Source organism: Haematobia irritans, chromosome 3 (assembly GCF_050003625.1).
Source record: "Haematobia irritans isolate KBUSLIRL chromosome 3, ASM5000362v1, whole genome shotgun sequence".
Taxonomy (NCBI): domain Eukaryota; kingdom Metazoa; phylum Arthropoda; class Insecta; order Diptera; family Muscidae; genus Haematobia; species Haematobia irritans.
The window spans coordinates 132,257,160-132,314,294 of record NC_134399.1 but is presented as its reverse complement, the minus strand read 5'-3'; the positions used below and the strand labels follow the sequence as shown (position 1 = coordinate 132,314,294).

General features: G+C 35.6%; 1 protein-coding gene across 1 annotated transcript; it reads right to left on the bottom strand.

The window, feature by feature from the left end:
* Positions 1 to 3,932: 3,932 nt before the first annotated feature.
* On the bottom strand, positions 3,933 to 40,642 carry LOC142230080 (putative cytochrome P450 313a4). The gene is made up of 8 exons (XM_075300708.1): positions 40,454 to 40,642; positions 32,678 to 32,878; positions 32,428 to 32,616; positions 12,086 to 12,155; positions 8,840 to 8,972; positions 8,608 to 8,757; positions 8,109 to 8,544; positions 3,933 to 4,236 (listed from the first exon to the last, which is right to left on the bottom strand). Exons 1-8 carry the CDS (start codon positions 40,605 to 40,607, stop codon positions 4,058 to 4,060), a joined length of 1,512 nt encoding a protein of 503 aa, XP_075156823.1. The 5' UTR covers positions 40,608 to 40,642; the 3' UTR covers positions 3,933 to 4,057.
* Between the last annotated feature and the right edge of the window lie 16,493 nt (positions 40,643 to 57,135).

The window sequence follows — 57,135 nt, the reverse complement described above, 5'->3', positions numbered from 1 at the left end:
CCACAGTAGTGGTGAAGGGTATAAATATGGGAAACATTTAAATCTGGAGCAACTTTAAGAAAACTTCGCAAAAGTTTATTTATGATTTATCGCTCGATATATATGCATTAAAAGTATAGGAAAATTAGAGTCATTTTTACAACTTTTCGATTAAGCAGCGGCGATTTAACAAGGAAAATGTTGGTATTTTGACCATTTTTGTCGAAATCAGAAAAACATATATATGGGAGCTATATCTAAATCTGAACCGATTTCAACCAAATTTGGCACGCATAGCTACAATGCTAATTCTACTTCCTGTATAAAATTTCAACTAAATCGGAGTGAAAAATTGGCCTCTACGGTCATATGAGTGTAAATCGGGCGAAAGCTATATATGGGAGATATATCTAAATCTGAACCGATTTCAACCAAATTTGGCACGTATAGCTACAATGCTAATTACACTCCCTGTGCAAAATTTCAACTAAATCGGAGCAAAAAATTGGCCTCTGTGGTCATTTGAGTGTAAATCGGGCGAAAGCTATGTATGGGAGCTATATCTAAATCTGAACCGATTTGGCTGATATTTTGCAAGTTTTTCGAGACTCATAAAATATTCGGATGGACGGAATTTGAGGAAGATCGGTTGATATACACGCCAATTATGACCAGATCGGTGAAAAATATATACGGCAGCTATATCTAAATCTGAACCGATTTTTTCCAAAATCAATAGGGATCGTCTTTGAGCCAAAACAGGACCCTATACCAAATTTTAGGACAATCGGACTAAAACTGCGAGCTGTACTTTGCACACAAAAATACATCAACAGACAGACAGACTGACGGACAGACAGACAGACAGACAGACAGACAGACAGACAGACGGACATCGCTAAATCGACTCAGAATTTAATTCTAAGCCGATCCGTATGCTAAAAGGTTGGTCTATGATTACTCCTTCTTGGCGTTACATACAAATGCACAAACTTATTATACCCTGTACCACAGTAGAGGTGAAGGGTATAAAAATATGGGAAACGTTTAAATCTGGAGCAATTTTAAGAAAACTTCGCAAAAGTTTATTTATGATTTATCGCTCGATATATATGTATTAGAAGTTTAGGAAAATTAGAGTCATTTTTACAATTTTTCGACTAAGCAGTGGCGATTTTACAAGGAAAATGTTGGTATTTTGACCATTTTTGTCGAAATCAAAAAAACATATATATGGGAGCTATATCTAAATCTGAACCGATTTCAACCAAATTTGGCACGCATAGCTACAATGCTAATTCTACTCCCTGTGTAAAATTTCAACTAAATCGGAGTTAAAAATTGGCCTCTACGGTCATATGAGTGTAAATCGGGCGAAAGCTATATATGGGAGATATATCTAAATCTGAACCGATTTCAACCAAATTTGGCACGCATAGCTACAATGCTAATTATACTCCCTGTGCAAAATTTCAACTAAATCGGAGCAAAAAATTGGCCTCTGTGGTCATTTGAGTGTAAATCGGGCGAAAGCTATATATGGGAGCTATATCTAAATCTGAACCGATTTCAACCAAATTTGACACGCATAGCTACAATGCTAATTCTACTCCCTGTGCAAAATTTCAACTAAATCGGAGCAAAAAATTGGCCTCTGTGGGTAAATGAGTGTAAATCGGGCGAAAGCTATATATGGGAGCTATATCTAAATCTGAACCGATTTGGCTGATATTTTGCAAGTTTTTCGAGACTCTTAAAATATTCGGATGGACGGAATTTGAGGTTGATATACACGCCAATTATGATCAGATCGGTGAATAATATATATGGCAGCTATATCTAAATCTGAACCGATTTTTGCCAAAATCAATAGGAATCGTCTTTGAGCCGAAACAGGACCCTATACCAAATTTTAGGACAATCGGACTAAAACTGCGAGCTGTACTTTGCACACAAATATACATCAACAGACAGACAGACAGACAGACGGACATCGCTAAATCGACTCAGAATTTAATTCTAAGACGATCGGTATACTAAACGATGGGTCTCAGACTTTTCCTTCTTGGCGTTACATACAAATGCACAAACTTATTATACCCTGTACCACAGTAGTGGTGAAGGGTATAAAAATGTGTTTTTATTTGTTAGACCGGGGACTTATCAGCTAATCTGTTATATATGGCAGCTATATCTAAATCTGAACCGATTTGAATGATATTTGGCAGGTGGCACCACGGGAGCCACCGTGGTGCAATGGTTACCATGCCCGCCTTGCATACACAAGGTCGTGGGTTCGATTCCTGCTACGACCGAACACCAAAAAGTTTTTCAGCGGTGGATTATTCCACCTCAGTAATGCTGGTGACATTTTTAAGGGTTTCAAAGCTTCTCTAAGTGGTTTCACTGGAATGTGGAACGCCGTTCGGACTCGGCTATAAAAAGGAGGTCCCTTGTCATTGAGCTTAACATGGAATCAGGCAGCACTCAGTGATAAGAGAGAAGTTCACCACTGTGGTATCACAATGGACTGAATAGTCTAAGTGAGCCTAATACATCGGGCTGCCACATAACCTAACCTAACCTTGGTTGATATCATAGAAGGTTACCTCTTGCTAAATTTGAGTAAGATCGGGTAATAAATAAAGGTTTTGTGGCCATATTTGGGGAAATTGGGTGATACATATCTGTGGTCACAACCCTTAACAGCCTAACTCGAGTTAGGGGACACAATTGACTTATATCGAAACATGAACCGATATATACAAAATTTGGCACAGCTCTTTATAAACCTATTATATCTCTGGTTTAAAATGTCAAGCAAATCGGTTGAAAATTGTGCCTTCTATGCCATCAAGAAATCAAATCGGGAGATCGGTCTATATGGGGGCTGTACCAAAACATGGACCCGTATATACCAAATTTAGCACAACTCTTAACTGACTTAAAGTAACTCTAGATTTCAAATTACAAGGAAATCAGATGAAAATTGTGGTTTCCATGCCATCAAGAAGTCAAATGGGGCCTATACCAAAACATGGACCCGTATATACCAAATTTATCACCACTTGTCACTCTAGATTTCAAATTACAGGGAAATCGGATGAAAATTGTGGCTTCCATGCCCTCAAGAAGCCAAATCGGGAGCTCAGTCTATATGGGGGTTATATCGAAACATGGACCGGTATATAAAAAATTTGGCACAGCTCTTTATAAGCCTATAATAACTCTGGTTTTAAATTTTCAAGCAAATCGGTTGAAAATTGTGCCTTCTATGCCATCAAGAAATCAAATCGGGAGATCGGTCTATATGGGGGCTGTACCAAAACATGGACCCGTATATACCAAATTTAGCACAACCCTTAACTGACTTAAAGTACATCTACATTTCAAATGACAAGGAAATCGGATGATAATTATGGCTTCCATGCCCTCAAGAAGCCAAATCGGGAGCTTAGTCTATTTGGGGATATACCGAAACATAGACCGATATATACAAAATTTGGCACAGCTCTTTATAAGCCTATAATAACTCTGGTTTTAAAATTTCAAGCAAATCGGTTGAAAAGTATACCTTCTATGCCCTCCAGTAGTCAAATTAGGAGCTATGTCTATATGGGGGCTATACCAAACCATGGACCCGTATATACCAAATTTAGCACAACCCTTAACTGACTTAAAGTACATCTAGATTTCAAATTTCAAGTAAATCGGATTAACATTGCGACATATCGGGTGATCGGTTTATATGGGAGCTATGTCGAAACATGGACCGATATAGCCCATCTTCGAATTTGACCTGCTTGGAGACAAAAAAAAAAACGAGCTGATAAAAGTTGCAGTGCTTAAGTACCTAACAAGTCAAATCGGAATATCAATTTGGATAGATTTTGATTTTGTACTCAAAATCTAGACCGATATTGTCCATCCAGAGTGAAAACGATTTTATGACATACTTTGAAACGCTAGGAATTTTTCCCTGATCAAGTAAATATATAAATAGTTCATATAGTCGCAGATCAACATTAGTTCTTTTTTTTACATTTATTTGAAACTAATAAAACTTAAAACTTATTAATCATGCAGCTAATTTACTGCATTTTCTTCGTTTAATTTCCAATTGTGGTTCCTTGGTTAAACATGTAGAGATGTTATTTTCACAAACCAGGTCCTCTAATTTGGCTGTCGTTGAAAATGTGTAGCGTTTAATTAGTTTGGCTAGTAGAACTTTCACACTCATATCGGCATATCGCATACCTAGAAAGAATAGAAAATTTAAAAAAATAATTAAATAATGCAAACTAATAAACCTGTAATATTCGTGGATGTACGTTCGTCCCGGCCGAATCTTATGCACCCTCCATCATGGATTGCGTAGAAACTTCTACGAAAGACTGCCATCTACAATCGAATAACTTGAGTTGTGGTAATACCTACCGATGGCAAGGTATTTTAAAACTTCTTAACATCGTCTTCTAAATTCTAATATTAGATATATATTAGACCAACAAGGTATATATAGGTAAGTCTACAAATTATTCCGAACCGATATGGACTTTTGCGCGGTAATTAGGGAGCCAGAATTGAAATATGAGGGTCGCTTATATGGGGGCTATATACAATTATGAATTTGATATGGACCAATTTTTGCGTGATTGGGGACCGATTTATCTGAGGGCTATATATAACTATAGACCGATATGAACCTAGTTAGGCATGGTTGTTAACGGTCATATACTAGCACAATGTACCAAATTTCAACTGACTCGGATGAAATTTGCTCCTCCAAGACCCTCCAAAACCAAACCTCGGGATCGGTTTATATTGGGGCTATATATGATTATGGACTGATATGGACCATTTTTGGCATGGTTGTTGACCAAATTTCAACCAGATCGGATGAATTTTGCTTCTCCAAAAGGCACCGGAGGTCAAATCTGGGTATCGGTTTATATGGGGGCTATATATAATTATGGACTTATATGAACCAATTCCTGCATGGTTGTTGGATACCATATAATAGGTTAGGTTAGGTTATGTGGCAGCCCGATGTATCAGGCTCACTTAGACTATTCAATCCATTGTAGTACCACATTGGTGAACTTCTCTCTTATCACTGAGTGCTGGCCGATTCCATGTTAAGCTCAATGACAAGGGACATCCTTTTTATAGCCGAGTCCGAACGGCGTTTCACATTGCAGTGAAACCACTTAGAGAAGCTTTGAAACCCTCAGAAATGTCACTAGCATTACTCAGGTGGGATAATCCACCGCTGAAAAACTTTTTGGTGTTCGGTCGAAGCAGGAATCGAACCCACGACCTTGTGTATGCAAGGCGGGCATGCTAACCATTGCACCACGGTGGCTCCCATGGCTATGGTCTTTAGAAACCATGCAAAAATTGGTCCACATCGGTCCATAATTATATAACCCCGATCCCCAGATTTGGTTTGCTGATCCTCTACAAAAAGCAAATTTCATCCGATCCGGTTGAAATTGGGTACATGGTATTAGTATATTGTCTCTAACAATCACGCAAAAATTGTCCATATCGGTCCATAATTATATATAGCCCCCACATAAACCGATCCCCAGATTTGACCCCTGGAGCCTCTTAGAGGAGCAAAATTCATCCGATCCGGTTGAAATTTGGTACATGGTGTTGGTATATGTTCTTTAACAACCATGCAAAAACTGGTCCATATCGGTCCATAATTATATATAGCCCCCATATAAACCGATCCCCAGATTTGACCTCCGAAGCCTTTTGCAGGAGCAAAATTTATTCGATTCAATTGAAATTTGGTACGTGGTGTTAGTATATGGCCGCTAACAACCATGCTAAAATTGATCTATATCGGTCTATAATTATATATAGCCGGTCCCCAATCACACAAAAATTGGTCCATATCGGTTCATAATCATGGTTGCCACTCGAGCCAAAAATAATCTACAAAAATTGTATTTCTATAGAAAATTTTGTAAAATTTTTATTCCTATCGCAAATTTTGTCAAATTTTATTTCTCTGGAAAATTTTTTCTATAGAAAATGTTGTCAAAATTTTAGCTTGTCAAAATTTTTTTTTTATAGAAACTTTTGTCTAAATTTTATTTTTATAGAAAATGTCAAACTTAATTATATACGTATTTAATTGGCCTTTTTATACCCTGCACCACAATGTGGAACAGGTATTATAAGTTAGTGCATATGTTTGCAACACCCAGAAGAAAACGAGATAGACACATGGTGTCTTTGGCAAAAATGCTCAGGGTGGGCTCCTGAGTCGATATAACCGTGTCCGTCCGTCCGTCTGTCTGTGAACACATTTTTGTGATCAAAGTCCAGGTCGCAATTTAAGTTCAATCGCCTTCAAATTTGGCACATGTTCCTAATTTGGGTCAGAATAGAACTCTATTGATTTTGAAATCGGTTCAGATTTAGATATAGTTCCCATATATATCTTTCGCCCGATATGCACTAATATTGGCCCAGCAGCCAGAGTTTTAAACCGATTTACTTGAAATTTTGTACAAACATAACACTTAGTCGTATAGTCAAGTGTGCAAAATTTGATTGAAATCGTTTCAGATTTAGATATAGCTCCCATATCTATCTTTCGCCCGATATGGACTTATATGGCCCCAGAAGCCAGATTTTTGGCCGAATTTGGTTGAAATTTTGCACTAGGAGTACAATTAGTAATATAGTCAAGTGTGCCAAATTTTATTGAAATCGGTCAGATTTAGATATAGCTCCCATATATATCTTTCGCCCGATATGGACTAATATGGTCCTAAAAGCCAGAGTTTTGCCCCGATTAGCTTGAAATTTTGCACAAGGAGTACAATTGGTAGTGGAGTCATGTGTGCCAAATTTGATTGAAATCGGTTCAGATTTAGATATAGCTTCCATTATATTTTTTTGCCAAATTCGCCCAAAGTGGTTGAAATTATGCACAGGGAGTAGATTTAGCATTGTAGCTATGCGTGCCAAATTTGGTTGAAAACGATGCAAATTTAGATATAGCTCCCATATACATTTTTCGCCCGATATGGACTTATATGGCCCCAGAAGCCAGAGTTTTATCCCGATTAGCTTGAAATTTTGCACAAGGAGTACAATTGGTAGTATAGTCATGTGTGCCAAATTTGATTGAAATCGGTTTAGATTTAGATATAGCTTCCATATATATTTTTCGCCCGATACGGACTTATATGGCCCCAGAAGCCAGAGTTTTGGCCCAATTTGGTTGAAATTTTCCTTGTTAAATCGCCACTGCTTAGTCGAAAAGTTGTAAAAATGACTCTAATTTTCCTAAACTTCTAATTCTTATATATCGAGCGATAAACCATAAATAAACTTTTGCGAAGTTTCCATAAAATTGCTTGAGATTTAAATGTTTCCCATATTTATACCCTGCGGTTATAAAACAGGTTGTAAACAGGTTATAAAATTGTGTTCCACCCTAGTGCATTAGCCAACTTAAATTTTGAGTCTATAGATTTTGTAAAAGTCTATCAAATTCTGTCCAAATCGAGTGATATTTAAATGTATGTATTTGGGACAAACCTTTATATATAGAGCCCCCAACACATTTGACGGATGTGATATGGTATCGAAAATTTATATCTACAAAGTGGTGCAGGGTATAATATAGTCGGGCCCGCCCGACTTTAGACTTTCCTTACTTGTTTAGTTTAATATATACCACGTATAGACTACCTTGCAATTTAGAAGACGGTGTTAAGAAGTTTTAAGATACCTTGCCATCGACAACCCAAGTAATTCGATTGTGGATGACAGTCTTCAGTAGAAGTTTCTACGCAGTCCATGGTGGAGGGTACATAAGCTTCTGCCTGGCCGAAATTACGGCCGTATATACTTGTTAATCATTGAGACGTCGGCATACAGTCGTCTCAGTCCTTGGTATTTACTTTAAAAAATAACAATTTGATTTGTATTTGAACCTTTGCTACATTTGTCTACAATTCAATCCCAGAAACTTGCCACTTCGTGAAGGAGAAACATACATCAATCAATGTTTCAACATAATGAAAAATGTTTTTATATCCCACATCCATTCTAGGCAGAGGTAAAAAAATGGTATTGCGCATACATTTGATACATACCTATGCACGAACGTACACCTTTGGTAAATGGAATAAAAGCATAGGGATGTCTTGATTGAATTTTCCCCGGTAGAAAATTATCCGGATTGAATCTATTTGCATCGGGACCCCAAATTTCCTTGCTGCGATGCAAATCGTAGATATCAATCATTATTCTTTGGCCTTCAGGTAACACAGCTCCATTGCTCAGTGTTAAATCACCACCTTTTACTCTGCGTCCTACTTGTGATATGACGGGTAGAAGTCTCAGAGTTTCATTCATAACCATTTCGAGATACCTCAGACGACTAAGGTCTTCATAATGCACATAGAATTCACCATCATCGTCATCGGGAAATATATCGCAGATTTCCTCGTATACTTTCTGTTGTATCTCAGGATGAATCGATAGCAATGTTAGTATGAAGAAAATTGACATAGAGCTGGTCTCGAAAGCCTAAACGTGGTTCGCAATAAATTAGATTACAATTTTCAATTGACGACAAAATCTTAGACTTACTCCTATGAATATGTGGAATAAGCCCATTCCACTATTTTCATTTCTATACTGATTACGTTTAATAGCTCTATACACTGTATCCATTACAGGCTCAACGTCCTCCAAATAACTGGGATCCGAACCACGAAGTTGAGAAAATTTCGAAATTGACTGTTGTAGAGAGAAAATGTTCAAATTACTGAGACGCCTATTTTATTAATGGTGCGAAAAGTAAAAAATCAATTTGGCTTACCTCGCTCATGATATTGATTCCTAGATCCACTACTTCCTTTTCCTTCTTATATTTGTATCGTTCAGCAATCGTACGAAAGGCTTTAAATACATACATGACGTTAACAGCAATTTCGGCAGAGTATTTTTCACATCTATGTTGGAGAGAAGGGGAAAAATAAGATGAGATATTGAGTGGAGAAAAATCGAAGATGGTGATTGGATCTGTATCTTGAAAAACAATTTACATAATAGGGTATATGGGATCGCGAGATGCGCCTTAAAAGAAATGTTTGTGGACTTGTCCAAAAGGTCTGCATCGGAAGTGGAAAAACTTGATGGGGGATTCCGGGATGCGTTTTAAAAGAAATGTTTGTGGAACAACATCCAATTTTTTTGCTGGGTATTGTTAGTTTGGTCTGTCGGTGTTTTTTAGACTTTTTATACCCACCACCATAGAATGGTGACGGGGGTATAATAAGTTTGTCATTCCGTGTGTAACGCATTGAAATACCGATTTCCGACTATATAAAGTATATATATTCTTGATCAGGGAGAAATTCTAAGACGATATAACGATGTCCGTCTGTCTGTCTTTCTGTCTGTTGTAATCACGCTACAGTCTTCAATACTGAAGCAATCGTGCTGGAATTTTGCACAAACTCGTCTTTTGTCTGCAGGCAGGTCAAGTTCGACGATGGGCTATATCGGTCCAGGTTTTGATATAGTCCCCATATAAACCGACCTCCCGATTTGGGGTCTTGGGCTTATAGAAATCGTAGTTTTTATCCAATTTGCCTGAAATTTGAAATCTAGAGGTATTTTATGACCATAAAGAGGTGTGCCAAAAATGGTGAGTATCGGTCCATGTTTTGGTATAGCCCCCATATAGACCGATCTGCCGATTTTACTTCTTGGGCTTATAGAAACCGCAGTTTTTATTCAATTTACCTGAAATTGGAAATCTAGAGGTATTGCAGGACCACAAATACGTGTGCCAAAAAATATCGGTCCATGTTTTGGTATGGTCCCCATATAAAACGACCTCCCGATTTGGGGTCTTGGGCTTATAGAAACCGCAGTTTTTATCCAATTTGTCTGAAATTGGAAATCTAGAGGTATTTTCGGGTCATAAAGAGGTGTGCCGAAAACGGTGAGTATCGGTCCATATTTTAGTATAGCCCCCATAAGAACGATCTCCCGATTTAACTTTTTGGGTTTCTAGAAACCGTAGCATTTATCTGATTTGCCTGAAATTGTAAATATTCTGGTATTTTAGGCTCACAAAAACGTGTATCGGATTAAGTTTTTATCGGTCCATTTGGTAATGCCTCCATATAGACCGACTTCACTTCTTGAGGATGTAGAAGGCGCACTGATCATGAAAATTGCTTGAAACTCAATGTAAAATTTCCAGATTTTACTTCTGCAGATTTAAGATTTCAAATCAAGACGTTATTTTATAATTTTCTTGCACACTCACAAGAGATGTTAATGATTCCTCTAAAATGGTTCTTATAAAACCAGAATCTGATATAGTCCTCATAGGTGAAATCTTTAAATTTATCTTCGGGAAGTGTCCTCAAGTCCTCAAGCCCTCCTGAAATTTCAATGGAATCCCTAATATTTGGTTCATGGTGGTGGGTATTTAAGATTCGGCCCGGCCGAACTTAGTGCTGTATATACTTGTTTTATAATTAAAGGGTGACACCGTCAAAATTTGGTCAAGGGAAAACGCGTGTAAATCGGTGAAATCGTTTATTTAAAAAATCAAATTAAATTTCTTTTTCAAGTTCAATTAGTGAAAAATTCAGGAAAAATATTCAGTTAGGCTTTCGCTTTTCCAAATCCGAATTGCTGGGCCTCACGCTTGACACCTGCCATCAGATTTTGTACAGCCACCTTGTCCACCTTCTTCGCCACAGAAAGCCAGTTTGCCTTGACTTGCTGCTCGTCCTTAGCAGTTTTTTTGGTCTTCTTTAGGTTCCGCTTGACAGTATTTCTCAATTGGGCGGAGCTCTGGCGTGTTGGGAGGGTTCTTGTCCTTGGGAACCACCTGCACGTTGTTGGCGGCGTACCACTCCATGGCCTTTTTACCGTAATGGCAATATGCCAAATCCGGCCAAAACAGTACGGAACAACCGTGTTTCTTCAGGAAAGGCAGCAGACGTTTATTCAAGCACTCTTTCACGTAAATTCCTTGGTTGACAGTCCCGGAAGCTATGAAAATGCTGCTTTTCAAGCCACAGGTACAGATGGCTTGCCAAACCAAATATTTCTTTGCGAACTTTGACAGTTTTATGTGCTTGACAATATCTGCTATCTTTCCCCTTCCTTTTGCCGTATAAAACTCCTGTCCCGGAAGCTGCTTGTAGTCGGCTTTGACGTAGGTTTCGTCGTCCATTACCACGCAGTCAAACTTCGTCAGCATCGTCGTGTACATCCTCCGGGATCGCGCTTTGGCCGTCGTATTTTGTTTATCATCGCGATTTGGAGTCACTACCTTCTTGTAAGCCGATAGTCCGGCTCGTATCTTATCAAAACACGAAATTCCTTTTTTTTCAATTTTTTCACAATAACAAAAGTTGCTTCACAAAAGACCCTCTATCTCACAAACTAATTGACTTACAGACGTCAAATTTTGACACGAATCATTTGAAGGTTGGTGCTATATAAAAATAATATGCATTTAATACTAGCGACGCCATCTATGTGTCAGACCGGGGACTTATAAGCCAACCTGTTATGGAAGTTACATCTAAATCTGCAACGATTTCAACCAAATTCGGTATACATATTTATATTGTTAGTTCTACTCATTTTGCGAAGTTTTAAGTAACTTGGGGTAAAACTTTGGCCTCCGGGGCCATATGAGTGTAAATCAATAGGGATCGTCTTTGAGCCTAAAAAAGAATCTATACCAAATATGAATTTGAAGACGATCGGACTTAAACTGATCGACTCAGAATTTAATTCTAAGCCGATCAGTATACTGAAAGATGGGTCTATGACTACTCCTTCTCGGCTTTACATACAAATGCACAAACTTATCAAGATGAAATTTTGGGAAGCATCGTTTACAATTCTTGTCACTAATAAGAATGGTACTACATACGATTAAGTTGATACCAATCATGAGTTTCCGAGCTCTTTCTTACACTTAAAATTCGAAATGATTAACAACTTCAAGTTTTTAATAAAGGTGATAGAAGATGTAGATAACCTTTTGCTTTGACAATTGTACGTTATATAAATTCACAATACTTACCTCGCAACTGCTGCTGATAGTTCCTTAACGTCAGTGCCAGTGGCAGCCATATCTCGGCCAACTATCGTTGCTATTTAGAAATAAGAAAGAATTACAAGGATTTTTAAATGTTAAATTATACAATATAATATGGAATATGATCACCTCAAACATGTTTCAATAGCGAAATATTATTTTTGGATGGTGACCATGTAACATGTTTGTCACAGAAATGTTGTTTTCTCGCCCAACATAATATGCTTACCAAAACCAGAATCATAATTTCCAAGAAAACAACATGGATGCGGCAAACATGTTACATGGTCACCATCCAAAAATAACATTTTATTCTTGAAACATGTTTGAGGTGATCATATTCCCACTCTGGGTGTAAGATTGACGAATTCCCGCTAAATAAGGTTGAACATCTGGTCGTTATTTCAGCACACCAATGGACTCATAATTTCACAATGAACACAAATTAATATGGCCAAAAGGTGATTCCCAATTTAATATATTCCAATCCTGTGTTATTGAAAGTTATCAAAATGTAAGTTTCTCACAGAAAGTTATGGTAAAATCATAAGCAAAAAGTAACAAGTAAGTAAAGTAGAAAGTCGGGCGGGGCCGACTATATCATACCCTAAACCACCATTACAGAATTAGTAATCATAAGCATTTGTGGGGTAACATATAGGTCTGGGAGATAAACCGCAGTTGCATATTTAAGAAAATTAAGGGGTACATGTCGATGGGTGCTTTGTGTCAGTCTGACTAAAGCTCATAGTCAATGTTGCCAGGGAAAATGTTCGGTTTACCCTACAAGGACAAAAAAAGTTCCCTACTTTCCCATACATTCCCAAAAAATTTTCCCTACTATATTTTTCGTTAAATGTAAAAAATTTTACAAAACAAAAATGGTTCTAAGTACTTTATTACCTTAAAACATGAATATGCAACATATATAACTTAGAATATAAATTTGTATTACCACCACGGTTGCCACAGTTGGTAGAATTCTACCCAAATTAGTAATGTTTTTTATTAAATCTTTATAAAAATAAAATTTTGGAAAAAGTTTCTATAAACAAATTTTTGTGAGAAATTTTTCTATATTAATAAAATTTTGACAATAAATTCTATAGAAATAAAATTTTGAGAAAAAATTTCACAAAAATAACATTTTGAGAAAAGTTTTTATAGAAATAATATTTAAAACAAAAAACTTCTATAGAAATACAATTTTGACAAAATGTTCTATAGAAATAAAATATTGACAAAATTTCTACAGGAATAAAGTTTACCACACATTGTTAAAGATCAAGCCTTGTCGGCTTCTAATTTCCTCGTCCCTACAAGACGCTAAATATTAGAAAAACCCTACATATAGGGAATTTCCCCTACTTCTAGCAACACTGGCTGTGTTGATATTGCACCTTCGGAGTTAGTATGCCACTAATATTGAGCCCATTATTAAAGAAGAGAATATCGTTATATTAGTGTGGGTAATAAATACAAATTTGTACAAATCGAGCAATATTCTTATGTAAGAGCTACAAGTACGTATAAGTACGATCGGCTAGTACATCAAAATTTGAAATTTAAGTAACATTGGTTAATAAATAAGAGTACTATGGCCAAATTTGGGAAAATCGAGCGATGCATATATATGGAAGCTATATCTAAATCTGAACCAATTTGCATAATATTTTGCGGGTTTGATTAATACCATAAAAGGTTACCTTGTGCAAGATTTGAGTAAGATCAGTTAAGAAATGAGGCCTGTATGGTCAAACATAAGGTTATTAGGGGCGAATTTTTCAAAATCGGGTGATACATATATGGGAGCTATATCTACATCTGAACCGATTTCGATGAAATTTTGCACATATAGTTAGTACTATATAGGACTGGATCTAGCCAACTTTTAGTAAGATCGGTTAATAAATAAGGGTTCTATGGCCAAATTTGGGAAAATCGGGCGATACATATATATGGGAGCTGTATCTAAATCTGAACCGATTTCGATGATTTTTTGCACATATAGTTAGTGCTATAGAAGACTACATTTAGCCAAATTTGGGTAAGATCGGTTGATAAATAAGGGTTTTATGGCCAAATTTTGAGAAAATCGGGCGGAACATATATATGGGAGCTATAGCTAAATCTGAACCGATTTCGATGATTTTTTGCACATATAGTTAATGCTATAGAAGATTATATATAGCCAACTTTGAGTAAGATCGGTTGATAAATAAAGGTTTCGTGACCAAATTTGGGAAAATCGGGCGATACATATATATGAGAGCTATATCTAAATCTAAACCGATTTGGATGAAATTTTGCAGACTTGAAGGACGATGGAAAAGATTACCTTTTTCCAAATTTGGTGACGATTCGTTTGAAAAAACGCGCAACGTGACCCCATTTGTCGCAATCGGGCGATACATATATATGGGAGCTATATCTAAATTTGATCCGATTTCTTCCAAATTCAATAGCGTTCGTCCTTGTGCCCAAAAAACTCCCTGCACCAAATTTCATCAAAATCGGTTAATAATTGCGACCGGAATCCTGTGAACAACAAATACATGGACAGACGGACCGACGGACACCAAGCGCTAGATCGACTCAGGAGGTGATTCTGAGTCGATCGGTATATATTTTATGGGGTCTAAATCAATATTTCTGGTAGGCACATTTTTTGGCCGATCAAACTTATTATACCCTGACCACTATGTGGTTTAGGGAGAAGTTTATGATTCCTCCAAAACTCAAACAAAAAATGGTCCAGAATCTGATGTAGTCTTCATAGGTAAAATATTTACATTTATTTTCGGGAAGCGTACTGGTTGAACTGATCTGCTTGGAAGAATATCTGTCATCAAACGCCCTGAGATTTCCAAAGGAAAATTTTATATTGCATTCATGATGGTATGTATTTAAGATTCGGCCCGGCCAAACTTACTGATGTATATATGAACAAATGCGGTATTCTACAAGTGGACTGTATCGTTTTAATAGCGTATCTCCGCAAAAGTTTATCAGTTAGAAAATATGCAAATAAATAAGAAAAGTAATGGAGGTTTCAGTTTGAGGTAGGTTTATTTACAGTGTTTGGCTTCTTACCACTTCAGATGTTCAAGCACAAGTAAAAATCTAATATGGTTCGCGCGCAGGCGTTATGATTAATTGAGTGAAAATTCATTTATCTTTTAGAGCAACAATTTTAAAAATGGAGAAATTCTATCTATTTGAGAAGAGGCAGTTATCGATAAATTCATGTATAAATAGTTGCCATATATATGTATCTTAATTTTGAAGATATTCGAATAATTCAATACGATTATTAATACTACAATTCATTATATTATATTGTTACTTCAGGTAAATGCAATTCAATTCAATAACAAGTTGAAAAAATTAATGATTTTGTTGAAACGAATTTCAACATTCAGCCCCCCTTGCAGCGTTGCAACTTAATAACTGTAAGCACCGGATATAACCCATCCAAAAATTGAGCTTTGAGCTATAGGCATAGAGGAGGATGATTGTATTAGGCCCGCCAGTAGGATCTTAGAAATTTGATCATATCCAATTACCACTTCAATATCAATCGGGTTATAAAAATGGGGGTCGGCTAAGTCCGCAATATGATTATAAACTGATTGCAGTTGCTTATCTTCCGTGGTCTCTGGTGTTGCTACCTCAAATCGGCGTTGAACCGCTCCTGTGATCTGAATCTTCATCGCTGGATCATAGTAGGACTGCATGCTGAGTGTGCAGAATTCTTCGCCCTTTTTTCGAGTTGTTGACAGATGATGACGTTGTACCATAGACCTCAGGATATAAGTTCGGAGGCTAGCTGAATTCAGCATCAATCTTACCTTGGCAGGACCACCAGGGGTAAGGACACGTGCCAGTGCAGTGGGAAGAAAAACGTGAATTTTTCTTTTACGGCTTAGTCGTTCGTGAACCAATGGTGGGGCACGCTTTGAACCACGGTTTTCGGCAGTGGCGTGTCGACGTGACTGGTTGGCATTTGACGACAACCGGGTTGAATTATGGCGATTGACATCCTGGCGTTGGCGCTGAGTGCTGTGAGAAGACTTGGAAGCGTGTCTTCGATGAGTACGGCGAGGCTTGTTGTGGTCGACATGTAACAGTGTGTGGTGATTGTTGTTACACACCATGCATGTTTTGCGTGATGTACACCAATCACGGGTATGGGAAGAGCACAGGCATTTAAAACAAAACCGCTTCTCCTTCACTTCTTGCCTTCGTTTTGTGACATCCATATTGAAAAAAGCTTGACAGTTTTTTAATGTATGCCTTTTGTGGCAGATGCGGCATTTTGGAAGGGCAGATATTGAGCTGTAAACGTAAATTTATTAAATTGTGAACGGTGGGCAAATATAACTCCTAAGCGTTTGGAAGTATACAAAGTTTTACTAATGGGCGAATCAGTGTTCCGTTTTGTGTTCGAATTTCAGCAACACGAACATTACAATCACTACCTCTAAAAACGTTGGTAACCCTGCCAAGGCACCATTCGTTAGGCGGAAGGTTATCTTCCTTTACTATTACAAAATCGTCGACCTTTAAATTCTGTTGAGTAGATTTCCATTTGTGTCGTTTCTGTAATTCACAAATGTACTCTGTTTTCCACCTTTTCGCAAATTGTATTTGTAATGTTTTTAATCGTTTCCAGCGATTTATAAGTGTTAGGTTGTCGGAATATTCTTCCGGAACTGCAATAAGAGCAGCTCCTCTCAATAGATGACCAGGAGTAAGTGGAATCAATTCCGTGGGATCCTCGCTAATGGGTGAAAGGGGCCGTGAATTCAAAATACTTTCTATTCGAATCAGTAAAGTGGAAAATTCCTCAAAAGTGAATTTAATATTGGAAGCAACTTTACGTAAATGAGTTTTCATGCTTTTCACAGCCGCCTCCCACAATCCTCCCATATGTGGGGCGTGGGGCGGAATGAAATGCCATGAAAATCCATGAGTACTATATTTTTCAGCAACAGATTTCTGAACATTCTTCAAAAAAGTTCTATATTCAGCCAATAATGTCCTACTTGCACCAACAAAATTCGTGCCGTTATCAGAATAAATTTTGTTAGGGAATCCTCGCCTTCCAACAAACCTAATAAAAGTCGACAAGAAAGCTTCACTGTTTAATTCCGAACAAACCTCCAAGTGAACAGCACGAGTTGACATGCATACAAAAATTGCAGCGTAACCCTTGTGCAGTTTTGCGTTTCGCAGTCTAGATGTTTTCAAATCAAACGGACCCGCAAAGTCCACTCCAGTATACGTAAATGGCAAGGAAAAAGTACATCTTTCAGTTGGCAAAGACGACATTATCTGAGTTCGAATACGATGTTTATAAATTGCACATGTGCGACAGTTCCTTATACAGTGTCGTATTGAACTTTTTAAGCGAACTACATAGAATTCTTGGCGGATTGCACGCAACATTACTTGGTATTCAGAGTGGAGCAACATTTTATGAGTAAAATCAATAAACAGCTTGCAGAAACGTGATTTCTCAGGCAGTATTATTGGATGTCGCTCGTTGTAGCTAAGATCGGCGTTCGCCAAACGACCATTTATTCGTAGCAGTTTGTATTCATCAAGTTTCGGGTTTAACGTCAGTAGTTTGCTTTTTGAGCTAATGGGCAAGTTGTTCTCAAGCGCTTGATATTCTGGTGCGTAATAATTCTTTTGGGCTATACGTATTAAGTTAAATTTGACAGTCATTATTTCATCCTTAGTGATAAAGTCATTCTGCATATTCACCAAAGTTTGATTCCTACATTTTCTTACGAATCGATATATGTAGCATAGTACTCGTAGAGCTCGACTAAAGGAAGAAAACCGATCCAATATATCCTCAGGTTGACTATCAGTTTGGAAAGTGGATACTCTTCGCTCCAGATCAGGTTCTTTAAATGTTACAGATTTTGGCCAAAATTCAATAGGTTTTGAAAGCCATTTCGGCCCGTGCCACCATAGCCAGTTACTACTAAGTTCCGATGCAGTACACCCACGAGTGCCAATATCGGCGGGATTATCTGACGTTGGAACATGTCTCCAAGTGGCATTGCCGACGTTTTCCAATATTTCAGAAACCTTATTTGCCACAAAAGTTTTCCAGTGGTATGGTGGCTTATCTAGCCAAGCCAACGTAATCGTTGAATCAGACCATAAATATACATCAGCTACTGAGAACGGTAAGTTCTGAGAAACAGATCTCAACAGTTTGGACAAGAGTGCAGCGCTACATAATTCCAGTCTCGGCAAACTTAAAGTTTTCAAAGGTGCTACTTTACTTTTGGATGCAAGCAAGTGTGAAATTCCAGGTTCTTCCGAGGGGTATGTACAGACATAAATACAGGCACAGTATGCTTTCTCTGATGCATCACAGAAGCCGTGAATTTGCATCCGAGTTTGTGGAGAGTAGTGAAGCCAACGAGGAATTTTAATGAGTTCAATATCAGGCAAATTTGTAACAAAGTATTCCCACTTCTCAAGTGAATGTGGCTTGACTTCTTCGTCCCAATCAGTCCCGTCAATCCACAGTTGTTGCAAAAGAATTTTTGCTACAATTATAATTGGAGCCAACCAACCAGCGGGATCAAATATCTTGGCTACTATCGAAAGTATTTTCCTTTTAGTCAAAGGAGGAGATGGCATAGTAATAACTGAAACTTTATAATGGAAACAATCATTCATTGCATTCCATCGAATGCCTAACGTTTTTGTTTCACTCGTATCCTCCAATTTCAAGAAGTCTTCGTTTAGAAGATCCTCGGGGGGCATATTTTTTAAAATCTCAGGATGATTTGCGGTAAGTTTTTTAAGAGGAAAACCCGCAGAGTCTAGTAAATCAACAAGTTGAATTAAATAATATTTGGTTTCAGCAAGAGAATGTCCTCCAGAGAGAACATCATCAACATATATTTGATCTCGAAGAATTGACGATGCAGTGGGATGAGTGTGTTTTGCATCCTCACTCAGTTGTATAAGGGTGCGAATGGCTAAATATGGAGCACAGTTTACTCCAAAAGTCACAGTTTTCAATGCATAATCAAGGATACTTTCAGATTGAGAATTTCGAAACAGAATTCGCTGAAATTGTTGATCATTTTCATGTACATGAATTTGACGATACATTTTCTGTATGTCGCCATTAAACACATACTTAAAGAACCGCCAACGCAAAATAACATTTGTTAAATCATTTTGTAGTATCGGTCCAGTGTGCAGAATATCATTTAAAGAAAATCCAGTAGTAGTTTTCTTTGAAGCGTTAAATACCACTCTGACTTTTGTTGTAGTCCGTTCAGGTTTGACAACCGCATGATGTGGTAAGTAAAAGGAACAGTAACGAGAATTTTCACAGATTTCATATGACTTAGTAGGCTCCATATGATTCAATTCCAAATATTCCTGTAAAGCGTTCGAGTACTCAGTCATAAGCTCAGGTGTTTTCTGTAATTGTTTCTCTAAGTTTAAGTACTGAGCCATAGCAGCTCGTCTCGAAGATCCGAGAAATACTTCGGGAGGTAGATCTTGACGAAATGGCAATCTTACTTGGTATCTCCCATTTGGTAAGCGGCAAGTTGTCTCACGGTAATAGTTTTCACACCAAATATCAGAATCAGAAAGAGTTTTCGACTTAGGTATTTCTTCCAATTCCCAAAATTTCTTTACATCTTCATTAAGGGTATCATTTGATGTAACCCATGATGCAAAAGTTGTAACAGTTCGACGTTTCGGGGGCCCACTTATGAGCCAACCAAATTCAGAATTTTGAGCGAGAAGACTTCCTGCTACATTCTTTTCCAAACCAGCTTTAATGATAGATGGCAGAACATCGCTACCCAACAACATATCAATGGGCCCAGGTTTGAAAAAATTTGGATCTGCTAAGTCAAGTTGTTTTAATTCGGACCAATCAGAGATATGAGTTTGTGCATATGGCATCAAATTCTTCAAGTTCGAAACGACTAAAGCCGAAGTGTGTAGCCTAAAATCTGATTTGCGAGACTTTAAAGTTATATTGCACACTTTAGAGGAATTTTCTAAAATCGTTCCTCCTAGACCAGATATCCTCGTGAAAGATCTCTTAGTCGGAATTGAGAAACGGTTAATCATTCTGCTGGAAATAAATGATTCCTGCGAGCCCTGGTCTATAAAAACTCTAATAGTAAAATTTGTTCCCAAATGTTCCAGATCAACCAAAGCAGTGGGCAAAACAGTTCCTTCCCCAGAGTTGGCAAAATTTAATTGCACATCAGTAATGGGTACGGTGTAGGCAGCGGCTGAAGTAGTCGGTTGACCGTTAACTACCGCATCAGTATGGAAGGTATTAACATTTTGCGACAGACTGCGCTGTGTTCCAGCTCGTCTTCCGGCATGATTATTTTCAGGGTGCAAAATCGAGTGATGTTTTTGCTGACATTTTTGGCACACATTATCACTTTGGCAGTGTTGCGTAGTATGGCCATGGGATAGACAGTTTTCACATATCTTATTATCAACAACGAATTTCTTCTTTTGAGCAAATGTCCACGATTTAAATTTAAAACATACTCGCAGAGCATGATTTTGGTTGCAAGCTTTACAGGGTCTGAAGTTAGAATCTGTCTTAGTGTGGTAGGTTTGAGTTTTGTTTTGTGCAGTTGTTGAATTTGAGGGTTTTCTCATATCGGAGATTGATTCCAGCATATGAAGGCGTTTGGATATAAATATATCCAATTGTTCCCATGACGGTATCTGTCTATGATCAGTTAATGAGTTTTCCCAAGCAGTTAGTGTTTCATCGGGTAGTCTGGATGAAACCCAGAACACTAAAATTGGATCCCAGGAAACGACAGATATGTTATAAGTTTTCAAGACCGAGAGACAATTATTTATCGTGTACTGAAGATTTCGCAAAGATTTTCCCTTCTCCGAAGTAACGCGTTCAGTTTCAAAAATTTTCCTCAGCTGATGATTAATCAAAATACGTTTGTTCTCGTAACGTTGTTTCAGTGCATCCCATGCCAGGCTGAAATTGTCATCTGTTAAAGCAAATTGTTTTACAATTTGGTGTGCTTCCCCACGAGTTTTTGCCCGCAAGTGAAAAAGTTTCTGCGCAGGTGACAACTTTGGATGCTTAATATAAATGGCAGAGAACATATCTCTAAAACTTGGCCATTTGTCGTATCCTCCACTGAAAATCTCAGTATCGCAGGGAGGCACTTTCAGTGTAAATCCATTTTCATCTGAAGTCCTGATTTCAGTTCTCTCAGCCGATCGTGACGAGTTATCCATCTTCCTTTTCTCGATTTCTATCAAATCCAAGATTGACGTTTTGCATGATCTATACGATTTACATGATTCGTTAAATTTGGAATGAATAGATTCTCTCTCAGCTTTAGAATATGTCTCCTCAGTGGTCATTTCAGACTCATATACCTGAGTTAATGTATGCCATCGACGTTCAAGATCATCCAAATCAACCTTCAAACTGGATAACGAATGTTCTGACACATCGATGGCTGAAAAATTAGCGCAGTATGTGACCAACTGATCAGAAAAGAATATGAACTTTTGCGAAGACATTTTCTCTCAACAGAAGTATAAGTATTACAGGATATTGAAAAAATTCCACAAAGAAATCACCAGAGTTTAAGTAATTAAACCACGAGATACTCAGTACCCCCGAGGATAATATCGTAATTACTACTATAATATCGTAAATCTTCAACAGAGTAAATGTTTTTCAACAACTATGTTGAATTTGTATATATGTTACTCAGTGAGCACGAATAAAGTCGTTATACTGCGCAATCAGAGAAGTTGGTATCTCTCATGGAAGAGTCCGACACTAGTATCGCAGAGAAAGAATAATGTATGATATATTTCAATACAGTAACGGTTTGTTATTTCAGTAGTATTTTGAAATCCGAAATAAATGCCCAAAGTAGCAGAATTATGAAACTCAACTTGAGAGCAAGAACGAGAGTAACGTAAGATGGGAGTAGGAACTCGATAATACAAATACACACATACAGCGAAATATATTGTATTGCTGATTTATACTTGGCCAAACAAACAAAAAAATCCAAAATTTTCGTATTAATGAAAAGTACTGTGCGATATCCGAGTTGATAACAGTATCTCCAATTAATCACATACACTGAACTTCGTGATTTTTTTTTCCAAATATGGTATAAAAGCAAATAATAAAAATCGCAGTAAGTCTCAAAAAATGAGATAATGTTGCGAAATATGGGTTTTTCCAATACAAACCCAGTTAATTAATCCTTGATTTTGATAAACTTTATCTCAGAACACTGAGTTCAGAATGCATAGTTTTTTGACATCACACCAATTTCCATTCACGTTGGGTAGTATACAAACAAAGCTATTAACTGGCCGAGAAATATGAGTTTTAATTTTAAAATTGTACAAAGAAGCCAAACATATCGTATTTTCGAAAAACTTTAAGCACCAGATGCAATATCTGCAATCATTATCCTATATTCGGAGACTTTTCGTCTTCCCCAATCTTCAATATTTCAGTTAATTCCAAAAAGAGATTTCGCTATGATGACTTTAACAAATTTAGTTAGCCAAAATCTTTTTATCACAAACAAATATTTGTTTAGAGCTGGGTAAGATGACGTGTTCCAAAAAATTAGTTTGCATAAATCAATAATTTTGTTATTGAAATTCTCAATTTCTTTTTTTTTTTTTCAAATATGGTATAAAGTAGATAATAACAAGTATATACGGCCGTAAGTTCGGCCAGGCCGAAGCTTATGTACCCTCCATCATGGATTGCGTAGAAACTTCATCTAAACACTGCCATCTACAATCGAATTACTTAAGTTGCGGTAACGCTTGCCGATGGCAAGGTATCTTAAAACCTCCTAACACCATCTTCTAAATTGTATGTAAGTCCATACGTGGTATATATATATAATCAAAAAAGATCTATCCAATACGTATATAATTCAGTTTGACAAAGTAGACATACAATTTTGACAAAATTTTCTACAGAAATAAAATTTTAGCAAAATTTTCTATAGAAATGAACCGATATGGACCAATTTTTGTGTGATTGGACCAATTTTGGTATGGTTGTTAGCGACCATATACTAACACCACGTGCCTAATTTGAACCGGATTGGATGAATTGTGCTCTCCAAGAGGCTCCGGAGGTCAAATCTGGAGAATGTTTTATATGGGGGCTATATATAATTATGGACCGATATGGACCAATTCTGGCACGGTTGTTAAAGATCATATACTACCACCATGTTCCAAATTACAACCGGATTGGATGAAATTTGCTTCTTTTGGAGACTTCGCAAGCCAAATCTGGGGATCGGTTTATATGGGGGCTATATATAATTATGAACCGATGTGGACCAATTTTTCCATGGTTGTTAGAGACCTTATACCAATATCATGTACCAAACTTCAGGCGGATCGGATGAAATTTGCTCCTCCAAGAGGCTCCGCAACCCAAATCTGGGGATCGGTTTATATGGGCGCCATATATAATTAAGGACCGATGTGGACCAATTTCTGCAAGGTTGTTAGAGACCATATACCAATACCATGTACCAAATTTCAGCCGGATCGGATGCAATTTGCTCCTCTTTGAGGCTTCGCAATCCAAATCTGGAGATCGGTTTATATGGGGTCTATATATAATTATGGACCGATGTGGACCAATTTTTGCATGGTTGTTATAGACCATATACCAACATCATGTACCAAATTTCAGCCGGATCGGATGAGATTTGCTTCTCTTTGAGGCTCCGCAAGCCAAATCTGGGGATCGGTTTATATGGGGGCTATATATAATTATGGACCGATGTGGACCAATTTTTGCATGATTGTTAGAGACCATATACCAACACCATGTACCAAATTTCAGCCGGATCGGATGAAATATGCTTCTCTTAGAGGCTCCACAAGCCAAATCTGGGGATCGGTTTATATGGGGGCTATATATAATTAAGGACCGATATGGACCAATTTTTGCATGGTTGTTAGAGACCATATACCAACATCATGTACCAAATTTCAGCCGGATCGGATGAAATTTGCTTCTCTTTTAGGCTCCGCAAGCCAAATCTGGAGATCGGTTTATATGGGGGCTATATATAATTATGGACCGATGTGGACCAATTTTTGCATGGTTGTTAGAGACCATATACCAACATCATATACCAAATTTCAGCCGGATCGGATGAAATATGCTTCTGTTAGAGGCTCCACAAGCCAAATCTGAGGGTCCCTTTATATGGGGGCTATACGTAAAAGTGGACCGATATGGCCCATTTTCAATACCATCCGACCTACATCGATAACAACTACTTGTGCCAAGTTTCAAGTCGATAGCTTGTTTCGTTCGGAACTTAGCGTGATTTCAACAGACGGACGGACGGACGGACGGACGGACGGACGGACATGCTTAGATCGACTCAGAATTTCACCACGACCCAGAATATATATACTTTATGGGGTCTTAGAGCAATATTTCGATGTGTTACAAACGGAATGACAAAGTTAATATACCCCCATCCTATGATGGAGGGTATAAAAAATCCCAGTAAGTTCCAAAAAATTTTTCGCGAGAGGACAAATGATAACAATTTGGCGCCTCTGCTCTTATGATAAGGAAAATTCTCATAAATGACAATTTAATATAAACGTATTATTCAAGTTGCATAAATTGCAATATTATTTCCAATATGTTTCAATTCCCCCTGAAGGTACTACTTATTTACATACATCAGCGTATCTTTTCCTTCTGTGTAATCGTATCGAAGAATCAAAAAGTAGTAAAAAATAATTATGAATAATTAAATATTTCAAAACTTAATTTCTTAACTTTTTTCCGGCAGTTAGGCAAGGTTTTTAAAAACCTATTAAATTGAGGCGATTCGAAAAACAAATCTTATATAAACTTTCGGTCCAAAACACTCAAAGACTTAATTTTGTTCCATTTATACGGCGGCTTGCCAAGGTTTAAAGTAAATTCTCGAACGTTGCAAAATAGTAGTACAGAATTCCTCAGTATTATGAGTAAAATTCTTTTGAATACTCGCTCACCTTAAACCGCTTACTATTTCATACATTGAATAATCAAATTTGGGTTTTATTCATTTTCTGTACCAGACTTAACCACTTTTGCCACATAAATACAAAATTACAAATCCCCACATTTGGGATTACAATCACCAATGAAATGTATAAAGATGATTTTAATTTGAGTAAGTATTCCCAGTTTTAATTGAACCCGTATATTCACACTCAAAAAAAAAAAAAAAAAACATACCCGGTTCCAAAGATTGTGTCTTTACTTTAACAATTTTGGTATTGATTCCGAGCCAAAGAAGCGGAGAATACACGTAAGGATACTTTAAAGACAAAATTCTCTTTTAAATTTGGGTTGTGTGTACTTGCAAATTTTAATTTTTTGTTTTTTTTTTCAGCTTTTTTTTTCCATATGTCATTAAGTCTTTTAAAAACGAGTCCACGACAACTTTATTTTCCAAATCAGACTCGATTTCCAGTAAAAATTAAACCGAAAAAAAATCTGTTGCAAAACTGATGCTAAAATGAACTAATATTTAGTGCACAAATTTTACGTTGCTTTAGTTCATTCTTCAAATTTTGTAAGAAATTTTTCCCAGACCAACGATATTTTCCTCATTCCAAGACTCAAAACTAAATGGCAGTAAAATTTCAATGGCATACAAATTAGTTCAATTGAAATAAAACAGAAGAAATTTTTCATACACTTCTCAAATATAGTAAGAAAGAACTACAGCGTGGTTAAATTGGGAATGATCTGGCGCTTAAGATTTCTCCTTTATTTTCAGTTCATTTTTCCTTTTCGAGGAAGATAAATTTCGTAAATGTTAATTAAAAATCCAAAAAGGTCGGAAAATTTTCGTTAGTTTAATGAATTTCAAAATTTGGAATACAATTTAGTTAATTTTTCGCACGAGATAGTGCATTTTTCCCAAAATGTAGTTTATTTTTTTTTCCTGTGTATGATATGTTTCAAGTAAAATAAGTCTTTAAAATAAAGTGTTGAAAAACATGTCCTATTATTGAACGATTTTTTGCTTTGTACTGAAGATGCAAAATGACAACAAATTTAAAGACAAATTCATTAATTTTAAAGATTTTTTCTGAATTATTAAAGTCAAGTTGACCTCACCCAAAAATGTTTTTCTTTCTGCTTTTGATACCACTTTTCAAATCAAGTCACTTAATTATAAGGACAGTACGACATCATTGAAAAGTTCATCGACTTTTGGACAAAGAAAAAACTTTATATTAGAAAAATGCGTCTTTTATGCTAAGCAAAATTTGCATTTGTATTTTAAGGACATGAAATCTTTGGTCCCACAACAATATTTTCTCAGTGCATATAATATAATTCCAATAGACAGATCATGAATATATTTACCACGATGCATATACAAAATGTTAACACTCTTCTCTATTTGGATTTTTTACTATGTGCATACGGCATCTCTACTCTTCTAGCACTCACCCACTCAAGAATTCCACCCGTGGCCGTGCCCCTCTTCACCACAGTCTCACCTTATTGGTACACCGTTAGACAAAAACCATCAACTAACAAAGCAAGTACATCTCAAGCTATGGAAGCCTCACGTAAATTAGTCCATGCACATCCAAAAATCTTCACCACCAATTTTCCTCTCTGCCTTTCCGTCCCAGACATTCCTTTGCAAACCTGTGTTCCGTATACTTCATTGCCTTTTTTCACTTGCTCGCTTAATTCCAAACGTCTTTTTTCTTTCCTTCGTAAGTCTCTCACGCTTTCTGTTCATAAATTATTATTTTTCCACGTTCTTTAATGTTCTCAACACTTCTCCGTCAATTCCTTTATTGTTTGAAAGTTAATTTTCACAACATTTCTTTGACAACTTCTTTTAATTTCCAACAATTTATTTTCTAGTTCCCTCTTATGTCTAGCACATCTTCATTTTAGCAGCTTTCAATTGTAATGAGGACCAGACAAAAATCACGTTCATTCATTCTTCGCTCTCTCAATGTTGACCCTCCCTAATTTCGTGTGGTCGATGAACATGTATGGCAAATCGCATATATATGAGAATAACTTTGTATTCGAAAGGCCCCACAGCCATGAAATAATTATTAGTGGTTATGGGACATAAATTGCTGAAATATATTATTTCGAATTGTATTGTTCGAAGCCAATATGATTTAATGAATAATTCATTATACTTTGAAAGCACTTCTACGAAGTTCCTTTTCTCCTTAAATGTTTGTCTTGTATTAATAAAGTATATGGCAACCACGAGATGCAAGAGTTGAGAAACCACAAAGTCGATAGACAAAGAGAAAGTTAACTCTCACATGTATACAACACCTCTTTGTTCTACTTAAGAGAGTTTGGGCTGCGCTGTCGACTTAAGGGATATTTCATTCCTGAGATTTTTCTCCTACTTCTTTGTCAAATTTTGCTGTGGTCGGTGGCATATCCATGTGTCTAATGTACATAACGATTAATATAATGATGTTGGAGTCTTTATTCGAAGGAGGGAAGTATGGCAATCAAGAAGAGAGCGTTGTGCTCTTAATTCCCAAATATATAAAGGGATATTTTACTTTTTCAACCAACGGCATTAACGTTCAATATAGATAGACGATTTCGTTTTTCTAATCGAAGACAAATATTCGTAGTTTGGCTTTGTCGCCCCAACTTAAATAAGTCTAAACGGTCTTTGTTGGTGTGCCAGTCGGGTGAGTGCTGTCGCGGGCATATATCATGGGATGTTAGTCTAATTATGCAATGTTATAGAAAACATTTGGTTGATTCTGACACTATTCTTTGCATAGCAGGCAAATGTTATCAACACAAGTTACAGTTGATTTCTGCATACGAGGTTGATGGATATGTTCCTATGCAGAATGCAAGTGAGTATGAAAGTCGCGGTACACAACAGAAGAATGGCTATTGCAAATGTCTGAAGGTTAGAAATAAAATGCTGGGTGGTTTTGTTGTAACGAATATAATTATGTTAGATTATTTTGAGCTGTGGTTCGTTTGTAGGTAAATGTTAATGTTATTTTTAGGTTGCCTTTCAGTGTAACAGGCATATGTTTTACAGTATAACTATTGATAAAAATGAGTCACTTTCTCAGTATGGAAACAGCAATTCTGTTTTGATGTAAAAAGCAAATTGTTGACAGCAATATATGTTGTGCTGTTTTTGCACTTTCATTTACAGGTACATTAACATACAATGAGGAGCAAACCTAAAGAGACATTCTCTGCAACATTTTATCTTCCTTTTCACAAGAAAATTCCAAAATGATACTTCAATATAAGTATGGTACGGTGTGTAACACACGCAGATGATTAATCAGTGTTCGTTAAGAACCGATAAAGTGGAGTAACTTTCAGAAGTTACTTTATAATCTAGATGGTGTACAATAATTTTAACAGGGCGATGACTGTGTGCTTTTCAATTTAAACATTCAGATTGTTAACAGCGGTGGCACGAGATGCAATCACCAACATTTTCTCACAACTCAGGATAAATTTTATACCAAACACTGATTTCCCTGACCGTTCACAATTCATCAAATTGTACGTACCTTTTCTCCATAATATTCAGTAGAAAAAATATGTAGCGTATTAGGCGGTGGACGTGATCCAATGTTTAAATGCAAACCAAGTTCTCAACGTTCCTTGACGGATCGATAGGACCATGAACAAATGCGGTATTCTACAAGTGGACTGTATCGTTTTAATAGCGTATCTCCGCAAAAGTTTATCAGTTAGAAAATATGCAAATAAATAAGAAAAGTAATGGAGGTTTCAGTTTGAGGTAGGTTTATTTACAGTGTTTGGCTTCTTACCACTTCAGATGTTCAAGCACAAGTAAAAATCTAATATGGTTCGCGCGCAGGCGTTATGATTAATTGAGTGAAAATTCATTTATCTTTTAGAGCAACAATTTTAAAAATGGAGAAATTCTATCTATTTGAGAAGAGGCAGTTATCGATAAATTCATGTATAAATAGTTGCCATATATATGTATCTTAATTTTGAAGATATTCGAATAATTCAATACGATTATTAATACTACAATTCATTATATTATATTGTTACTTCAGGTAAATGCAATTCAATTCAATAACAAGTTGAAAAAATTAATGATTTTGTTGAAACGAATTTCAACAATATACTTGTTCTATTTAAATGTAGGTTTTCTACATTAGATTTACCGCCGTCAATGTATATTGCAAAGGTCACAGTTTGCGACAGGCCAACCATGCCAAGAAGTCAAATCTAAAAATAGTTTAATATATGAGGACTAATCAAAATTTTTACTTCACATGACCAGAAAACGTCAGTGTTTGCTATTATTATCATCATTTTTTTTATACCCTCCACCATAGGATGGGGGTATATTAACTTTGTCATTCCGTTTGTAACACATCGAAATATTGCTCTAAGACCCCATAAAGTATATATATTCTGGGTCGTGGTGAAATTCTGAGTCGATCTGAGCATGTCCGTCCATCCGTCCGTCCGTCCGTCTGTTGAAATCACGCTAACTTCCGAACGAAACAAGCTATCGACTTAAAACTTGGCTCAAGTAGTTGTTATTGATGTAGGTCAGATGGTATTGCAAATGGGCCATATCGGTCCACTTTAACGTATAGCCGCCATATAAACGGACCCCCAAATTTGGCTTGCGATTGCTCTAAGAGAAGCAAATTTCATCCGATCCGGCTGAAATTTGATACATGGTGTTAGTATATGGTCTCTAACAACCATGCAGAAATTGGTCCATATCGGTCCATAATGACATATAGCCCCCATATAAACCGATCCTCCGATTTGGTTTGCGGAGCCTCTAAGAAAACCAAATTTCATCCGATCCGGCTGAAATTTGATACATGGTGTTAGTATATGGTCTCTAACAACCATGCAGAAATTGGTCCATATCGGTTCATAATTACATATAGCCCCCATATAAACCGATCCTCCGATTTGGTTTGCGGAGCCTTTAAGAAAACCAAATTTCATCCGATCCGGCTGAAATTTGGTACATGGTGTTAGTATATGGTCTCTAACAACCATGCAAAAATTGGTCCACATCGGTCTATAATTATATATAGCCTCCATATAAACCGATCCCCCGATTTGGCTTGCGGAGCCTCAAAGAGAAGCAAATTTCATCCGATCCGGCTGAAATTTGGTAGATGATTTTGCTATATGGTGTCTAATAATCATGCAATAATTGGTCCACATCGGTTCATAATTATATATAGCCCCCATATAAACCGATCTCCAGATTTGGCTTGCGGAGCCTCAAAGAGAAGCAAATTTCAACCGATCCGCCTGAAATTTGGTAGATGATGTTGGTATATGGTCTCTATCAACCATGCAAAAATTGGTCCACATCGGTCCGTAATTATATATAGCTCCCATATAAACCGATTCCCAGATTTGGCTTGCGGAGCCTAAATGAGAAGCAAATTTCATCCAATCCGGCTGAAATTTGGTAGATGATGTTGGTATATGGTGTCTAATAACCATGCAAAAATTGGTCCACATCGATTCATAATTATATATAGTCCCCATATAAGCCGATCTCCAGATTTGGCTTGCGGAGCCTCAAAGAGAAGCATATTTCATCCGATCCGCCTGAAATTTGGTAGATGATGTTGGAATATGGTCTCTATCAACCATGCAAAAATTGGTTCATATCGGTCGGTAATTATATATAGCTCCCATATAAACCGATTCCCAGATTTGATCTAGGGAGCCTCTTGGAGGAGCAAAATTCATCCGATCCGGTTGAAATTTGGTACGTGGTGTTAGTATATGGTATCCAGCAACCATGCAGGAATTGGTCCATATCGCTCCATAACTACATATAGCCCCCATATAAACCGATTCCCAGATTTGGCTTGCGGAGCCTAAATGAGAAGCAAATTTTATCCAATCCGGCTGAAATTTGGTACATGGTGTTAGTATATGGTCTCTAACAACCATGCAAAAATTGGTCCACATCGGTCTATAATTATATATAGCCTCCATATAAACCGATCCCCCGATTTGGATTGCGGAGCCTCTAAGAGAAGCAATTTTCATCCCATCCGGCTGAAATTTGGTACATGGTGTTGGTATATGTTCTCTAATGACCATGCAATAATTGGTCCACATCGGCCCATAATTATATATAGCCCCCATATAAGCCGATCCCCAGATTTGAACGCCGGAGCCTCTTAGAGGAGCAAAATTCATCCGATCCAGTTGAAATTTGGTACGTGGTGTTAGTATATGGTATCCAGCAACCATGCAGGAATTGGTCCACATCGGCCCATAATTATATATAGCCCCCATATAAACCGATCCCCAGATTTGAACTCCGGAGCCTCTTAGAGGAGCAAAATTCATCCGATCCGGTTGAAATTTGGTACGTGGTGTTAGTATATGGTATGCAGCAACCATGCAGGAATTGGTCCATATCGGTCCATAATTATATATAGCCCCCATATAAACCGTTCCCCAGATTTGATCTCGGGAGCCTCTTGGAGGAGCAAAATTCATCCGATCCGGTTGAAATTTGCAATGTGGTGTTAGTATAAGGCCGCTAATAACCATGCCAAAATTGGTCCATATCGGTCTATAGTTATATATAGCCGATCCCCGATCACACAAAAATTGGTCCATATCGGTTCATAATCATGGTTGCCACTCGAGCCAAAAATAATCTACCAAAATTTTATTTTTATAGAAAACACTGTCAAAATGTTATTTCTATAGAAAATTTTGTCAAAATTTTATTTCTATAGAAAATTTTGTCAAAATTTAATTTCTTTAGAAAATGTTGTTAAAATTTTATTTCTATAGAAAATTTTTTCCAAATTTTATTTCTATAGAATTTTTTTTCTCCAAATTTTACTTCTATAGAAAATGTTGTCAAAATTTTATTTCTATAGAAACTTTAAACTTAATTATATTCGGCCTTATTATTTAATCGGCCTTATTTAGTTTAATATATACCACGTATGGACTATGTGGCATATATTACGGTGTTAGGAAGTTTTAAGATACCTTGCCATCGGCAAGTGTTATCGCAACCCAAGTAATTCGATTGTGGATGACAGTCTTCAGTAGAAGTTTCTACGCAATCCATGGTGGAGGGTACATAAGCTTCGGCCTGGCCGAACTTACGGCCGTATATACTTGTTTTTTTTTTTTTTTTTGTTTCTATCCATTAAGGTATGTAAAATCTATAACAAAGCAAAGAACTTACCAAATGAAATTGTCAACGTCAATGTTCGTATATATAATACAAGTGGAATATCTACTCCAGTTTCAATATCCCCATCGATATAATCAAAGATACCCCTTACACGACTATTTACTATTGGCAAAAAGTTGTGTAAGTTTGAAATTTTGAATGCACCATTCATCACTCGGCGCTCGCGTACCCATTCTTCGCCTGCAATAGGAAATGCCATTAGGATGTCATACAGTCATACAGTCACTCAACACTGACTTACCATTTTGTGTTATTAATCCATTACCAAGTGTATAAGTTAAGCCATCATATACCACATCTATTTTATCAATACAAAGTCTTGATGTTAGTATCTCCTTAATGATAACCGGATCAGAAGTAATCAGAAAGATATATGGACCACTGTGGTGCAATAAATTTTTACCATATGTTTCGGTAAGCCTTGTAAATTCGCTGACGACTTCTAAAATTAATAATAAAACAAAAAAGTACACTCACAAAAAACACAAATTGCTTCTGTAACATATACTCCCAAACACATTTTGCTTCAAGCATATATCTGTGGATTTATGACAAAACCCCATAAGTTTAAAAACTCAATTTACAGTAGGGCGAAAATACACTTTTAAGGGGTCACAAAAACGAAAATGCTACATGGCGCTCTTTAAATATGTTTGAGGTTATCATATCCCTTCTCTGGGTGTAGCGCCCCATATTAACCGATCCCCAGATTTGAACTCCGGAGCCTAGTTGAGTAGTAAATTTTATTCGATCCAATTGAAATTTGGTACGTGATGTTAGTACATACCCTATAATAATAATGCAAAAATTGGCCGACATACACACACAGAAGAGGGTGGTTGGAAATCGGTTGAAGTAATGAAAATTCTACATTTATAATTAAATATCAATTGTCCCAATAAATATACTATATTTACAATAATACGTGGGCCTTTACTACAATGTTTCATCTATTTCAATGGATTTACGTTTGTGATAGAAAACATACAGTTGTAGGAATTAACTGTTTCAATTTTGAACATTTTTGTCTGAATTCGGATGACACGACCTGCCGCAATTAATTGTAGTAACTGTAACTTAGTTATCACCACTCACGGCTGGTCTTCACAACCGAATGTTATTTCTATTATTTTACAAATGTCATTTTTATTAAAATATTAATTTCATATCGAAAGAAAACGTATTTTTATTGATTTCAAAATAAAACGGCAGAATTTTTAGATGCGGCAATTTTTATAGGATGGGGGGTATAAAAATTGTGCCAAGCCCTCCACCATAGGATGTGGGCTTGGCACAAGTAGTTGTTATTAATGTAGGTCCGATGGTATTGCAAAGGGGCCATATCGGACCACTTTTACGTATAGCCCCTATATAAACCGACCCCCAGATTTGGCTTGCGGAGCCTTTTAGAGAAGCAAATTTCATACGATCCGGTTGAAACTTGGTACGTGGTGTAAGTATATGGTATCTAACAACCATGCAAAAATTGGTCCATATCGGTCTATAATTACCCAGCAAAAAAAAATGGAAAGTTGTTCCACAAACATTTCTTTTAAAGCCCATCCCAGAATCCCCCTTCCGATGCAGTCCTTTTGGACAAGTCCACAAACATTTCTTCTAAAGCGCATCATGGGATCCCCCAATGCTTTTTTCTACTTCCGCTACAGTCCTTGTGGACAAGTATTAGAAAGTCTATTTTAAGTGTAAATTTTTAACAATAAAAATTTGCAAAAAAAAAATTGAAAATTAATAAAAAAAAAATAGAAAATTAATAAAAAAATAGAAAATTAATAAAAAAAAGTAAAAAAATAATAATAAACAAAAAATAAATTTCATCCCCGCTGGGATTTGAACCTATGCCGTTTGACTTTTTCGCTTCCATGGAAGTTCTTTTGAGAAGGTTTTGCAAATTACGAGAATTTTTAATTTTTTTTTGTTGATTTTTAGTAGAAAAAAATATATTTATACGAAAATATATGCCGAAAATACAAGAATAAAAACCATGCATAACATAAAAAAATATTTTTTTAGAAAAATATTTGATAAAAAAATTGTCGCTGGTGAGATTTGAACCTGCGTTTCTTACTTTATCGTTCATACTAATAAAGAACATCTCGAGAAGCAATTAAAATGTTATTCCTTGTATCGTATTACGATCATATCACAAACATTTGAATTAACCTTTCGACGCTTTATGTTCAATGGCGTTTGTGGCTGAGTGTGCTAAGGCGTTCTGTTATGGTGCCATCAAACCCAGGTTCAACCCCTGGTTCTCGAAAAAGTTTTTCAAATTGTACAAAATAAGATAATAGGAAAATAATAGTGTAATAAAAAATATGGTTGAAAAAAAAAATTTAATAGGTTGAAAAAAATTTTTTTTTCGCTTTTTAAATTTCTTCATTCAAATTAACTTCGAGGGTACAACTTCTAAATCAATGCAAAGGATCCAAAAAGGGAGTACTTCCGTCCTATGACAAGCCCATGTAAAATTCATTGGAAATGATCCAAGTTTGCACTACTTCCGGATCACAGATTGGGGATCCAAACTACTTTTTTGGAAGCTCTTTTTTTGCTGGGTATATATAGCCCCTATATAAACCGATCCCCAGATTTGACCTCTGGAGCCTCTTGGAGGAGCAAAATTTATACGATTTATACGATGGCCGCTAGCAACCATGCACAAATTGGTTCATATCGGTCCATAATTATATATAGCCTCCATATAAACCGAACCCCAAATTCGGCTAGCGGAGCATCTACGAGAAGCAAATTTCATCCGATCTGGCTGAAACTTGGTACGTGGTGTAAGTAAAGGGTGATACGGTGATTTGGTCAATATAAACTTGACGTATTTCTTCCAATTTTGCATTTAAAAACCCTGAACACCCCTCATTTTGAAGGTGTGTGTAGAATGTTGCTCCTATTTTGATTTTGGAATTCACTCTTCAGTTGTCAAAATGCCGTCCAAGCAAAAAGAACAGCGTATCAAAAGTTTGCTCGCGCATCGCGAAAATCCGAGCTACTCGCACGCAAAGCTGGCAAAATCGCTAAAAGTTGCCAAATCAACCGTTACAAATGTAATTAAAGTGTTTGGGGAACGTTTGTCGACAGCCAGGAAGTCTGGATCGGGGGGAAATCGAAAACCGGAAGCCGCTGAGACGACAAAGAGAGTTGCCGGTAGTTTCAAGCGAAACCCTAACCTCTCTCTCCGAGATGCCGCAAATAAGCTGGGTGTATCGTCTACAACCGTGCATCGAGCCAAAAAACGAACCGGACTATCGACTTACAAGAAGGTAGTGACTCCAAATCGCGATGATAAACAAAATACGATGGCCAAAGCGCGATCCCGAAGGCTGTACACGGCGATGCTGACGAAGTTCGACCGCGTGGTAATGGACGACGAAACCTACGTCAAAACCGACTACAAGCAGCTTTCGGGGACAGGAGTTTTATACGGCAAAAGGAAGGGGAAAGGTAGCAGATATTTTCAAGCACATAAAACTGTCAAAGTTCGCAAAGAAATATCTGGTTTGGCAAGCCATCTGTACCTGTAGCTTGAAAAGCAGCATTTTCATAGATTCCGGGACTGTCAACCAAGAAATTTACGTGGAAGAGTGTTTGAATAAACGTCTGCTGTTGTGGCCGGATTTGGCATCTTGCCATTACGGTAAAAAGGCCATGGAGTGGTACGCCGCCAACAACGTGCAGGTGGTTCCCAAGGACAAGAACCCTCCCAACACGCCAGAGCTCCGCCCAATGGAGAAATACTGGGCTATTGTCAAACGGAACCTAAAGAAGACCAAAAAAACTGCTAAGGACGAGCAGCAGTCCAAGGCAAACTGGCTTTCTGCGGCGAAGAAGGTGGACAAGGTGGCTGTACAAAATCTGATGGCAGGTGTCAAGCGTGAGGCCCGGCAATTCGGATTTGGAAAAGCGAAAGCCTAACTGAATATTTTTCCTGAATTTTATACTAATTGAACTTGAAAAAGAAATTTAATTTGATTTTTTAAATAAAAGATTTCACCGATTTAAACGCGTTTTCCCTTGACCAAATTTTTACCGTATCACCCTTTATATGGTATCTACCAACCATGCTAAAATTGGTCCACATCGGTCCATAATTATATATAGCCCTCATATAAACCGATGCCCAGATTTGACTTACGGAGCCTCATGGATGAGCAAAATTCATTCGATGCGGTTGAAATTTGGTACGTGGTGTTAGTATATGGTCTCTGACAACCATGCAAAAATTGGTTCATACCGGTATTAATATAAATAAGTATATACAGCAGTAAGTTCGGCCGGGCCGAATCTTAAATACCCACCACCATGAACCAAATATTAGGATTTCCTTTGAAATTTCAGGAGGACTTGAGGACACTTCCCGAAGATACATTTAAAGATTTCACCTATGAGGACTATATCAGATCCTGGATTTATAAGAACCATTTTTGTTTGAGTTTTAGAGGAATCATTAACATCTCTTGAAAGTGTGCAAGAAAATTATAAAATAACGTCTTGATTTGAAATTTTAAATCTGTAGATTTTCACCCGAAAAATAAAATCTGGAAATTTTACATTGAGTTTCAAGCAATTTTCATGATCAGTGCGCCTTCTATACTCACAAGAAGTGAAATTGGTCTATATGGAGGCATTACCAAATGGACCGATAAAAACTTAATCCGATACACGTTTTTGTGAGCCTTAAATACGAGAATATTTACAATTTCAGGCAAATCGGATAAAAACTACGGTTTCTAGAAACCTAAGGAGTTAAATCGGGAAATCGTTCTTATGGGGGCTATACTAAAATACCGACCGATACTAACCGTTTTCGGCACACCTCTTTATGGCCCAAAAATACCTCTAGATTTCCAATTTCAGGCAAATTGGATAAAAACTACGGTTTCTATAAGCCCAAGAAGTAAAATCGGGAGGTCGGTTTATATGGGGGCTATACCAAAACATGGACCGACACTCACCATTTTTGGCACACCTCTTCAAGGTCCCAAAATATCTCTAGATTTTCAATTTCGCGCAAATTGGATGAAAACTACGGTTTCTATAAGCGAAAGACCCCAAATCGGGAGGTCGGTTTATATGGGGGCTATACCAAACCATGGACCGACACTCACCATTTTTGGCACACCTCTTCAAGGTCCCAAAATACCTCTAGATTTTCAATTTCGCGCAAATTGGATGAAAACTACGGTTTCTATAAGCGAAAGACCCCAAATCGGGAGGTCGGTTTATATGGGGGCTATACCAAAACATGGACCGACACTCACCATTTTTGGCACACCTCTTCAAGGTCCCAAAATATCTCTAGATTTTCAATTTCGCGCAAATTGGATGAAAACTACGGTTTCTATAAGCGAAAGACCCCAAATCGGGAGGTCGGTTTATATGGGGGCTATACCAAAACATGGCCCGATATAGCCCATCTTCGAACTTGACCTGCGCGCAGACAAAAGACGATTCTGTGCCAAATTTCAGGACGATAGCGTGATTACAACAGACAGCCAGACAGACGGACATGCTTATATCGTCTTAGAATTTCTCCCTGATCAAGAATATATATACTTTATATAGTCGGAAATCGATATTTCGATGCGTTACAAACGGAATGACAAACTTATTATACCCTGTCACCATTCTATGGTGGTGGGTATAATAAAACCCATTTAATCCGATCCCCAGATTTGACCCCCGGAGCAATTGGGGGAGCAAAATTCATCCGACCCGGTTGAAATTTGGTACGTGGTGAAATTTGGTACATTGCTCTAGTATATGGTCGCTAACAAACCTACCAAAATTGGTCCATATCGGTTCCTAATCATGGTTGACACTCGAGCCGAAAATAATCTACCAAAATTTTATATCTATAGACATTTTTGGCAAAATTTTATTACTATAGAAAATTTTGTCAAAATTATATTTCTATAGAAAATTTTAGCAAAATTTTATTTCTATAAAAAATTTTGTCAAAATTTTATTTCCATAGAAAGTTTCAGCATAATTTTATTTCTATAGAGAACTTTGTAAAAATTTTATTTCTATAGACAATTTTGTCAAAATTTTATTTCCATAGAAAATGTTGCCAAATTTTTTTTCTATATAATTTATTTCTATAGAAAATTTTGTCAAAATTCTATTTCTATATAATTTATTTCTATGGAAAATTTTGTCAAAATTTTATTACTTTAGAAAATTTTGTCAAAATTTTATTTCTATAGAAAATTTTGTCAAAATTTTATTACTATAGAAAATTTTGTCAAAATTTTATTACTATACAAAATTGAGTCAAGATTTTATTTCTATATAAAATTTTATCAAAATTTTATTTCTACAGAAAATTGTGTCAAATTTTATTGCTATAGAAAATTTTGTCAAAATTTTATTTCTATAGAAAATTTTGTCAAAATATTATTTCTATATAAAATTTTATCAAAATTTTATATAGAAATAATATTTTTGTCAAAATATTATTTTTATATAAAATTTTATCAAAATTTTATTTCTACAGAAAAATTTGTCAAAATTTTATTACTATAGAAAATTTTGTCAAAATTTTATTTTTATAGATAATTTTATCCACATTTTACTTCTATAGAAAATGTCAAAATTTTATTTCTATAGAAACTTTTGTCAAAATTTTATTTCTATAGAAACTTTTGTCAAAATTTTATTTCTATAGAAAATTTTGTCAAACTTTATTTATTTGTATTTAATCGGCCTTTTTATACCCACCACCATAGAATGGTGACGGGGGTATAATGAGTTTGTCATTTCGCTTGTAACACGTCGAAATATCGATTTCCGACTATAGAAAATATATATATTCTTGATCAGGGAGAAATTCTAAGACGATATAAGCATGTCCGTCTGTTGTAATCACGCTACAGCCTTCAATAATGGTGCTATCATCCTAAAATTTGGCACAGATTCGTCTTTTGTTTGCAGGCAGGTCAAGTTCGAAGATGGGCCATATCGGTCCAAGTTTTTAGATAGTCCCCATAGAAGCCGACCTTCCGAGTTGGGGTCTTGGGCTTATAAAAACCGTAGTTTTTATCCAATTTGCTGAAATTGGAAATCTCGAGGTATTTTAGGACCATCAAAAAGTGTACCGAAAATGGTGCCTATCGATCCATGTTTTGGTATAGCTCCCATATGGACCGATCTCCCGATTTTGCTTCTTGGGCGTCTAGAATGTGTATTTTCTATCCGATTTGTCTGGAATTTAAAATCCAGAGGTATTTTAAAACCAAAAATGGTGTGTCGAAAATGGTGAGTATCGGTCCATATTTTGGTATAGCCCCATATAGACCGAACTCCCGATTTTACTTCTTGGGCTTCTAGAATCCGTAGTTTTTAGCCAATTTACCTGAAATTTGAAATCTAGTGGTATTCTAGGACCATAAAGAGGTGTGCCGAATAAATTGTGTATCGGTACAGTTTTTGATATAGCCCCCTTATAAACCCAGCCGAACTTACTACTGTATATACTTGTTTAGTTTAATATATACCACGTATGGACTACCTTGCAATTTAGAAAACGGTGTTAGGAAGTTTTAGAATACCTTGCCATTGGCAAGTGTTGGTGGAGGGTACATAAACTTCGGCCTGGCCGAACTTACGGCCTTATATACTTGTTTCTTTTATCCGTGAGCATTAAACTTTATTGCATTTTAGTCACTGCGATAGCCCTCGCATCACTACTGCTATATATGATATATGAGATAAATGGTTTATCTAAAGTCACTTGGTCTTGGTTATCGAATTTAGAGCATATTTAGTTTTATTCACTTTTGGTATTTGCGCCTGCATAACACTAGGCAAACATTCCTGGGATATCGTTGACAATCATATCATAGTGGGATACCTGATACACGCTATAAAATGTTGTTCACTATTCGCTTTCTTTGAAGTTCTTTTCTTACACATTAAAAAGAAAAGAATCCTTTCAAAATATTTCAAAATATCCATTATCCTTAGCAATGCCTTCTGTATTTACCCTTTGCTTTCATTATAGGACCAAATCCTAAAGATATATGAAATTTGTTCACTGGAAAGTGTCTGCATAATGCAATTGAACGCCGATTTCGCCAACGACCATAGATCCACATAAAAATTAATCCGACTAAAAAAGAACTTAGTAATAGACTCATTTTAATTGTATCGTATATGTTTAGGGACTAGGAACTTAAATAGTACTGGCATTTGATTAAATGTCAATGGCATATTTATCAACTTTGTACTGAAATATTGTCATTTATATTCATGTACGCATAGCTCATTAATGTATGCATAATGAATTCATTATATAGTTTGAGAACATGGAATATTAATAGACATATTACGCTAATGCAAAAAATTTGGAGTGCCCACTTTTTGAATCTATGGGAGGATTATTAGCAGGTTTGGTCTGTCGCAAACTGTGACTTTTGTGACATATATTTACGACGGTATAATACTTATGTCGCAGAAGTCGTAAACTTAGTGCAGAAAACCAAATTTTGACCAAAGAAATTTTAAACATTTTTATACCCTCCACATAGGAAGGGGGTATATTAACTTTGTCATTCCGTTTATAACACATCGAAATATTGCTCTAAGACCAGATAAAGTATATATATCCTGGGTCGTGGTGGAATTCTGAGTCGATCTAAGCATGTCCGTCCGTCCGTCCGTCTGTTGGAATCACGCTAACTTCCGAACGAAACAAGCTATCGACTTGAAACTTGGCACAAGTAGTTGTTATTGATGTAGGTCGGATGGTATTGCAAATGGGTCATATCGGACCACTTGTACGTATAGCCCATATATAAACCGACCACCAGATTTGGCTTGCGGAGCCTCTTAGAGAAGAAAAATTCATCCAATCCGGTTGAAACTTGGTACGTGGTGTTAGTATGTGGTCTCTAACAACCATGCAATAATTGGTTGTTAAGCCCCAATATAAAACGATCCCCAGATTTGACCTCTGGAACCTCTTGGAGGAGCAAAATTTATCCGATCAGGTTGAAATTTGGTTCGTGGTGTTAGTATATGGTCTCTAACAAACATGCAAAAATTGGTCCATATCGGTTTATAATTATACAGAGCCCCCATATAAACCTATCCGCAAATTTGACCTCCGGAACCTCTTGGTGGAGCACAATTTATCCGATCCCTCTGAAATTTGGTACGTGGTGTTAGTAAATCTCTAAAAACTATGCAAAAATTGGTCCCTATCGGTCCATAATTATACATAGCCCATATATAAACCGATCCCCAAAATTGACCTCCGGAACCTCTTGGAGGAGCAAAATTCATCTGATTCGGTTCAAATTTGGTACATTGCGCTAGTATATGGCCGCTAACAACCATGCCAAATTTGGTCCATATCGGGCTATAGTTATATATAGCCGATCGGTAATCACACAAAAATTGGTCCATATCGGTTCGTAATCATGGTAGCCACTCGAGCCGAAAATAATCGACCAAAATTTTATATCCATAGAAATTTTTGGCAACATTTTATTACAATAGAAAATTTTGTCAAAATTTTATTTTTCTAGAAAATTTGGTCAACATTTTATTTCTATAGAAAATTTTAACAAAATTTCATTTCCATAAAAAATTTTGTCAAAATTTTATTACCATAGAAAGTTTCAGCAAAATTTTATTTCTATAGAGAACATTGTCAAAATTTTATTTCTATAGATAATTTTGTCAAAATTTTATTTCCATAGAAAAATTTATTTCTATAGAAAATTTTCTCAAAATTCTATTTCTATATAATTTATTTCTATAGAAAATTTTGTCAAAATTTATTTCTATAGAGACCTTTGTTAAAATTTTATTTCTATAGAAAATTTTGTCAAAATTTATTTCTTTAGAAAATTTTGTTAAATTTTATTTCTATAGACAATTTTGTCAAAATTTTATTTTTATAGAAAGTTTTGTCAAAATTTTATATCTATAGAAAATTTTGTCAAAATTTTATTTTTATAGAAAATTTTGTCAAAATTTTATATCTATAGAAAATTTTGTTAAAATTTTATTTCTATAGAAAGTTTTGTGAAAACTTTATTTCTATAGAAAACTTTGTCAAAATTTTGTTTCTATCGAAAATTTTGTCAAAAATTTATTTTTATAGAAAATTTTTTCACAATTTTATTTCTATAGAAAATTTTGTCACAATTTTATTTCTATAGAAAATTTTGTCAAAACTTTATTTCTATAGAAAATTTTGTCACAATTTTATTTCTATAGAAAATTTTGTCACAATTTTATTTCTATAGAAAATGTTGTCACAACTTTATTTCTATAGAAAATTTTGTCAAAATTTTATTTGTATAGAATTTTTTGTCAAAATTTTATTTCTATGGAAAATTTTGTCAAAATTGTATTTATATAGACAATTTTGTCAAAATTTTATTACTATAGAAAATTTTGTCAAACTTTTATTTCTATAGAAAATTTTGTCAAAATTTTATTTCTATAGAAAATTTTGTAAAAATTTTATTTCTAGAGAAAGTTTGGTCAAAATTTTATTTCTATAGAAAATTTTGCCAAAATTTTATTTCTATAGAAAATTTTGTCAAAATTTTATTTCTATAGAAAAATTTGTCAAAATTTTATTTCTATAGAAAATTTTGTCAAAATTTTACTTCTATAGAAATTTTTTTCAAAATTTATTTCTATAGAAAATTTTGTCAAAATTTTATTTCTATAGAAAATTTTGTGAAAATTATATTACGATAGAAATTTTTGTCAAAATTTATTTCCATAGAATTTTTTTTTCAAAATTTTATTTCTATAGAAAATTTTGTCAAAATTTTATTTGTATAGAAATTTTTGTCAAAATTTATTTCTATAGAATTTTTTTTTCAAAATTTTATTTCTATAGAAAATTTTGTGAAAATTTTATTACTATAGAAATTTTTGTCAAAATTTATTTCTATAGACATTTTTGTCAAAATTTTATTTCTATAGAAAATTTTGTCAAAATTTACTTCTATAGAAAATTTTGTCAAAATTTTATTTACATAGAAAATTTTGTTAAAATTTTATTTCTATAGAAAATTTTGTCAAAATTTTATTTCTATAGAAAATTTTGTCACAATTTTATTTCTATAGAAAATTTTGTCACAATTTTATTTCTATAGAAAATGTTGTCACAACTTTATTTCTATAGAAAATTTTGTCAAAATTTTATTTGTATAGAATTTTTTGTCAAAATTTTATTTCTATGGAAAATTTTGTCAAAATTGTATTTATATAGACAATTTTGTCAAAATTTTATTACTATAGAAAATTTTGTTAAACTTTTATTTCTATAGAAAATTTTGTCAAAATTTAATTACTATAGAAAATTTTGTCAAACTTTTATTTCTAGAGAAAGTTTGGTCAAAATTTTATTTCTATAGAAAATTTTGTAAAAATTTTATTTCTATAGAAAATTTTGTCAAAATTTTATTTCTATAGAAAAATTTGTCAAAATTTTATTTCTATAGAAAATTTTGTCAAAATTTCACTTCTATAGAAATTTTTTTCAAAATTTATTTCTATAGAAAATTTTGCCAAAATTTTATTTCTATAGAAAATTTTGTGAAAATTTTATTACGATAGAAATTTTTGTCAAAATTTATTTCTATAGAATTTTTTTTTCAAAATTTTATTTCTATAGAAAATTTTGTCAAAATTTTATTTCTATAGAAAATTTTGTCAAAATTTACTTCTATAGAAAATTTTGTCAAAATTTTATTTTTATAGAAAATTTTGTTAAAATTTTATTTCTATAGAAAATTTTGTCAAAATTTTATTTCTATAGAAAATTTTGTCAAAATTTTATTTCTATAGAAAATTATGTCACAATTTTATTTCTATAGAAAAGTTTGTCAAAATTTTATTTCTATAGAAAATTTTGTCACAATTTTATTTCTATAGAAACTTTTGTCAAAATTTTATTTCTATAGAAAATTTTGTCAGAATTTTATTTCTATAGAAAATTTTGTCACAATTTTATTTCTGTAGAAAATTTTATTTGTTTTGCCACAATTTTATTACTATAAAAATTTTTGTCAAAATTTATTTCTATAGAAATTATAGTCAAAATTTTATTTATATAGAAAATTTTGTCAAAATTTACTTCTATAGAAAATTTTGTCAAAATTTTATTTATATAGACAATTTTGATAAAATTTTATTTCTATAGAAAATTTTGTAAAAATTTTATTTCTATAGAAAATGTTGTCACAATTTTATTTCTATAGAAATTTTTTTCACAACTTTATTTCTATAGAAAATTTTGTCAAAATTTTATTTGTATAGAAATTTTTGTCAAAATTTTATTTCTATAGAAAATTTTGTCAAAATTGTAGTTATATAGAAAATGTTTTAAAGATTTTATTACTATAGAAAATTTTGTCAAAATTTTATTTCTATAGAAAATTTTGTCAAAATTTTATTTCTATAGAAAACTTTGTCAAAATTTTATTTCTATAGAAAACTTTGTCAAAACTTTATTTCTATAGAAAACTTTGCCAAAACTTTATTTCTATAGAAATTTTTGTCAAAATTTTATTTCATTCGTTTGGTTTGTTATTGTTGGTTTTTTCTTTTAATCATTGTTTTTTTTTTTTTTTTTTGATTTCAGCTTAAAACCATGCATTGACTAAACTACAAGTGTAGCTTAACCAACAGAGGAAAAGAATGTTTGTCAAATTTATTTGGCAAAGCCCTATAGACTGCAAAATGGTTGGATGGACGCACGTTACGGAAGTACCACATTCCTCATCAGCATCCTCTACTTGGAGCAAAACTATCAACCAATTATAAGAATAAATTCAGGCAGTTCACTAAAGCCAAAAGTAAACCACACTTGAACCTTCCGAAAAAAGGTTTTACATGATAGCCGTCTTATGCCGAAATAAATTCGGGGAAATGAGATATGTTTGTACGAATTTATTTCGATCTATTCGAACTTACGGCCGTATATACTTGATAAATTTAATTTAATTTGTCTCCCCGATAAAAGGTATGGAAAAAATTTACTTTTACGTTATATTTATTGAAAACTCAACTAATTTTACATCTCGCATTCGTGAATTTTTGGGTTTTGGGTGGTCTATAATGTTCGTCTAAGTTTTTATTGTACCATCGAATGACTAGCTAGTTTTGAAGATTTTTGATTAGTATGGAGATTAGCTCTAAATAAACAAAAGGTAAATTTAAAACAAGTAAGGAAAGTCTAAAGTCGGGCTGGGCCGACTACATTATACCCTGCACCACTTTGTAGATCTACATTTTCGATACCATATCACATCCGTCAAATGTGTTGGGTGCTATATATAAAGGTTTGTCCCAAATACATACATTTAAATATCACTCGATTTGGACAGAATTTGATAGACTTTTACAAAATCTATATACTCAAAATTTAAGTTGGCTAATGCACTAGGGTGGAACACAATTTTAGTAAAAAAATATGGGAAACATTTAAATCTGAAGCAGTTTTAAGGAAACTTCGCAAAAGTTTATTTATGATTTATCGCTCGATATATATGTATTAGAAGTTTATTTGAGCCATTTTTACAACTTTTCGACTAAGCAGTGGCGATTTAACAAGGAAAATGTTGGTATTTTGACCATTTTTCTCGAAATCAGAAAAACATATATATGGGAGCTATATCTAAATCTGAACCGATTCCAACCAAATTTGGCACGCACAGCTACAATGCTAATTATACTCCCTGTGCAAAATTTCAACTAAATCGGAGTAAAAAATTGGTCTCTGTGGTCATATGAGTGTAAATCGGGCGAAAGCTATATATGGGAGCTATATCTAAATCCGAACGGATTGCAATCAAATTTGGCACACTTGACTACACTGCTAATTGTACTCGTAGTGCAAAATTTCAATCAAATTGGGCTAAAACTCTGGCTTCTAGGACCATATTAGTCCATATCGGGCGAAAGATATATGGGAGCTATATCTAAATTTGAAACGATTTCAATCAAAGTGAGTACAATTAACTACGCTACTAATTATGCTCCTAGTGCAAAATTTCAACCAAATTGGGCCAAAACTCTGGCTTCTAGGAACATATTAGTCCATATCGGGCAAAAGATATATATGGGAGCTATATCTAAATCTGAACCGATTTCAATCAAATTTGGCACACATGACTATACTATGAATTGTACTTCGTGTGCAAAATTTGAACCAAATTGAACCAAAACTCTGGCTTCTAGGACCATAATAGTCCATATCGGGCGAAAGATATATATGGGAGGTATATCTAAATCTGAACCCATTTCAATCAAATTTGGCACACATGACTATACTACTAATATTACTCCTAGTGCAAAATTTCAACCAAATTGGGCCAAAACTCTGGCTTCTGGGGCCATATAAGTCCATATCGGGCGAAAGATATATATGGGAGCTATATCTAAATCTGAAACGATTTCAATCAAATTTGGCACACATGACTAATTGTACTCCTTGTGCAAAATTTCAAGCTAATCGGGATAAAACTCTGGCTTCTGGGTCCATATAAGTGCATATCGGGCGAAATATATATATGGGAGTTATATCTAAATCTGAACCGATTTCAATCAAATTTGGTACACATGAAGATACTACTAAATGTACTCCTAGTGCAAAATTTCAATCAAATTGGGCCAAAACTCTGGCTTCCGGGGCCATATAAGTGCATATCGGGCGAAAGATATATATGGGAGCTATATCTAAATCTGAACCAATTTCTTCCAAAATCAATAGGGTTCTATTCTGACCCAAGAAAGGAACATGTGCCAAATTTGAAGGCGATTAGACTTATATTGCGAGCTAGACTTTGATCACAAAAATGTGTTCACAGACAGACGGACGGACGAACAGACGGACATGGTTATATCGACTCAGGGAACCACCCTGAGCATTATTGCCAAAGACACCATATGTCTACCTCATCTCCTTCTGGGTGTTACAAACATATGCACTAACTTAAAGGGTGATTCTTTTGAGGTTAGGATTTTCATGCATTAGTATTTGACAGATCACGTGGGATTTCAGACATGGTGTCAAAGAGAAAGATGCTCAGTATGCTTTGACATTTCATCATGAATAGACTTACTAACGAGCCACAACGTCGAATTTTCAGTGAATGGGCCCTAGATAAGTTGGCAGAAAATCCGCTTTTTTATCGACAAATTTTGTTCAGCGATGAGGCTCATTTCTGGTTGAATGGCTACGTAAATAAGCAAAATTGCCGCATTTGGAGTGAAGAGCAACCAGAAGCCGTTCAAGAACTGCCCATGCATCCCGAAAAATGCACTGTTTGGTGTGGTTTGTACGCTGGTGGAATCATTGGACCGTATTTTTTCAAAGATGCTGTTGGACGCAACGTTACGGTGAATGGCGATCGCTATCGTTCGATGCTAACAAACTTTTTGTTGCCAAAAATGGAAGAACTGAACTTGGTTGACATATGATTTCAACAAGATGGCGCTACATGCCACACAGCTCGCGATTCTATGGCCATTTTGAGGGAAAACTTCGGAGAACAATTCATCTCAAGAAATGGACCGGTAAGTTGGCCACCAAGATCATGCGATTTGACACCTTTAGACTATTTTTTGTGGGGCTACGTCAAGTCTAAAGTCTACAGAAATAAGCCAGCAACTATTCCAGCTTTGGGAGACAACATTTCCGAAGAAATTCGGGCTATTCCGGCCGAAATGCTCGAAAAAGTTGCCCAAAATTGGACTTTCCGAATGGACCACCTAAGACGCAGCCGCGGTCAACATTTAAATGAAATTATCTTCAAAAAGTAAATGTCATGGACCAATCTAACGTTTCAAATAAAGAACCGATGAGATTTTGCAAATTTTATGCGTTTTTTTTTTAAAAAAAGTTATCAAGCTCTTAACAAATCACCCTTTATAATGTTCCACAGTGTGGCGCAGGGTATAAAAAAAATCTCTCTAAACAGCAGTTCACTTATGCAAGATTTAAGTAGTGGTTTTTCGTTGCTGTGAGTTTCTGCAGAAATTTGTGCAAGGTTAATTATGAGCGTGTATAGATCGTCACGTTTACTGCATCATCGAGTAGGATATAGTAATTTTGGCTTGAGGTCTCCCATTGAAATAAGTCTATTCTCTAGTCTACTCTTTGTTTTTTTAATCCGTTAATAATTTTATGAACATTTCTGAGAATTGAAATTTTGCGATAGTCGCAAACCTAGTAAGGTTTGATACTGACCATCTCTGATTATTAATTTCGAAATCCTTGAGTTGGTTTCTTTTGTAGCCATAACATACTTGGCTTACGCTGGAAAAAAAGCATGTCCGGTTCCAAAGATGTTGTCTGAGTTTGGCATTGATTCCGAATCACTGAAGCCCGAAGGATATACCGAAAACATTGAACTGTTTTATGGATTGAAAATTGTGCTAAATTTTATTCCATATTTGACATTTCGATAACGCTTCGTTAAAATAACGAGATTTTACTGAGATTTTTGAATTTTTAACTACACGAATGCCCGATTCCAAAGATTCTATCCATAAGTGTTGGGTGACATCCTATTTTTGAATGATTTTATGCTTTTAAAAAGTTAACAAATTTAAAGACGACTAGCGTAACTCGGCCCGCTTCGCTGCGACTTCCGAAGAATATTTTCGTTAACATCGTCAACCATACCTTTCGATCTGAAAACAAATTCGAGAACACTTCCCCTGACCCTACTTTTAAAGAGGGGAAGTCTGGCACAAAAACTGAAGTACTGATTAATCACTCCATGGTTTCCACAGACGTGTCTCGTACATTTCAAACAAATCAGACTACTTGTTTTTTTTCGTTTATATACAGAAGTAGGGCGGTTATGCAGATGTAAAACGGACCGGCTTAACAAACATTCCCTTTCAACCAATTTTTTTGTTTTTATACCCTCCATCATAGGATGGGGGTATAATAACTTTGTCATTCCGTTTGTAACACATCGAAATATTGATCTAAGACCCCATAAAGTATATATATTCTGGGTCGTGGTGAAATTCTGAGTCGATCTAAGCATGTCCGTCCGTCCGTCCGTCTGTTGAAATCACGCTAACTTCCGAACGAAACAAGCTATTGTTATCAATGTAGGTCGGATGGTATTGAAAATGGGCCATATCGATCCACTTTTACGTATAGCCCCCATATAAAGGGACCCTAAGATTTGGCTTGTGGAGCTTCTAACAGAAGCATATTTCATCCGATCCGGCTGAAATTTGGTATATGGTGTTGGTATATGGTCTCTAACAACCATGCAAAAATTGGTCCACATCGGTCCATAATTATATATAGCCCCCATATAAACCGATCCCCAGATTTGGCTTGCGGAGCCTCAAAGAGAAGAAAATTTCATCCGATCCGGCTGAAATTTGGTATATGATGTTGGTATATGGTCTCTAACAACCATGCAAAAATTGGTCCATATCGGTCCATAATTATATATAGCCCCCATATAAACCGATCCCCAGATTTGGCTTGTTGGGCCTCTAAGAGAAGCATATTTCATTCGATCTGGCTGAAATTTGGTACATGGTGTTGGTATATGGTCTATAACAATCATGCAAAAATTGGTCCACATCGGTCCATAATTATATATAGCGCCCATATAAACCGATCCCCAGATTTGGGTTGCGGAGCCTCAAAGAGAAGCAAATTTCATCCGATCCGCATGAAATTTGATACATGATATTGGTATATGGTCTCTAACAACCATGCAAAAATTGGTCCATATCGGTTCATAATTATGTATAGCCCCCATCCAATCCGGTTGTAATTTGGAACATGGTGTTAGTATATGATCTTTAACAACCGTGTCAGAATTGGTCCATATCGGTCCATAATTATATATAGCCCCCATATAAAACGTTCTCCAGATTTGACCTCCGGAGCCTCTTGGAGGAGCAAAATTCATCCGATCCGGTTCAAATTAGGAACGTGGTGTTAGTATATGGTCTCTAACAACCATACCAAAATTGGTCCAATCACACAAAAATTGGTCCATATCGGTTCATAATCATGGTTGCCATGGAGCCAAAAATAATCTACCAAAATTTTATTTCTATAGAAAATTTTGTCAAAATTTTATTTCTAGATAAAATTTTGTTAAATTTTTATTCGGTCCATAATAAAATTTTCATCATTGTCAAAATTTTATTTCTATAGAAAATTTTGTCAAAATTTTATTTCTATAGAAAATTTTGTTCAAATTTTATTCGGTTCATAATCATGGTTACCACTCGAGCCAAAATTAATCTACCAAGATTTTATTTCTATAGAAAATTTTGTCAAAAGTTTATTTCTATAGAAAATTTTGTTAAAATTTTATTTCCGTAGAAATTTTTGTCAAAATTTTTATTTCTATAGAAAATTTTGTCAAAATTTTTATTTCTATAGAAAATTTTGTGAAAATTTTATTTCTGTAGAAAATTTTGTTAAAATTTTATTTCTGTAGAAAATTTTGTCAAAATTTTATGTCTACTTTGTCAAACTGAATTATAACGTATTGGATCGATCTTTTTTGATTTAATATATACCACGTATGGACTTACATACAATTTAGAAGATGGTGTTAGGAGGTATTAAGATACCTTGCCATCGGCAAGCGTTACCGCAACTTAAGTAATTCGATTGTGGATGGCAGTGTTTAGAAGAAGTTTCTACGCAATCCATGATGGAGGGTACATAAGCTTCGGCCTGGCCGAACTTACGGCCGTATATACTTGTTAATTCTAAATCTTCCTGGGAATTTGAAGCGTGGTTTGTCAAGAGGTGGTATACATCTCCTCAACATACCGTCCAATAAATCGGAAAAAGTAAAAGTACTTCAAAATTTACCATATTAATATTTGTTAAAGTGTTGGACACGGAGAACATGTCTTTCCAAAACATATACTGGAAAATGAAGCACCCTCTACGTTGCTGTAAACTTCATGTAAAATTAAGTTTTTTAGTTATAAAAGTCTGTTGAAAAATCATAAAATTATTTACCAAGTTACAATTTATCGATAATCCTCTACTTTCTATTTTAAAACAAGTATATACGGCCGTAAGTTCGGCCAAGCCGAATCTTATGTAGCCTCCACCATGGATTGTGTAGAAACTTCTACGAAAGACTGTCATCCATAATCGAATTACTTGGGTTATGGTAATTCTTACCGATGGTAAGGTATCTTAAAACTTCTTAACCTAGTCTTCTAAGTTGTAAGTTAGTCCATACGTGGTATATATTAGACCAAAAAGGTATATAGGTAGGTCTAGATAGCCAGAATTGAAATATGGTGGTCGCTTTATATGGGGGCTATATACAATTATGAACCGATATGGACCAAGAGGCTCCAAAACCAAATCTCGGGATCGGGATATATTTATGTACTGATATGGACCAATTCCTGCATGGTTGTTAGAGACCATATACTTACATCACGTACAAAATTTAAATCAGATCGGATGTATTTTGTTTCTCCAAAAGGCACCGGAGGTCAAATCTGGGGATCGATTTATATGGGGGCTATATATAATTATGGACCGATTACGACCAATTTTTGCATGGTTGTTAGAGACCATATACAAACAACACGTACCAAATTTCAATCGAATCGGGTCAATTTTGATTTTCCAAGGGGCTCCGGAGGTCAAATCTGGGGATAGGTTTATATGGGGGCTATATATAATTTCCGATTTCGACCAATTTTTGCATGGGTGTTTGAAGACATATATTAACACCACGTACCCAATTCCAACTTTATCAGATGAATTTTGCTCTTCCAAGAGACTCCGGAGGTCAAATCTGGGATCGGTTTATATGGGGCTACATATAATTATGGATCGATATGGACCAATTCCTGCATGGTTGTTAGAGACAATATACTAACACCACGTACCAAATTTCAATCAGATCGGATGTTTTTGGCAATTCCTGCATGGTTGTTAGAGACCATATATCGCGTACCAAATTTCAACCGAATCGGATGAATTTTGATCTTCCAAGGGGCTCCGGAGGTCAAATCTGGGGATCGGTTTAAATGGGGCCTATATATAATTATGGACCGATTCCGACCAATTTTTGCATGGGTGTTTGAAGCCATATATTAACATCACGTACCCAATTTCAACTGAATCAGATGAATTTGGCTATTCCAAGAAGCTCCGGGTGTCAAATCTGGGGATCGGTTTATATGGGAGCTATATATAATTATGGACCGATGTGGACCAATTTTTGCATATTTGTTAGGGACCATATATTCACACTATGTACCAAATTTCAGCCGGATCGGATGAAATTTGCTTCTCTTAGAGGCTCCGCAAGCCAAATCTGGGGATCGGTTTATATGGGGGCTATATATAATTATGAACCGATGTGGACCAATTGTTGCATGGGTGTTAGAGACCATATACTAACACCATGTACCAAATTTCAGACCGATCGGATGAAATTTTCTTCTCTTAGTGGGTCCGCAAGTCGAATCTGGGGGTCCGTTTATATGGGGACTATACGTAAAAGTGGACCGATATAGCCAATTTGCAATACCATCCGACCTACATCAATAGCAACTACTTGTGTCAAGTTTCAAGCCAATAGCTTGTTTCGTTCGGAAGTTAGCTTGATTTCAACAGACGGACGGACGGAAATGCTTAGATCGACTCAGAATTTCAACACTACACACAAAAAAAAATTTTTCTGATTCAATCACGAAATTAATTGATCCAAATAATTTTTTAATTGAATTGTCTTCAATCACAGAAATGATAGTATCAATTAAAAAATTAATTGAAGGTCAATTAAAAAATTAATTGATACTATTAATTTTTGTATTTGATTTTTGTTTCAATTAAAAAATTTGTTGAATCAATTAAATTTTTAATTGAATATTTTTTCAAACTCAATTAAAATTTTAATTGGAAAATTTTTCGTGAAATTTTTTTCTGTGTACCCAGAATGTATATATGTTATTTTATGGGGTCTAAGAGCAATATTTCGATGTGTTACAAACGGAATGACAAAGTTAATAATAAAATCGGGCAAAACGGAACCCCCCTCCTTCGGTCGACCCCGACCAGATATCGCAAATTCACGTACCCTATATTCATTTCACAAACTACCCAACTTCATTATTCCCCTTCCCCAGACATCGAAAAATCATGTACCCTGTATAAATCTAATCATATTCTCCCAATTTCAAGTAAATCGTAAAAGGTTAGATTTTGCTCTATTTTTTGTAAAGGGACGGGAGATTCCCCTCTTCTCGTCCAAATATTAAAAAACAAGGTACCCTATAATAAATGCATAACCACACGGCGTGTTCTCCGTAAATCTCAACTAAATCAGACAATTTTTGTTTTTTTACTGTACTTGAAAAAAAAAATCGTACGATAGTGGTCCATCTCCGCGACCAAATATCGAAAAATAAAGTAGCGGGTCTTTGTCTAGACCCCTTCACCCTGGCACCCCTTCAAAATTTCACCCAAATCGGAGACCGTTGGCCCGATTTTAAAATAGTCGGACAAAGGTGTGCCCCCTACCAGATATCAAAAACTGGAGTACCCTATTTTCACCACATACGAGGGCGGTTCGGAAATTTCTTAGCCTACCAATGAAAGAGAATAGTTAGTTTTTCAAAAATATTTTTATACCCTCCACCATAGGATGGGGGTATATTAACTTTGTCATTCCGTTTGTAACACATTGAAATATTGCTCTAAGACCCCATATAGTATATATATATTCTGGGTGGTGAAATTCTGAGTCGATCTGAGCATGTCCGTCCGTCCGTCCGTCCGCCTGTTGAAATCACGCTAAATTCCGAACGAAACAAGCTATCGACTTGAAACTTGGCACAAGTAGTTGTTATTGATGTAGGTCGGATGGTATTGCAAATGGGCTATATCGGTCCACTTTTACGTATAGCCCCCATATAAACGGAACCCCAAATTTGGCTTACGGGGACTCTAAGAGAAGAAAATTACATGGTGTCAGCATATGATCTCTAACAACCATGCAAAAATTGGTCCACATCGGTTCATAATTATATATAGCCTCCATATAAACCCATCCCCCGATTTGGCTTGCGGAGCCTCTAAGAGAAGTAAATTTCGTCCGATCCGGCTGAAATTTGGTACATGGTGTTAGTATATGTTCTCTAATGACCATGCAAAAATTGGTCCACATCGGTTCATAATTATATATAGCCCCCCATATAAACCGATCCCCCGATTTGGCTTGCGGAGCCTCTAGGAGAACCAAGTTTCATCCGATCCGGCTGAAATGTGGTACGTGGTGTTAGTATATGGTCTCTAACAACCATGCAAAAATTGGTCCATATCGGTCCATAATTACATATAGCCCCCATATAAACCGATTCCCCGATTTGGATTGCGGAGCCTCTAAGAGAACCAAATTTTATCCGATCCGGCTGAAATTTGGTACATGGTGTTGGTATATGTTCTCGAATGACCATGCAAAAATTGGTCCACATAGGCCCATAATTATATATAGCCCCCATATAAACCGATCCCCAGAATTGACCTCCGGAGCCTCTTAGAGGAGCAAAAGTCATCCGATCCGACTGAAATTTGGTACGTGGTGTTAGTATATTGTCTCTACCAACCATGCCAAAATTGGTCCATATCGGTCCATAATTATATATAGCCCCCATATAAGCCGATCCCCAGATTTGACCTACGGAGCCTCTTAGAGGAGCAAAATTCATCCGATCCGGTTGAAATTTCGTACGTGGTGTTAGTATAAGGCTGCTAATAACCATGCAAGAATTGGTCCATATCGGTCCATAATTATATATAGCCCCCATATAAATCGATCCCCAGATTAGTCCTCCGGAGCCTCTTAGAGGAGCAAAATTCATCCGATCCGGTTGAAATTTGCAACGTGGTGTTAGTATAAGGCTGCTAATAACCATGCCAAAATTGGTCCATATCGGTCTTTTTTTATATGTAGCCGATCCCCAATCACACAAAAAATGGTCCATATCGGTTCATAATCATGGTTGCCACTCGAGCCAAAAATAATCTACCAAAATTTTATTTTTATAGAAAACTTTGTCAAAATGTTATTTCTATAGAAGATTTTGTCAAAATTTTATTTTGTCAAAATTTTATTTTGTCAAAATTTTATTTCTATAGAAACTTTAAACTTAATTATATACGTATTTAATCGGCCTTTTTTAGTTTAATATATACCACGTATGGACTATGTGGTATATCTTACGGTGTTAGGAAGATTTAAGATACCTTGCCATCGGCAAGTGTAACCGCAACCCAAGTAATTCGATTGTGGATGACAGCCTTCAGTAGAAGTTTCTACGCAATCCATGGTGGAGGGTACATAAGCTTCGGCCTGGCCGAACATACGGCCGTATATTGTTTTTTTTTGTAAGGGACGGTAGAGGTCACCCTTCCCGGGTCTTTTCCTAGACATCACCCCTTCAAAATTTCACCCAAATCGGAGAACGTTGGCCCAATTTTGAAATAGTCGGAGAAGGGGATGCCCACCACCAAATATCAAAAACTGAGGTACCCTATTTTCACCACATACGAGGGCGGTTCGGAAACTTCTTAGCCTATCAATGAAAGAGAATAGTTAGTTTTTCGAAAATATTTTTATTTTTCAATATAATCTCCTGAAACTTCAATATATTTAGTCCAACGCTTTTCTAGCAATTCTATCCCTTGATTAAAATAGATTTCCTCAAGGTCTTCAAAATAGTGGTTTACAACTGTAATTGCATCTTCATTTGATGTTAAACGCTTGCCAGCAAGGAATTTTTTTTATTGTTGGGAACAAGTAAAAGTCACTGGGAGTTAAATCAGGAGAATAAGGTGGGTGGTCAAGCAACTCGTACTTTAATTCGTTAATTTTAGCCATTGTTAAAACACTCTTGTGCGCTGGTGCGTTGCCTTGATGAAAAATTATTTTTTTGTGTTGTAAGCCAGGATGTTTTTCTCGAATTTGTACATTTAATTGATCCAAAAGGTTGCAATAGTACTCTGAATTTATTGTTTTACCCTTTTGCAGATAGTCAATCAATGAAATACAGTTGCAGTCCCAAAAAACCGTTGCCATAACCTTACCAGCCGATTGAATTGGTTTTGCCTTCTTTGGGGCACTTTCTCCAGCTTCAGTCCATTGTTTGGATTGTGAATCCATGTCTCATCAAAACTTATGAAACGACGCTTAAAATCAATTTTATTTCGCTTAAAACTATCCAAAGAAGCTTGAGAAATGTTCATTCTTATGCGTTTTTGATCGACTGTTAACAAATTCGGCACTCATCTTGCAGAAAGCTTTTTGATCTGTAGTTCTTCATGCAAAATTAAATGGACTCGATCATTTGAGATGCCCATGATATTAGCAATTTCACGCACTTTTATTCGTCGATCATTTAATACCATATCATGCACTTTGGCTACAATTTCTGTTGTTGTCGTTGTTGTTTTTGGACGTCCACTACGTGGTTCATCTTCAATGCTTTTACGACCACGTTTAAATTCAGCAACCCAATTTTTTACTCTTGCATATGAAGGAGCACTTTCACCTAACACATTCACCATATCATTATGAATTTCTTGTCCCGATAAACCTTTTTTATGTAAATATTTGATGACAGCACGCATTTTTCCATTGTAAAATAATTGTGGAT

Coding starts and splice junctions, on each gene's coding strand:
- LOC142230080 (XM_075300708.1), bottom strand. CDS start 40,607: ATGAGTCTATTACTAAGTTCTTTTTTAGTCGGATTAATTTTTATGTGG. Junction 32,617..32,677: donor TGGATTAATAACACAAAATG/GTAAGTCAGTGT, acceptor TTCCTATTGCAG/GCGAAGAATGGGTACGCGAG. Junction 8,545..8,607: donor TATTCCACATATTCATAGGA/GTAAGTCTAAGA, acceptor AACCACGTTTAG/GCTTTCGAGACCAGCTCTAT.